The sequence below is a fragment of the Halichoerus grypus genome, chromosome 1 (assembly GCF_964656455.1).
Source record: "Halichoerus grypus chromosome 1, mHalGry1.hap1.1, whole genome shotgun sequence".
Taxonomy (NCBI): domain Eukaryota; kingdom Metazoa; phylum Chordata; class Mammalia; order Carnivora; family Phocidae; genus Halichoerus; species Halichoerus grypus.
The window spans coordinates 79,685,135-79,757,223 of NC_135712.1; the positions used below are offsets into that span (position 1 = coordinate 79,685,135).

Here is a 72,089-nt window from a genome sequence, read left to right on the forward strand (position 1 = left end):
CCCGATGCGGGGCTCGATCCCAGGACCCTGAGATCATGACCTGAGCCGAAGGCAGACGCTTAACGACTGAGCCACCCAGGTGCCCTGATGTGATAACCTTTTTAAACATATGAATAAACTGAGGCTGGAGAAGTTACTCTCTTGCCAAGATACCTCTCTTCCACAGATAGATAAGGAAAGAGCCAAGATTTGCTTACTTCCCCCAAAGAGCTTCTGGTTCACTCATGCTGATTCTAGAATTTAACCAGACCGGCCTCAAGGACCACCTCCCGGCCTCTTTCTTCTCCATGAAGCCTTCTCCTGCCCTTCTTTGGTCACCTCTAGCACAGATCATGTGAGCAACCTCCTACTTTCCCCCACATTTGCTCTGATCCAGCCATACTGGCTATTCTCTTTGCCCAAAAACCTCTTGCCCTGAATATTCACAGAGCCCATTATTTACCTCCATCAGAAGGTGCTCAGATGTCGCCTTCTCCAGGAGACCCACCAGTTGTCTCATTTAAATCTCACATCCTCTCCTTCCTGCTATCTCTCCACATATACTCACCCTGCCCTGGTTTTTCTATAGCACTGTCACCTTCTCACATACATATATTTTACTTCTCTAGTATGTTTATTATCTGTCATCTCTACCAGAATATGAGCTTCACGAGGGCAGAGCACTGTCTGTTTATTACTGATTCCTCAACAAGGGACTGGCAAATCGACAAACATATTGGCTAGTTTGATCCTCCAAACAACCTGATTTGCCTGAGGTCACTCAGCCAGCAAGTAGCAGAAGTGGGTTCAAACCCTCATCTCCAAACCCAGTGCCCTGATACAGCCTCTCATAGATTCCCAGAATCCCAGGCAAGAACCCAGTGTAGACATGACCTAACCCCAGCACGCTTTTGTTTTTTAATGAAGAAACTAAGTCTATTGAGTCTATTGACTCACCCAGTCAGCTAGAAGGCAAACAGCGAAGACAAGAATCATGGCCCCTGATTGTCATTCCAGTAAAAGTGACCTCAGGCTTAGCAGCCAGGGACTAAATACCATATTTTGTCTTTTGTAGCAAAATTCACTTCCTTAGATTAGAACTTCTAGGCAAAATGTCTGCTCACTCCTTGGATTAAATTATATTTTGTATTTGTCAAGCAGCTGGAGCCTTTTGAGGCACTCAGAGTCAAGTCTGTTCTGACTTTGAGATTGGTTTTTACTTCAGGGTTGACATTCTTGGGCCAAGGTTAAAAGCAGCTGTGGGACAATGGTAAAGAATATGGCTCCGGAGCCAAAGTGCCTGGGTTTAAGTCCTGGTTTTGCCTTCGTGATCTTGGGGAAGTTACTTAGTATATCTGTCCCTCAGCTTCCTCATCTGTAAAATGGAGACAGCACAGTGCCGGGTACCTAGTAAGTGCTTAGTAAATGTTACTTATTCCTATAGTGGGGGGTGAGATTTGGGGATACCTGATGCTGGGCTTTACAGACTTTGGGGCCCCTAATGGGACTGGGTACTAGCAGAAGTAAAAGGCATCATCTTTTTACTGAGGGCCCATCCAGGAAGTGTCAGGTGAGCTGGCTTCTGAAACTTGGTAGAGGCTTGGGAAGAAAGAGGGGTGAAGAGATGTGCCACATTTATAGACTTATCTAGTCATTTGTTGAACTATGACCGGAGTTGCCTACGGGGCAGGGGAGGTGCTCCTGGCTCTAGCTCAGGTCTACACTGCCTGCTACCAGTTATGCTTCTGAAGAGTCTTAATGATGTGCCAAGGAAGAAAGGCTAAGTTGCTACCACTGATACTGCAGTCTTCCCTCCATGCCCCAGAGCCACCTCGGACTGTGGGCAAAGAAAATGTCCCCAAAGGGATGCCAGCCAGGGGACTGGCAGCATTGGAATTCCCAGGAGTCCTCGTTAAAACTACAGCCTCCCAGGCCCCAGCCCAGACCTGTGGAATCAGGCTCTGCAGGCAGGGCTGGGAACCTGCCGCTGGGGAGCCAGGGTTCCTCGAGGGATTCTGACCGTGGGGCCCAGGTCAAGAGGAGGTTGCTTTCCCTGCTGCCACAGAAGGTCAGGTGGATGAGCTAGAAGTCATCTTGTCCAACTTTCCCATCAGACATGAGAAAGCTTAGGCTTGAGGTCACAAAGCTAACTACTTATAGAAGGAGCATCAGTATGTCAAGATTGGAAATGTAACCCTTTGTGTGCTCAGTCCAAGATCCCATTCTCTGTGAAGTCCATGACAATCTGCTATCCCTCTCAGCACTTCACACAGAGCTAAGCACATAGGAAGCACTCAAATGTCATTGTCCACTGAAGAGAGGAAGCCAGGGAAAGAGGCAGGAGAGAAGGGGAGGACAGCAGGTGTCTGGCTAACTCGAACTGCAACCTTCCAGGAACACCTGGCTGCCTCAGTTGGTAGAGCTTGTGACCCTTGATCTCGGAGTCGTGAGTTTGAGCCCAGTGTTGGGCACAGAGCTTACTTAAAAAAAAAAAAAAAAGACGGAAAAGAAATCATTGCAACCTTCCATTTGCTTAAGGTGTCGTAATCACGGCCTTCCACATGGTGAGCAAGTTTTCCAAAAGGCTGCCACGCAGACAGACACTGGTCATGGGGACGCCAATGGACCAGAAATACTCCTCTACCTCCCCCTTCCCATCAAAGTGGGGCACCTCCAATTTGCCACCTACTCAGGCACTTTACCTTCTCCAGGCTGCTGTGTATCACCGGCTTCAGACCTAGGTGCTTGGTGGCCTCTGCCATGAGCTTTCCCTAAGGGACAAATTCTCTCTATAGATGACTAGATTTGCATAGAGACTAGAGGACAGTTGCTGGGTCCCCTCTACCCCCTCCTTTTCTTACCGGTCTCCTTGGAGAGGGAGCTTTTCCAGTATCAAAATATATTTAAAGTATCCTACGAGAGACCACCAGAATTAGCAAGCAGAGACTCCACTCTGCCAAAATGCTGAAGCCCGCAGCCTGCTCCCACTAGAGCTGGAAGACCCTAGGACGCTGGGGAGGTGGTGGGGAGTAGAACAGGAAAGAGGGGAGGGGAGCTGAGAAGAAGGAGTTCCAGGGACCTCTGGGAAGCTGAGAGGCAACCTGGTGGGAACAGTCCAAATGGGCCCCTCCCTCTGGCTCTCAGTGTCTTTATGGTCGATTGCCACATTTACATATATAAAATATGGTTTTTGGCTAATGGAGTCTATCTGCACATCATTTGGATATGGAGGGCATAATTGAGGGAGATATAGGTATATTATACACTTTACAGTTTGTTTATACAATTTATTAAATACGTAAAATTTGTATGTATAAAATATATACTTACAGACAAATATATCTATCTTCTCTTTTTTGTGTTTTTAGTTCCAAATTTTCCAAAGCACCTTCATTTCTCTTTCTCTTTTACTCTTTCTTCCTTCTTTATTTTGACTGTCTTCTTTCGTCCCCTTACAAAACCCATGTAGCAGGCAGAGAAGACATCAGTAATCTGGGTTAGTAGATGCAGAAAGTGAGGCAGAGAAGTGACTTGTGCCCCTCAGTTCCATAGTGAGTGAAGATCTGAATTAGAACCCAGAGTTCCTAAAATAAGCCCACCCAAAGTTTATCACTAAAAGACAAGCTGTAAATGGTGGAACTCATTTAACAGACATTCCTTAAACGGCTCAATCCTGCTCTTAATTTTTTGAATTGTGCTACTTCTGCAAGAGGCTGAGCCCATCTGTTATATTTTTAAAATCCAATTTTCATATTTTTTCTAATTTATACATCTATATCATTTTCAAATAGTACCATTAAGGGGGCAAAAGTAAATCTTATAATGACAAAGCAGTTCCCTGAGCCCCAGTGCTGATAACTGCTCTCCAGAAGTAACCATTTTTATCTCTTAGCTGTTTCATTATTCCTAAATAACATATTAACTCGGCAAAGTCTTGATTTTTTTCAGTTTATGATATCGTTTCCTAAATTCCTACTATGAAAGCTGAGTTCTCATTTCTAGCGTTCTCTCTCCATGTCTCTCTCACACACACTGTCCACGGCCATCACCACTGCACGTATACACAATTTCCTCTTGTTCATCCTCCCAGCGCCGTAACTGTGGGGTTGGATCAATAATCAGGGCTTACACACAGCTGAAGCTGAGCCATGTGACATTCTATGGTTACATTTGCTTTTTCTACAAACTTTTGTTTTCCCAGGAGTTAATCGTTGTGGGCTTATTTGCTTGTTAATTTCTTTTTCTGTGTACCTGTTACTGATTCATCCCCAAATTCTCTGCCAGAAGTGTGAATATACTCATTACACTTTTGTTCTTCCCATTCCATTCTCAGGGTAACCTTAATATGTGGGGTGTCCTTCCTGCCACCCCTCGTATTCCATCTACAAGCAAATGGGAACCAGAGAATCTAATGACAGATTCCATTACATGGTTCCTCTCAAGTATCCGAGGTCTGGAGATTTGGACAAGCGACACATAACCCTGATTTCACAATCAAAGACACCTCTACCAAGCACCCAAAGTACATATATTTCATAAATGCCAGTGGGATATAGTGGAGTGAGGTCTATATTTTTGCCCAGACAGAAGGCCTCCCCTCTTCCAGGGAGGGCAGAGCAGCCAGGGAGGATGAAAGGAAAGACCTCAGAGGTGGTTGCCACCTGACATGCTTCTTTCTCTCAGTCCCTTGGCTGAGATGGTCCCAGAAGTTGGTCATGACAAAGGCCTCCTAGGCACCTTTTAAGGCGGCATCCACTTCCTCATTCAGGTCTCCTTTTACCACCTGGGCACCAAGGTTCCAGAGCGCCAGTGCATTTGGTGGAATCACAAACTTGGTCAGTGCTCTCCCAGCCAACTTTTTGCTCCAAAATGGCCCTGGTCACAGAGGCATTCTCAGCTCCTGCAGGGTCAAGGAGAGAAGAAACACAGGAAGGATCAGGAAGAAAGTTCACTAAAAGAAGTTGAGCTCCACTATTCAGAGTAGAGCTGCTGTAGTAGCTGCATCAGAAGGTGTCCCCCTGGCTCCCCACATTGGTTTTCAGACTAGGTTTCAGAGGCACCTTTGCAGAAGTCACAGAGAGGAAGGATGGGAGAGGCTTGAGGCAAAAGGTATCCAAATGAGCAGGGTGCCAGACCCTGCCCCAGATTCAACTGAGCAACCCTACTCTTAGTGGGTTAAAGATTTTATTTTGAGATTCTTCATACAATTTTATTTTCAAAAGAGGTTCCTAGTATGTTCTCTTTCCTAAGATAAATATACTAATGGAATACAGTCAGATATATCACAAGAAAGATACACAGTGTCTCTGCCATTCTAAACTACACACAATCCTACACTAGCCGGGTGGAGAATTCTCAATACCATTCCAAGCAAACATGCAAAAGAGACAAAGATTTATATTCAAGGCAGTTTATCTGTAGCATTATTTGAATTGAAACGAACTGGACACAATCTAAATATTTGCCACTAGGGAATCAGTTAAATAAATTATGGCATAACCATAGGACAGAATGGTATATCTCCATTAAAAATTACATTTTCTAAGAATTTTCATAATATGGGAAAATATAACATAAAGTTATATGATATCAATAGAACAGAGAACTGTGATTCCAGGTTGTAAAGAAAAATAATTACACACACAACACACACACACACACACACACACACACACACAGAGCCTAAGACTACTGAAGGCTTTTACACAATATGTTGGTGTTGGAGCCCAAGGACTGGGCATAACATGACGGTATCACACTCACGTTTTTCTTACAGCTATGACATGCACATTCTAACGATTGACTGAAAAAAAACCTAAAAGTCTATAAGGACACAGCAGCACTGTTCGTGATAGCCAAAAGTTGGCAACAACCCAGTTGTCCATCTAGAGTAGACTGGATAAAGTGTGGCAGATTCGCACACCAGCATGCCGCCCAACAACAAGAATAAACAAACTCTTCCAACATGCACCCTGGAAGCATCTCACAAATTAAATGTGGAACAAAAGAGTAAAGGAACAACTATCATATGATTCAGTTTACATAAAATTTAAAAGGAAAAATTAATCTATGGTGATAGACATCAAAATAGTAGTTACTTTGCAGGATAGTGACCCAAAGGAGCTTAACAGGGCCTTCTGCAGGGCTGATAATGTTCATTTTGTGAAAATGTATCAAGCTGTGCAGTTAAGATGCGTGCACCTTTATATATATATAATATATATGTACATATACATATCTATGCATGTATGTATATACATGTATATGTACAAATATACACAAATATTTGTATATATATGAAATATAATACAAATCTTATATATAGATATATAATATATAATTATTAATATAAAATATGTTTAAATTATTAATATAAAATATTTTTAAATTAATACAAATTATATATAATTATTATAAATAATATTATATATTATGATATATAATATATATGTTATACTTCATAGAAAGTTTACTTCAAGGAAAAATAAGAAGTTTAAAGTGACCCAACAGGAGAAGCTAAAATGGGCAGCTATATTCTGGGTGGAAACAAAACCTGAGGCTTTTTAACTAAGCTAATCCCCACCAGGGCAGGTAGGGACCCGTTAAGACCATGTGCTCACGGAAAACAATCAGTGCCTTTTTCTTTTTTTTTTTATTATATTATGTTAATCACCATACATTACATCATTAGTTTTTGATGTAGTGTTCCATGATTCATTGTTTGCGTCTAACACCCAATGCTCCATGCAGTATATGCCCTCTTTAATACCCATCCCCCTCCCCCCCTCCCTTCTAGAACCCTCAGTTTGTTTCTCAGGTCCATAGTCTCTCATGGTTTGTCTCCCCCTCTGATTCCCGCCCCCCTTCATTTTTCCCTTCCTACTATCTTCTTCTTCTTCTTTTTTTTTTAACATATCATGTATTATTTGTTTCAGAGCTACAGGTCTGTGATTCATCAGTCTTACACAATTCACAGCACTCACCATAGCACATACCCTCCCCAATGTCTATCACCCAGCCACCCCATCCCTCCCACCCCCCACCACTCCAGCAACCCTTAGTTTGTATCCTGAGATTAAGAATTCCTCATATCAGTGAGGTCATATGATACATGTCTTTCTCTGACTTACTTCGCTCAGCATAATACTCTCCAGTTCCATCCACGTCATTGCAAATGGCAAGATTTCATTCCTTTAGATGGCTGCATAATATTCCATTGTATATATATACCACATCTTCTTTATCCATTTGTCTGTCAATGGACATCTTGGCTCTTTCCACAGTTTGGCTATTGTGGACATTGCTGCTATAAACATCGGGGTGCATGTACCCCTTTGGATCCCTACATTTGTATCTTTGGGGTAAATACCCAGTAGTGCAATTGCTGGGTCATATGGTAGCTCTATTTTCAACTTTTTGAGGAACGTCCATACTGTTTTCCAGAGTTCAATGCCTTTTTCTTTGTAGTTTGAAGGCATCCTGAGCTGATGTCCAAGCGTTTGCTTAGGGTTCCCTTGATGAAAGGAGTCTGTGGGGGCGCCTGGGTGGCTCAGTTGGTTAAGCGACTGCCTTCGGCTCAGGTCATGATCCTGGAGTCCCGGGATCGAGTCCCACATCGGGCTCCCTGCTCAGCAGGGAGTCTGCTTCTCCCTCTGACCCTCCCCCCTCTCATGCTCTCTGTATCTCATTCTCTCTCTCAAATAAATAAATAAAATCTTAAAAAAAAAAAAAAAAAAAACATTTTAATAAAAAAAAAAAAAAAGAAAGGAGTCTGTGTTTTTGGTCCACCCAGTGAAGAGAACGGGAAGGATTCTCTGCTCCTAACGTTCAGCTGCACACCGCCTTGCCTGTGTTTGCCTCTTATTTCCAAGTGTAATTACCTCCACCCAGTCAGCTCTCAGCCAGAAGGTTGTATAACATGATTCAAGCTGCGGAGTATGACCGTCCCGGGTTTAACACCCAGCTCCACCCCTTACTAGCTGCCTGAGCTTAGACAAGTTTTACACTTCCCCTAAGCTTCGATTTCCTCATTTACAGAATGGGGGTTATAGTAGTATTTACTGCATATCGGCATGGTGAGGATTAAATGAAATTAAACCACTTAATCTATGTGGTGTGGTTAAAAGAAATGAACTGCTATTATTTCTCAACCCACTTTGCACTATCCGGTTAGTTTCCTCACTGCAACCAGCCTCTTACCCCACATTGCCGTTCATCCTCTCCAATGCACTAAACTGATATGTGCTCAAAGAGCAGCAGTTAGCTTATCAAAAAGGAAAATATGGAAATAAATCTGCCTGGGGGTGGGGGAGGCATGAAGCACATTTGAATCCAAACAAAAGATTTAGTGGTTAGCCAAGCTTGGAGGGTTTCTGGTCTCCCACTCTCCACCGCAATTTATCTTGAAGAATGAATGACACCTTGACTCTACCCTTCTCCTCGGGTCTTAATGACACATCCAAGGAAACAGAGAAGCTTGGGGGATCTGGAGAGTTTGTCTTGACGAAGGTGAGGCAAATGAGGCACTCACCTCAGTACACAATTTTTTTTTTTAAAGATTTTATTTATTTGACAGAGAGAGAGAGACAGCAAGAGCAGGAACACAAGCAGGGGGAGTGGGAGAGGGAGAAGCAGGCTTCCTGCCAAGCAGGGAGTCCGATGTGGGACTCAATCCCAGGACCCTGGGATCATGACCTGAGCCGAAGGCAGACGCCTAACGACTGAGCCACCCAGGCGCCCCTCAGTACACAATTTAAGGGATCGCCAAAAACTGCATGATGAAGATAAAGATCTTAATGCAATATTTTTAAAAATCAAAATGAATCCCCAACATCCATGGTGAACATATTTCAAAATGTTCAGTAAAGACAGGATCAAGCAAGGCCAGGATTAGGGTGAGGCAGGGGAGGCTAAGTCTCCTTAACATGTACAGGACTCCTGACCATCTTAAATTCTTAGATTTTACCCAAGAGAGCCACTGCTGTCTGGTAAAACATACATTTGTGTAATTTTCTTTTTTTTAATTTTTTATTGTTATATTAATCACCATACATTACATCATTAGTTTTTGATGTAGTGTTCCATGATTCATTGTTTACGTATAACACCAGTGCTCCATTCAATATGTGCCCTCTTTAATACCCATCACCAGGCTAACCCATCCCCCCACACCCCTCCCCTCTAGAACCCTCAGTTTGTTTTTCAGAGTCCATAGTCTCTCATGGTTCGTCTCCCCCTCCGATTTCCCCCTCTTCATTCTTCCCCTCCTACTATCTTTTTTTTTTTTTTTAACATATATTGCATTATTTGTTTCAGAGGTACAGATCTGAGATTCAACAGTCTTACACAGGTCACAGCGCTCACCATAGCACATACCCTCCCCAATGTCTATCACCCAGCCACCCCATCCCTCCCACCCCCCACCACTCCAGCAACCCTCAGTTTGTTTCCTGAGATTAAGAATTCCTCATATCAGTGAGGTCATATGATACATGTCTTTCTCTGATTGACTTACTTCGCTCAGCATAACACCCTCCAGTTCCATCCACGTCGTTGCAAATGGCAAGATCTCATTCCTTTTGATGGCTGCATAATATTCCATTGTATATATACCACATCTTCTTTATCCATTCATCTGTCGATGGACATCTTGGCTCTTCCCACAGTTTGGCTATTGTGGACATTGCTGCTATAAACATCGGGGTGCCCATACCCCTTTGGATCCCTACATTTGTATCTTTGGGGTAAATACCCAGTAGTGCAATTGCTGGATCGTATGGTAGCTCTATTTTCAACTTTTTAAACTAGATGATTCCCTTTCTGTAGGAGCCTGGCCCAGGATCCTTCATCCTGCCAGTTCCCTTTGGAGCAGACTAAGCCTTGGTATACCTGCATTTCCCACAACAGCAGCAAGAGTGTGTGTGTGTGTGTGTGTGTGTGTGTGTGTGTGTGTGTGTTCTCTCCCATTTGAGAGAATGAGGACAAATTCTCAGGGGAGAAAATTGATTAGCCTAACTTGGGTAAGTATCCACCCACAGTCCACTCAGCTGAGACGTTGTGTACCTACTCTGTCCCAGCCACTATGTTAGGTATTAACAAAATATCTTCTCCTTACACCAACCCTGTGATTTAGGTATTACTGCCTTTGCTTTTCAGATGAGGAAAGTGAGTTACATCTAAAGCCACAGAACTAGGATGTGGCAGAGCCGGGATTAGAATTAAGTTCTTCTTTCTGTCTAGATGCAAAGCCCATGCTGTTTTCAATAAACACACTGCCTCCCTTTCTATATAAGAAGGACATGGTAACTGTTCAATAATTTCTCAATATTATAGTAAACTTAAGCTAAATTATTGGTGTTCTAAAAAGGGAAAAATCACTTACCACTTGGAGAGAAGAGTAAAAGGAAAAAATCTGGGGAAGGACTTATGAAAGGCTTCATATCTAATCTAATTCAGATAAGAATTAGGATTGTAGAACTGGGTAAGAAAGATATTCCTGCCAAAGGATAAAGCTTTATAAGCCCGTAACAGCTTTAAGCATTAAAAAGTTTAGATGAAGTTCTTTGCTTGTTTATGTTTCTCAGATTTGAACGGATTTTTCTTATTTATCAAATGACGCATTCCCCTGAAGAAGATTTGGAAAATTCTAGTAAGTGTAAATTAGGATCACTTTCCTCATTATAGCACTACCTTCCGCGAGGGAGCCACATTTAACATATTTGGTCCCATATTTTTTATTCATTTTTGTCTTTATATAGTTGAGATCATTCTTTACATACAGGTGGGTCGCTATTGAGGGGTAAAATAAAGATGAACAAAAATAAAGATGAATAAAATATAATAAAACCATGTTAGTATATTCCAGATTTTACTGGTCAGGACTCTCATTGACAGACACTGATTATGGAAATTATTCAAAAGATATCAGTCAATTTTAGAAACCTCAGAAATTCTGAGAACAAATCTCAGAGGCTGAATGGTCAGGACATGCCTCAGAATGATGCATAGAACTGGTCTGGCAAAGATACCAGGGCTGCTATCCCTGAGCAGGGCCACCGCAACTTAGAGTCACCAACACTGCTGACCCTGGGTGGGGGACAATGGCAGCTTCGAGATAAACCTGTATACAAACGGGAACAGGGGCGCCTGAGTGGCTCAGTCGTTAAGCATCTGCTTTTGGGCCAGGTCATGATCCCAGGATCCTGGGGTCGAGCCCCACATGGGGCTCCCTGCTCCGCGGGAAGCCTGCTTCTCCCTCTCCCACTCCCCCTGCTTGTGTTCCTGCTCTCGCTATCTCTCTCTGTCAAATAAAAACAAAACAAAACAAAACAAAAAAACAAATGGGAACAAAATTTACAATAAAAGCAGAACCATATAGAAGAGGACAAGTTATTTAATACCCAATGTTGGGGAAGCTGGTGATACCTCTACGGGGAAAAAAAATAAAACGATCTATGTCCCACACCACACACAAAAGTAGACTGTACTTGGAATTGAACCTAAATGTGATAGCTGAAAACAGCAGACAGAACAAAGTATAGAACGTCTTTGTAACTTATGATCATGGAAAGATTCATAAAAAATTCATAAACAAAATTTCTCAGTACACTGGTAGCTAGTTTAACACCTTAATAGGGAAGGTATCAAATAAAAGAGCTATAGCACCAGAGTCTCCATCAGATGCTGAGAAACAAGCTACGCAGTGTGAATCAGAGCCCCAAATGCCCACGGTCCTGGCTAGGAGTGGTAGAGGAATGCCACAAGGAGGAGGCAAGTGATAGCTCCCTAGGGCCTTCTTGGACTGAATCAGGAGTGATTGGGGATGGGAGGGAAGGTTCCAGAGATTCAGCTGGTTGAGTATCAAATACTGTGTTGTAATTGATCATTCGACTTCTCACCTCACCATGCTGATATGGTCTGGGAAGACTTGTGTTAATTTTTTTTAAAAACCTCTATCCATTCAATTTTAATGGTATTGACCCTATAAATATTCTGGTGAGGCATTATTAACATGAAGACATTCATTTTCCCATAGCAAATCAGCAAAAGAAAATCTCTCACATCAGATTTGTCTGATAAGACAAATATCAGAAGACAAAGAGAGTTTTAACCTTCTCTCTCACTTCTGTCCGTTTCAGGAAATTTTTCCTGCCAGCTAAACCCTGTTTTCTTTATTTGCTCCTATGTTGTCATAATGAAAACTGTACAACTGCTGTCAAACGTTTAAAAGAAACCAAAAAAAGAAAAACCTAGAGGAAAATGTAAGGGTACATTTATCTTACCTCAGGATGAGAAAGGACTTTCTCAGCTTAAATAGAATAAAAAAAATTCCTAACAAACAAAATGTATAGCTCTGATTACATGAAAATTTATAATTTCTTGTGGTCAGCATACATTGAGATAGCTACCCAGCTCACAGTGATTTCCCATTGACCATATTTGTGCCACTGTATCTTTTGCCAGTAAGAAAGTTGCATCGCAAGATAGGGGTGGGCACATGACCCAGCCTAGCCAATCATAGTACCTCTCTCCTCCCACTTCCTATCATTTTGTCCTCCATTCATTCCACAGCTATTCATTGAGTGGGGATTCAGTGATGAGCAAAATATTTCTGTCCTCTTAAAGCTTAGAGTTTGGGGAAAATTAAACATTAATCAAAACAAACATAGAAAATTGTTAAATAAATTATGTACAGCCATATGGTAGAATATTATACAACCAGTAGTATACATGCAGGATATAACACCACTTTTATAATCAGAGAAAAGAATCCAATTATAATGTTCCAATTGCCAACAAGTCACAAGGAGGCAGGCTTCCACCTCATCTGGTCCAGATCTGCTCTCGGCACCTCAAGCCTCCTTACTACTCAGCCGTGCTCACAGGCATCCCGTGGTCTGGTCTCTAGGCTCCTGGAACCTGCCAAACATTCTCACCTCAGTGCCTTTGTGCCCTGGCTGATTCCCTCCTCAGAACACAGCTTTCTTGCTCTTGAAACAGCTGGCTTCTCATCTTCATAAAAAGGGCATGGTATATGGGGCGCCTGGGTGGCTCAGTCATTAAGCGTCTGCCTTCGGCTCAGGTCATGATCCCAGGGTCCTGGGATTGAGCCCCGCATCGGGCTTCTTGCTCAGCGGGAAGCCTGCTTCTCCCTCTCCCACTCCCCCTGCTTGTGTTCCCTCTCTCGCTGTCTCTGTTGAATAAATAAATAAAATCTTTTTTTAAAAGGCATGGCATAAAGATCATGACACATATTTACAATGGAATACCATGCAACTGTTTTTTTTTTTTTTTAAAGATTTTATTTATTTGACAGAGAGACACAGCGAGAGAGGAACACAAGCAGGGGGAGGGGGAGAGGGAGAAGCAGGCTTCCCGTGGAGCAGGGAGCCCGATGCGGGGCTCGATCCCAGGACTCTGGGATCATGACCCGAGCGGAAGGCAGACGCTTAACGACTGAGCCACCCAGGCGCCCCTGCAACTGTTTTTTAATACGAGCTAAATCTATGGGTATTAATATGGAAAAATATTTAGTGTATTTTAGATCGCTAAGTGAAAAAAGCAAGTTGCAGAATAGCATGTTAAAAGAAAATGTAGAGCATGATTCCATGTGTTTTGTAAAAAAAAATTGTCTATCAAACATCTAAATTTAGTGTTTTTACACTAAATATTTAACTGGGGAAGCTGAGTAATAAAACTAGGAAAGAAAGGAGAATGGGAAAGAGGATTTTCACCTTTTACATTGCACACTTATTATTGGGGTTTTTTTATATCCTCAACCTATATTATTTATATAATAAGAATTCTAAGGCAAACATTTTCTTTGTAAGTTAAATGTCTGAGCTCTAAATATTGTTATTTTGGTATTCTAGTTTTTGCGCCCTTTATCTCTTTCCCAGATTTCTCTAAGTAGCTGGAAAAGGTCTCTATTTTATTTTTTTTTTTAAGCTGAGCTTTTCTTTAGTGCTCAGGACACTCCAAAGTGATTGGTTATTTCACCACAGTTATTTATATTATGTAGCCATAATCGTCATGCTGTTTCCTTAATTTCCTCTCAGTTCTAAACTGGCTCATGAAAACCTGCCTTAACTAAGTCTCCAAGTTTTGACTTCTACATTCATGTTTCCAAGCAATGGACAGGTGTTGAGTCACTAGATCTACTATTAGTTCTCTGAGGACACTCCCACTTCACTCCTTTAAGGATCTTGCTTTTTTTTTTTAATTTTATTTTATTATGTTATGTTAGTCACCATACAATACATCATTAGTTTTTGATGTAGTGTTCCATGATTCACTTTTTTCTTATAACACCCAGTGCTCCATGCAGTATGTACCCTCCTTAATACCCATCACCAGGCTAACCCATCCCTCCACCCCCCTCCCCTCTAAAACCCTCAGTTTGTTTCTCAGAGTCCATAGTCTCTCATGGTTCATCTCTCCCTCCGATTTCCCAAGGATCTTGCTTATCCAGTGGAAGGTTTCCTTGACCATCTCTATACTGGTAATTCCAGTTCTATATATTCTACCCAGATCTCCCCTGAGTCCCAGATTACAATAACCAGTACTCACTGGACGTCTTTGTTTGGATGTCCCAGCGAAACCTCATTTCCACATGTCCCAAACTGAACTCATCATTTTGCCCACTTGCCCTTATTTTCCTCCCTAGCTAATGGCACCATTGTCCTTCCACCTTGTCACCCAAGCTAAACCTAGATGTTGGTCTAGCTTTTCTCTTGCCTTCACTTCCACACCCCAGTAGAATTTTAGGGGACCACTCCTGGGAGCAATGCTGAATCAGGGTCCAATCAGGAGAGAAAAGCCACATGGTAACATGAACAGAGAACTTTTTTGTTTGTGTGCAGTTCTCAAATAACTTTTAACAACCAGAAGCACCCTCCAGGTGTTCACTTCCTAGAAGGACAGGCTTTATCCAGCTATACAGCCATGGTATCCATCTGGCCACATCTGACATCCTTCTCGCTGACACAAGAATAAGGCAATTTCAAATATTTCCCATGGAATTTTCCATGGTGTTTTTCTTCCTTACAGGGAATTTATCTTTTCTGATTATAAGAGCTTTCGGGTTTTGTAAACTTGCCAGTTTCAGATATGAGCAAGAGAGACTGGTCAGAGTTCCTGAGTCACATTCCAGGGCAGACCCTCCAGAGTTCATACCCCTGAGTCATGCTGAGCCCTGAAACAATGGGATTTGAGGTAGGAAAGCAGCAAGCCTGCCCACGCCATTCTACCCAGCACGGAATTCCCCAGCAGCAACTTCCTTTTTGATCTGTTTGTTCCAGAAGGTTCTCTTCCAGTTCTAGAGGCCAACCACATTCCTTGGCTCATGGCCCCTTCCTCCATCTGCAAAGCCAGGCTTTCTCCTGACACTTCACTCTCACCTCAAACCTTTAATATAAAGAATTATGAACTATAACTGGGGATAGGGATAATGAGAAACTAACTATGAAGAAGTAAAGGGATCGCCAAAGAACATAGGAAGAGCAGATATAAGGAGAAGCCCTACCTGTAGGTCTATCACAGAGTCCCCCCAAAAAGACCTTCCTCTCCTCAAGAGCTGAGGTCCAGACCTTTTCGTAGAGAGCACAGCTGTGGCTCACTGGATGACAGAAGTCGCTCAGGTGCCATCCTGGCAGAACATAATAGAAATCTGCCCTCTAGAAACGACAGATGTTGGCGGGGATGCAGAGAACAGGGAACCCTCCTACACTGTTGGTGGGAATGCAAGCTGGTGCAGGCACTCTGGAAAACAGTATGGAGGTTCCTCAAACAGTTGAAAATAGAGCTACTGTCTGATCCAGCAATTGCACTACTGGGTATTTACCCCAAAGATACAAATATAGTGATCCGAAAGGGTACGTGCACCCCAATGTTTATAGCAGCAATGTCCACAATAGCCAAACTGTGGAAAGAGCTAAATGTCCATCGACAGATGAATGGATAAAGATGTGGTATATATATATACAGTGGAATATTATGCAGCCATCAAAAGGAATGAGATCTTGCCATTTGCAACGACGTGGATGGAACTGGAGGGTGTTATGCTGAGCGAAATAAGTCAATCAGAGAGAGACATGTATCATATGATCTCACCGATATGAGGAACTCTTAATCTCAGGAAACAAACTGAGGGTTGCTGGAGTGGTGGGGGGTGGGAGGGATGGGGTGGCTGGGTGATAGACATTGGGGAGGGTATGTGCTGTATGGTGAGCGCTGTGAATTGTGCAAGACTGTTGAATCATAGATCTGTACCTCTGAAACAAATAATGTAATATATGTTAAGAAAAAAAAAAGAGGAAGATAGCAGGAGGGGAAGAATGAAGGGGGGGAAATCGGAGGGGGAGACGAACCATGAGAGACTATGGACTCTGAGAAACAAACTGAGGGTTCTAGAGGGGAAGGGTGTGGGGGGATGGGTTAGCCTGGTGATGGGTATTAAGGAGGGCACATACTGCATGGAGCACTGGGTGTTATATGCAAACAATGAATCATGGAACACTACATCAAAAACTAATGATGTAATGTATGGTGATTAACATAACAATAAAAAATTTTTTAAAAAAAGAAAGAAACCTGCCCTCTAGATAATTTTTCAGAAATCTTCCCTCTAGGATGCCAGGGAAAGCTCTTCATGGGGCAGTGTCTCACCTACAAAACCACCATCTGATGTGATGCCAGGGAAAGCCACCAGCTGCTGGGTGCTGCTGGGTGCCGCTGGGTGCCGCTGGGTGCTGCTTGGTACTGTGCACTGTAGGAGCAGAGCACTGGAAAAGCTGCAGCTGCTACAGGAGCCAAAAGGCTCTGCTACAAAACCTGTTGGAGTTGGGGGTGGGTGCTCTAGAGGAAGCTGCTGGCTGCTAGGAGCTGCTTGTAGCCATGCACTGCAGGAGCTGGGATCTGGGGATGCTGCCAACATACTGCAGAAGCTCAGAGCTGAAGAGGGCTATAATCTCTGTAGGAGCTGGTCACTGGGGAAGCTTCATGTGCTGCAGCAGTCTGTGGAACACTCTAGAACTAAAAAGTAAACCCCTTCCTCCTCTAATGCCTGCACAGTGCCCTATACTGCAAAGCTTCAGCGCCAACTGGCAAAAAGGAGATATATATATATAAATATATATTTAATATATATTTATATATATATTAATATATATTAAATATATATATATTTAAAGGGTCACATCTATTTTCACAGAGCAAGCAAAAAGGATGAATTTGGAGCAACGAGCACAGGAAGTCAGGTCCATTCATTCTTCTCTAACACCATTGCCACGGTGTTAGACTTATTCACTTGCTCACTTTCTCTTTTTATTCCTTGTCTGGAATGTTGAAAGAGTCTAGGAACTGGTCTCCTGGCTTGGCTGCCACTCACCCAGATGATGATGTTGTGTGAATTTGCAAGAGAAGGGCTTTCCTTTGGGTGTACAAAGCCCATTGCCTGGGTATCAGCTCTCATGGACCCTTGCTAGGTATGCCCTGCACAGCTGACAGCAGAGGTCTTGTTCCTCCTCTGCCCCTAGACTCCAGTCTTCCTTGGCCATATCACTCCAGATTGCCACCACTTTTCTACAACCTAAACATGACGATATAACTCACCTTTTAACCCCTCAAAACTTCCCTATTACCTACTAAATAAAATCTAAACTCCTTTAAAAAGCATACAAAGTCCTCTGTGATCTGCCTTTTGCTTTCTTCTCCAGTTTATTGAATAACTAAATGAACAAAAATGAAACCATCAATCAAAGAACGCATGAATTTCAGGACAGAAGTTGAACATCAAGGGTCTAGTCTCTATAAAGACTAACAATAATCAAATTTGGGGCAGCTTCTGACTTTTCTCTAAGCTGTGGGAGTAAGTCTCAGTTAAGAGAGTACTCCCAAGCAGGCACATTATTTCCTCTTGCATATACCTCCCCTACCGAGACAAAGTTTTTATGGTCATTTTTCCCTATCTCTTTGCCTTTTATCCACATATTCCCATCATCAAAATCAGTGAGGCCCAGCCTCTGAGAGTCTACCCATTCACTGTTTCCTCTCCATTCTTTCTACCAGTCCTCTCCACCTTGCATTTACAGTATGGGAACCACATGCCACATAGTCCCTCATTCAACAGCCTGGCCCTGTACTAGGTGCTGGAGATATAGATATGAATGGCACATAAACCCTCCAGAATGACCTCCATGTCTTTGCCAGGACAATCTTCCTTGCTTTCAGCGAGTTTTTCCCCTGCTCAGGGACCTAAAAAGCACCTGTTGCCTACTCACTCATTTCTAAATTCATACTTCACTTTCATTCACTCAACAAGTGTAACTGAAGGCTTAACATGCCAGGTACTGGTACGAGGTATAAAGCGGTGGATAAGACAGACATGGGCCCTGTCCTCAAGGAATCTAGTCCAGTGAGGAAGAGACATAAAAGCCAAAATCACAGAAATAACTATAAAATTATTACTGTTTAACTACAATCATTTTGAAAGATTTCAGGGGTGCTTATAAAATTATGTAAACAAGAGATCTAAACTAATCTAAACCAGGAAGCAAGGCAAGGCCTGAGATCTGAGTAGGAGCCCAAGTGTAGGTGTGTGTTGGGAGGAAGAGTGGTTGTTGAATGTCCCAGGAAGAGGTAACAGCTTATTCAAAAGTCTAAGATTGAGGATACAAGGAGTGTGAGAGAATGTGTGCCTACAGCATAGCAAACAAATGGGAGAGTGGCAGATAAGGACCAGATCATGCAGAGAATTGGCAGTTTGTATTAAGGTCTTTGAACTTTATCCTAAAAGTTATGAAGAGCCATTGATGGTTCTAGAGCATGTGGTACCATGAACTGACTTATGTTTTTTTCCCCTCAACATTTTATTATGAAAATGTTCAAACATAGTGAAAAGAATTGTACAATGAACACCTCTCAGTTTGCTCCTGACTTAATTTTTAAATTACATCACATTGACAGTGTCTAGGTGTTAAAAAGGAGGAAAGAAATTTAATCTCTTCTTCCCAGGGAGGCTACAGGGAAGTTTAGAAATGATACAGCCTGGCCAATAAAACGGCTAGAAATTAGTAAGTGCACAAAAACACAAGGGATCGTTGCAAAATTCAAAACACAATTATTGGGAGAAAGTGTACTAGAATTTTTTTCTCAGGTACACCCTATCCCATTTCATCTTTATAAACTATGACTCCAGGTCCAAAGTAATGGTTTGAATCTTTTTAATCACTTTTTTCTTATTAGAACTTGAAATAAAGCTGCTTAAGGTGCTTAAAGCTGTGAAAACTCCACAAACACTAATTTAGTTTCTAAGGTAATTGGAAATTCTCCAGGTAAGTGGAGTTGATGAGGCAAGGGGTATGGAGAAGAAAAGAAAAAAAAAAATTTAATTATACAGGAAGTAGAATTGATGAGCTATGTTAACTAATTAAATAAGGAGGGGAAGAAAGTTTATTTTTTTATTAAAGATTCTATTTATTTATTTGACAGAGAGCAAGCACAAGCAGGGGGAGCGGCAGAGGGAGAACGAGAAGCAGACTCCCTGCAGAGCTGGGAGCCCGGCATGGAGCTCAATCCCAGGACCCTAGGATCATGACCTGAGCTGAAGGCAGATGCTTAATCCCGACTGAGTCACCCAGGTGCCCCTGGTAAGAAAGTTTTAGCAGAGACATTTAGATGGCAGAGGAGGAGATTATTAAAATGATTAATTTTGGACATGTTAATTTTTATAAGCCTCTGAAATATCCAGGTAAAAATTCAAGCAGGCAACAGGAATTTAAGCACAAAACTGAGGAGGGTGTTCAAAGATGTAAATATAAAATTGGAAGCCAGCAGCATGTAGGTCACCGATTGAAACCATGAAAACAGTTGAGGATGGCTCTAGAGAGTGTAAGAAAAGGACAATTGTCACCTTGAGTCATCACCAAACCTCTGGGTCTCTGGTGCCTTAAATACTGATGCTGTACCAAGTAAGAATCAAATTGCCAATTCTTACAACTCAATAATAAAAAGACTGATAACCCAACTAAAAAATGGGCAAGGTATCTGAATAGACATCTCTCCAGAGAAGATCTATACATGACAGATAAACACATGAAAAGATGTTCAACATCATTATTAGGAAAATGCAAATCAAAACCACCATGAGATACCATTTCACACTCATTAGGGTAGCTAGAATTAAATGGCAGTTCCTCAAAAAGTTAAACATAGAGTTACCATACAACCCAGCAATTCCACCCCTAGGTATATTCCCAAAATAATTGGAAATGTATGTTCAGACAAAAACTTGTACATGAATACTCATAGCAGCAGCTATTATTACTCATAATAGCTAAAAAGTGGTAAAGTGCACTTTTGGGTGCAAAAATCTATCAACTGATGAATGAATAAATAAAACGTGATATATCTATATAATAAAGTATTATTCACTAATAAAAAAGAATGAAATACTGATACATGCTACAACATGGATGAACCTTGAAAACATCACATTAAGGAAGCCAATCACAAAGGACTTCATATTATATGATTCCATTTATATGAAATGTCCAGAATAAGCAAAACTATAGAGACAAAGTAGATTTCAGATTCCTTAGAGCTGGAAGGGTTGCAGGAGGACAGTGGAGAGGGAGATGTACAATGACTATTAATCAGTACAGGTTTCTTTTTAGGGGTGATGAAACTGTTGCCACAATGCTTGCACAGTTCTGTAAATACAATAAAAAAACATTTGAATTGTTCACTTTAAATGGGAGCATTGCACGGTGTGTAAATTATACCGTAATAAAGCTGCTTTAATGGCTCTTTACAGGTACCAAACTACCTCACCAGCCGGGTACCATACTTCTTTTTTAATGGGTGGGTAAATGACAGGTGCAGAGGATAAGGTCTGGGCGGTACAGTACTGTATTTATCAAAAAAAACAAAAACAAAAAACAAGTATAAGTGAACCAGAGCAGTTCAAACCCATGTTGTTCAAGAATCCACTATACATCATGCTTTTGTTGGGTGATAAATGAATTAATCATCCCTCCTGTGACATCATTATAGTAGATACCTCTAGCACTTAAAATCATAGTTTATACATGTGTTTAATGGTTCTCCCTTACTAGACAGTGCACTTTTTCAGAATAGTGATTGCGTCTAATTTCAGCACATCAAGAACTGACAGAGTGCTTGGGCACTTAATAGGTGCTCAAATGAAGGTTATTTTCAGGAAGGAAGCATCCACTATTGAATTTAAATAAATGCAAAGTAAAGCATGAGACCCAGTAGGGATATCTGCCCTCTCCAACCAAAAGGCGGCACAAAAAAGGGCAAAAATTAATAAATAAGAAGAAAAGAATCAAGGATGTGAGAAAAGGGCATCTCCTCCCTCCCACCGCCAGGACGGTTTCCCTGGAAAGTTCAAGAGATCGGGTGTGGCCCGTGACATCACGGCACCCTGGGCGACCACCAACCACTAGAGCTGTCCATCCACCACACTTACTTTCCCGCCTCACTGAAACCCAGAGATGGTGGGTAGGGCGCCGCGAGCCGCGGGATTTACGTCACATCCGGTTCCGGACGCGCCACAGCTAGAAAGGGAAGGCCGAGCGCGGAGGGGCGGAGCCAAGAAAGCGCGCGTTCGGAAAGGGGGAGGGGCCGGGTTAAGGAGCGCCTCGTCACGTCCGGCAGACTTAGAGCCCGTGCGGAGGCGGTGCGGAGCGCTTCGGTACTCAGCGGCTCGGGAACCTGTGCGTTTTGTGAGGCTGCGGCGGAGCCTCCATATAGAAGGCGCAAGAGGTTGGCAGCTTCGATTGAAGCACGTCGAGCGGCGACAGCAGCTAGGAGTCATGAGCGACAGCGGCGAGCAGAACTACGGCGAGCGGGTACGTAGAGGTGGTGCAGGGGGCGGTTGTGTGGTACCAGCTTGCATCTCTTCCCAGGCCCGTCGGCCTCGGACCTGGAGACAGGGGCGATTTAGGCTCCGAAGTCTGAGGCTGGGAAGCATGGGAGTTGGGTTTAAAAAGCCCTTGCGGAGAGTGTCTTTAGTCGTTAAGTAGGCCACCGACGGGTTCATGTGGCCCCCTACCCGAGACGGCGGTTTTTTTTTCCGTTAGAAGAGGGGGAAAGATTAAAAATGGCCGCTGCGTCCCCTTGGTGTTGGGGGAGGGGAGCGGTATCTTATTTCGCCGTTGCTCTCCTGCGAAGCCTCGCTGCCGCCATCTTGGGCTGGCGGGCCGGGCGCGCTGCCAGAGGCACAAAATGGCGGAGGAGCCGCGCGTCAAGGCGGGCCCGCGCCTCAGAAGGCCGCGTGGGGGTGGAGAAAGAAAGGCAACGTTCTCTGGGGGGTTTCGCCCGGCGTTTAGTTCAAGAAAGGATCGTTTTATGGACCCCAGAAAGACGGAATCTAGGGTATTCTGGGGGCCTCTTTTAGGGTGGGGGAAACGAATCCGAGGTAGACAAGTTCTGGGCCCGTTAGAGGGGGTTCGCGCGGGCTTTGTATTTGGCCTAAATGGAGTGCTTTTCTTCAATACCGAGAGTGCTTTCAAACGAAAAATCGTTACCAGAGCATCCAGTGGACTAGCTAGCCCCGAGGCCGCAGAGGTTTTCTTCTTTTATGGAGTGGGTATTTTTCACGGGATTGTGTAGAAGAAACTGGCGGGCAATAGTTTATGGCGCCGTTATTTCCTTTGTTTTGAGGCATTCTAAGTCTGAGAACCACAGCTTCTGTTGGTGCACTTTTACTCTGAGTCTCCACCTCCCAAATGTGGAGTTCGGTGGGGCTTAAATTACAGGAATACGACAGTTTCCGGGCTTAAACGTGATACAAAGCTTGTCAGAATCTTGCACATTTTGGAAGTTATGGAGAATTTCTTAGGAGGTTAATAAAAAGCACCATAGAAGTAGTTTTGGTTTTTCTTTTTTTTTTTTTTTTTTAAAGAAGGCGATTTTTTAACTTTGGTAAGGAGTAAGGTGGGTTCTTTTACAGTTGACCTGTTAGGTTTTCCCTTTCTCCCAGTGCCATCCTAAGATCTCAGTAGCAGTCGTCAGGTAAATCTATTCAAATATACTAACAAGCAAACTGCTATAAAACAGACTTGGGGCCCTTCATTAGGAGGGCATTAAAAAAAAAAAAAAACTTCCTATCTTAGCTTCTGGAACGTTGTTGAACTAACTGTGTAACTGGAGCCAAATCTTATTTAGCCTGAAATAACCAGGCTTTACCTGTACAGAGGAATATTGGCTTTTTACGCTTTTCTCTAAGACGGTTGATGACACCGTCACCAGTGCGTCTACCATTATTTTTAAGCCCTTGCTTTCTTAAGGTAAGAAAGTTTCGATTGAGCCCACAGATTGTTAAAGCTGTGATTTCTGATTCTACCAGTTGACTATACTGTTGAAACTAGTCACTGGTGTTTGTACTGGAAAGCAAATGATAAATTTAAGTCTTCAGTTTTCTAAACAATTACTGAGTACTTTTTGCGCTACTGAGAGAATACAAAATGGCTGGTTTCTGAGTAGAAGAGCTCTCAGTTGAATGTACCTGAATAAGTTACTTGTAACGGTGTACTTGTGAAGACGAAAATTGTCCAAAAATAGGCATATTTACATAAGAAACAATTGTTGAAAGTAGGTTCCTGGCTTGAGACCGCTTGAGGGGCGTCATCCCAATTATTTCGCATTCTTGAATTGGTATTTTTTTTTCTAGTAGTGAAACATACATCCTAGTTTTTTCCCCATCTTGTTTATATAGGTTAGGTATTCACTAAATTTTTATGGAAGGAAAGTTATAAAATAATTTTAAGCTGCATGTTGGAAATTAATTTCTATCTTACATAAGAGTCCTGAATCCTGGAAGTGTTTCTAAACTTCAAGGTAGTGGAATACCCACGTTTTATTTCGCATTTTGTTTTGTATGTAGATAGCTTTCCAATTGGTGTATTGGAACCTGAAGAGGTTAAATAGACCTTAAAAAAGAAAAAAAGGCACGTTGAGGTTCCTAAAGAACATCTGGCAAAACCCTAAAGTTTAATGGAACAGATAAGATATAATGCCATAAAAAAGACTAAGTGTACGTAACAGGTAGGTCTGATTGGCTAAAAACTTCCTTTCAAAAGTGCCTGAAAGCTGTGGAAAAAGTTGCATTCAGGGTAATAATCTTGGACATGCCTGGTATGAATAGCTTCTCTGGAACCTGAAAAATTACTGTGAATCCACTCTAGGCCCTCAAACACTTCAAACTATTAATGTAAATCATTAATAACAAGCCTAATCAGTACTGTTAATGTAATCACTTCTAATACAAATCTCCTCAGTTTGGCTGGAATCCCATCCCCCACTTAATTTAGCTGTCCAGAATCCAGACATTCCCGTACCTGCGGCCCCAGCATAGTTCTAGAAATATTTTTTTCCTTACTTCTTTAGACTTTTGAAGTTCCTTTCCTAAACAGACTGGTTGAATGTGTACAGTAGATTGTTCTCAGTTTGATCACCTTTATTGAGTGACTATATTGACACAACTGTGGTTAAGTGTGTCCCCTTATTTTCTTTTAAATGCATACTTAGGGTACTTTCTAGAATTTTTATGGTTCACGTCACACTTTGAGTTACGGCAGAGTAGCTTTTACCTTTATTTGTGGGGTTTTTTCATGTGAAAGTTAATTTAAATTAAAATCTGTCTGTTAGAGTTGACTTCCTTGATGTAGCCGAACCTGTGCAAATTATTTTTGATCTCCAAATTCAGTTCTTTTCCAGTACTTTCCAAAAAATGCTTGCAAACATTTTTTGGGAAAGGGTTGACCGGCACCTTTGCAAAAAGTATTCTTAGCAGCTGTGTCACAATTTGGATGAGTAAGAATGATAAAAGAGTAGCAAGTTAGGAGGTGCATAGTAATATTGGGGGATAATCTTAAAGGTCCACTAATGGTCACAATATTTAGAGTATGCAATGTTTGTGTGTTTGGTCTTGGCACTGGTTTAATGCTCTGCCTTCCTAATGATTGTAATTTCTTCAAGATTCTACAAATGCGTCTATACTTAGAGAATCCAGAAACTAAGGAAACACTGTTGTATGAACCAGATGGTTTGGATTTCTGTCGTGCTGTCAGGATTACAATACCAAGCAGTTTAAGAAAATTTTCTGGTAGAATATGGGCTATATAGTTTTTGTAGAAATAATGTTTGCAATGTAGATATATTATCTTTAGTCTTATTCTTTATGGCGATGAATAGCATCTGGATACCATCTCATCAAACTGCTTTTCAGAGTTCTGCAGTTTTTCTCTTCTGCTTAATCTTGCATTGTCTTTCTGTATTCTTTGTTTTTAGCCCCTAACTCTGAATTCTGATTTTCAAAAACTGAAACATCTGAATCTATTTCTTTCTAAAGAATTACAGCCATTGCACCAATTCCTTTAATAAAGGATTGAATTTCCTCCAGTGGGAGGAAATAGTTTGCATTGTTTCACTGTGAGTCTGGTTAGGTATGAGTCTCTTGAAGAAACCAGGTTGAAGAATATTTTTCTTGGTTTTAACTGAGAATGTTTTAATGTTGTGGATGTCTGGAACTAGAAGGTGGCATTTTCAAACTGAAATTACAAGTGATTACAAGGTAAGTACTCTGGTTTTGTAAAAGATTAAAGAGGAATTCAGGTGGTGAGAGATGTTAATAGTATTTACTTTTTCCCCCTTTATCTCCAATAAAGCCCAAAACCTAAGTGGTAAATATTAACATTTTCATAGTTCACATTTTGCCCAAGAGGACAGAGCTACAATTGTGTGTATTTTTTGAGCCTTAGCATTCTGTGTTATGTTGATCAGTTTTCATTCGTAATTGTATTCTTTTTTTAGAAGGGATGGTGATTGAAGTTTAGGAAATTTAAAGTGTTTTTACCCAACTTAGTTTTTTGAGGTGTGGGTTACATTGAATTTCAGGTATTGTCACTTAGTCTTGTTTTTAAGCAAGCCAAAAAAAGGTTTTTCACTATAGCAAATTGGACTTTTCAAATTCCCAAAATCTTTCTGAATTAGGTTGTGGAGGTTATTTTCAGATGCTGCTTTGATCAACACAGATTGCCTGATAGTGCAGCATGCGAGAGGCCCCTTTTCAGAGTCTGTATTATTGATGCAAGAGATGGGCTTACAACTGATGTAGGCAAGTCAGATGAGGGGGCGCTGCCCCACCTCCAGGGATTTTTCTCAGTCTTCTGAAGATTTTTCTCCACCCAACTTTCTGGTAGAGTTTGACTACAGAAAAATAAAATAAAATAGTCTATTGATGTGAGCATTAACCTCCATATTTCTAGCAGGATCAACAAATTTTTCTTTGCCCTGTTACGATTTTTAAGATATTACCCTGTCAGCAACCTGCAGAGTTTGTATATGTTTTTAATGTTATTTGAATTCCAGCCGTAATACCCTAGAATCGATTTTTAACAAAAATTGTGTTGATGATGGGAGAAGTTTCTGCTTATTTCTAAGTCGGATCTCTTAACATTAGCCCAGTAGTTGGTCATCTGGTTTTATTAAAGTGGCCACTTGAGCTTAGTAGTTGAGTTGAAATAAACCTAATATTTACATTATCTAGCAACATGTTTTGATCTTCGAATATAAAAGGAGGAAGATGGTTGGGAAGGGGTAATTTAAAAAAAAAAAAAAGGCAGGAAGGCGTCCATATTGAAAAGTTCTGATACCTAGAGGTTTGGCCTCCATTCTAGTATCTAAGCCCTGTATCTGTATGTTATCTTTAGGAGGCCATAAAGAGGAAACCTGCTTGGGCATTCTGATTCCACGATTACATTTGTGCTGCCAGCAAACATTTCCCATTACATTTTAGTGATGGATATTAAAAGAAAATCAATTAATGTGACTCCCTTAAATAAAAAGCTATTTAAAATTTTTCCTGGATTAAACAGACAATAATTGACTTTCCAAAAAAAAAAACGACTGAAAATTGTGCTTTCTTAGGAAAGACATCACAGCACTTCCCACGATAGCCATGGTTGTCTTTATACCCAGATAGATTTATAAGAACTTTTTTCTTTTTTCAAGAAACCTTTAACCCCAATCACCCCAAAAGAAAATAAAACTGGTAGAGAGGAAATTGTTGACAAATGAAAGATCATAAGGTGAAGTACAGGAGAACAAGGATGTTTTGTGAGGACTATTTATTTTGTTCAGGGTGTTCAACAGACACAATTATACTTCATTGATCTGTTAAGTGATGTTGAGTTTTTTAAATAATTTCAGGAGGTGGGCTATAATTTTCTACCAATATTGCCACCTTAAAAAGTAGGATTTCTCCTTTGGACTGCAGAAGATTTTAATACTTTGTTCATTGAGGGGGAATTTAAACACCACTGTTGGATTCAAGTTTGTTCTGCTTTCCTTCATAGCTACTTGGATATAGTAGTTGGTTGACAGTCTTTTTATGCTTTCAGTGCTAAATTTAGTAGTTGAACCATTCATATTCTAAAATGTCACTAGAGCAGCTTTCTCTAGGGGTGGGTTTTGAGCACTTTAGTCCAAATTTTCTGATTTCCCTGACATTGTCTTCTCAGAGCTCTTTAAATATGCAGTACAAAAATGTGTGACATTAAATACATTCCTATACTGTGACGTTAAATACATTTCTTTACTTTATTATCTAGTCAAGTCACAAGTTGTAAGCCTCTCCAACCCTGAGCCTTGTCATCATTGTACAAATGAATTGTCCATGCTTTCCTTTCTTGCACTTTTGTATTAATGTGTCACTTTTTGACTAGAGATGTGCTTTTGACACTTAACATTTTCTATTGATGAATACAATAAGTAGAAGTGTGAAATGTAATTAAAGTTCTTAAATGTTAGATGAACAGCAAATGTTCAGTTGCGCACTTCGCATTTAGCCTAAGCATGATAAATCTATTTGAAGTAGACAATTGAGGTTGATTACCTTATATTTTAGAACCAACAGGAGGCTAGTTTCAGTTTTTTGAGCTGCATATTCTAGGGTTTTTGTTTTTTTTTTTTTAAATCCAGAAAAAGGGATTTTTTTTTTTCTAGTTTCAGTTTTGGCACTGGATTTTATCCTGGAGTTTTAAAATATCTTCATCCTGTTCTTTTTCTATTAAGGTTAATGTTGAAGAAGGAAAATGCGGAAGTCGTCCTTTGACAAGTTTTATAAATGAGTATTTGAAGCTCAGGAATAAGTGAAGCTGAAATTTGAAAAAATAAAAGAAAGAATGCATGCTAATTATCAGACCAGAAGTCCCACTTGTAGAATATTGAGCAATTTGTGTGAAGTGGGGAAGATGAAAGAAGTCAGAATTTGAAACGGAAGAATGAAGAAAAGAAATAAAAATGAAGTTAAGATAAGAAGTAATCTGGAATCAGAAAGCACTACGCTAAGTAATTACTAGTCTGTTTATGTGTCCCTGTATATTTTGCTAAACATGCATGCATTATTTGTTTAATAGAAGAAAATATATACAGGGCAAAGACGTGCCTTCCAGGGGAAACGTTTAAATTAGGTAATTCTAATTTTAACTTCTTAGTCAAATGATTGAAATGCAATTTAAAAAAATAATAACCCTTTGTAGTCAAATATGAGGCAGGAATGAGCTCTCTGGCATGGGTAACAGTTGGCTTCATGTTGTCCCTCTAGATTTTTTCATCTAACTCTGCTGGTCCTGGGGTATGAGTGAGTACCTCCAGAGTTGGAATTGGTGGTTTGTGCCACCTCCATGGACTCTTAAAATTCACTGATCCCTATCCTTCAGTACTGAGCAATGTATAATAGAATGTTTTCTATGTTTGTCATAGTTTTCCTAAAGAATGTCACCAGGATGGTTATAGAACCGAACCCTCAAAATTGAAGCAAACCAGTGAACAGGTTGGCCAGCTCCTTTTGGCATTTATGAAAATATTTTCTTTCCAGATGGCATAGTGGAAAGCTATGACCAATTAGGCCTTACCTTTTAAGATGCAGGTTCTAAATTCACAAGGATGAGTCTTAATTCTTTGCTGTTTAATGCCTTTTCCAGCTGAATGACTAGGATTACTGCTAAAAAAAAAAAAGTTTACCTTAGAATGAGGTGGGTCACACAAGTGAACAGGATCTCTCTTAACTCAAAGCGGCAATAGTGTTAGGTGCTTTATTCAGTAAACAGCTTTATTCCCTTTTCTCATTTTCTGCTATTAACACTTAATTGTTAGAATGATGTGAGAGGTATAGATTATAAAGTAGCTTTACTCTGGTTCCCCACTCCCAGTACTTCCTGGAAAAAAAGAAACCTCAAAGTTCTATTATTTCCCCATCTGTGTGTTTTGTATTAGTTAAATAAAAGAATCAAATGATCAGTGTAATGTTATTTTCAGTTGTATGGGACAAGTACATGTGTCAGAATAATACCCAGTGGTAGCTAACCAAGAGTTGTCCTCTGTTGGGAAAGCCAAAGTTACCACTTCTCCTTCCTGAAATGAAGACAACCTAAGAAACTTTCTCTGAGAGTTAATAGATCTTCCAGCTCTTGGAAAAAGTGACTTAAATGACATTTCTAGAAGGATCTGTTTCCTGGGGTTTTAGGGCCAATGTGAGATCTGTGCTTTTTGTAATTATTTCTGTGTTTTCAAGGAGAAGAAAATTATTCCCATTTATAGTAGTTTCCAGCTTTTGCTTTGTCCCAATTATTGGTTTGTAAAATTTTTTGCCATGTATAAACTAATAATATTAAGTTAATGTTAATTTTGCATTCCGAATTACTTACAGATTAGGCAGAGAGATGTGAATGGATATTCTATTTCTCTTCAAGTCCATGGATTCTTTTATCAGGAGACCTGAAAGGTCCTTGGGGTCCAAAAGAGGAAAGACCTATTAAGCCTCTAAGTGGAAGGAAAGCAGTTTGGAATTTGATTATATGGTCTAAGCTGGATAGATGTATGGTGAAACTAAACACTGATGCTGGTGGACCATCCCATCCATTCAAGGTTCCCCCCACCATCACCCGTTGGCCAAAGTATCTTTGAGTCTTGACCATGCTTCCTCCTCTCACCCCCACTCTGGCTATTGGGGAGGGAAGAGGGAGATAGGCCTCTGCAGGGGAGCAGAGAAAATGAGAGAAACAAGGTTCCAAGACGATGCTTTTGCCAAGAAAAATCAATAGGCAGGAAGCATAAAACTCTGAAATTGAATAAAGCAATGATACTTAGCATCATAAATATGTATGGTACTTCTAAGAAATGTAGAAGACCAACTCCAGAGTTACTAAAATGAGCTCTAGTTTAGGGACCTGTATTCTTAAATGCTATGTAGGTTTACTCCATACCTCTGTTTAAGAGCCACTGTTCAAAATCTAATTTACTGCATCTAGTTTCTAAAATAATACAGAAGAAACCTAGTGATTTGATGGTTCCAGATGGTTTCCACTTCCTTTATCTCTCAAAATGTTTTTCTAAGATGGTGCCATTCTCGGAATGGGGGAGATGAAGGTTATTTTGTTGAAAGCCTTGAGTTTTTTTCTGACCTGCTCCTTTCAAGTTGTATATTGTTAGTTATATGACTAAGATCAATCTATAAAAACTTGATTCCCTGAGCAAAAATTCAGGGAATTTCTTGGTTTTGTATTAACTTTAAGTTCATGATCCTTTCCTTTGAGGTATTGAAGGTCCAGAGTAGTGGGGGGTTTTTTTGGTAGGGTTTTAATGCCTTGACACATAATTTTTAGCCCTAAGAGTGGACTTTGAGTTTTCTTTATGTGGAGGATTTCCCAGCTGGTTTTGTAGATTTGCCCGTGGATTAAGGTTTAAGTTAACTTTGTTTTTAGATTTGGCTAATAATCTTAGGTATCATTTCTTCTGGACAGGCTAAATTTCCTTGAATATATATTTTCAAACAAGCTGAGGGCCAACATAACTACAAAAAGGGGGTTAACTTCTTTAAGAAAGATCCCTGACAAGAAAGGTGGGAGGAGGTGGAGGCATTGTTTAGGTGTTAGCCTAACCAAATGTCAGTATAAAAGGGAAAATCTTTGCATTCTGGCTGGTGTTTCCTCTATTCCTGGCCTAAGAAGTGATTGCTCACAAAATATATATGCATATAGCCAGTTAGTCTTAAGAGGCTGAGAGGAAAGTCTTAGAATTTCATAGACGCTGTATCTTTGACCCTTGATCTGCTAGGCTAAAAGTACAATCTCTTATCAGTGGGCAGACAGGTAAAGTAGGTTAGGATAAGGTTTTTCTGTTTAATGAAGCAAGAGGCTTAAAAGGAGATCTTGGCTTTCTACCATTTCTTCCTTTATATTCCAATTCCTAGGCTGACTGATTTGTTAACTACAATTACTTTATTGGTAATCTTTTTATTATGAGTTGTTACTGTGAGCATATTCAGCTCTCCTTTCCAGAGTAAATTGTTTTCCTTGGTTTCCATTAAAAGCTATAATCATTCCATGAAGTAATCTTTTCTAACATTGGAATAAACGAAGGCAGTTAACTTTTGGGGTCCCTTTTTCTATTTTCTCTTCTAGGTTAGCTTTTGCCTGTGGTAAAGATGCCGGAAACCGCACCCCACCCCTATTTTGTGAGAACTACTTTGTCCAAGGAGAGGAGGGAGGTGGATTGTGCTTTTAAATGTCTGTGTGCAGAATATTTGCCAGAGAATGCCAAGAGATTGTTAATTGGGGTCCCCAAAGCTGTAGTACACCCTTTAACCATTCCTTGTTAAAGGTAGCTGTTCTCACTAATGAGTATCTTTTTCTTTGAACCTTTTTACAGTCAACCCATGGGGGTAATGGAGAGGGGGCTGTCACATTTCATGTCCCTTCACACTGTGTTTTATAATGACTGAAATCTTACTGGGAAGTTTCTAGAGTTCTTTCAGGCCTAGAGACCAGAACTTATTTTACTGATTGAGTTACTCTTTTCTTTACTGTCCTAAACTTCAAACTTGTTTCTTCTGTATTGCATATAAATTTTTGCCCTGAGCATCATAGAAATGATCTTCCAAATTTTCTCCCATCAAGCTGTAGATCACAGAACATAATCTAAAAAGGCTATAGCTATAATTTAAAATCCTATTCTATCCTTTCAAGAATGGCCAGAATATTCTGAAAGTTTACCACACAGGGAGGTCTCCAGTGGTACTTTTATCCAGTAGCTTCAACATTGAGTCTTACTCCTACAGTGACTTACTGTACTGTTTTGGTTCTTTTTGGGTCTGGCCATTTCTGCTCTATCTTGGGTGGAAAGACTCACTAGACTTTATGCCTTTTAATTTGCCTTAAGTTGGAGCCTAAAGTAAGGCTGTCTTGATGATAACACCTTTGCTATTAGACTGAGTGGGTTTGTTCTCTTAATCCGTTGTTTCTGTTTTGGTGCCTTGGCAGGACATTTCCTTGGTTCCATTATTTTATATGTATGTCTTTTCTGCTTATGAGTTGACTGTATGTTTTGACTCACTGGTGAGCCAGTTACCCTGTTTCCCCATTCCTTTGCTGGTTTCTTTAGAGATTTTCCTTACTGTGCCATTTACCTGCCAGGTAGTCTAGTTTTGATTGGGAAAGCCATGGCTGTATAGTATATACCTAGACTTTGGTTTTTACATGCAATTCTGAACTCCCTACCTTCATGGACCTTGATAGGAGCCCCTGATTTAATCTGTTCTGGTTTTAATAGGTCCTTTATGTAACTTACCTAGCTACTTATTCCTAGATCCCCATCAGTTTGCCCTGGTTCATCTCCATTTAGCCCAGGAAGCTGTAGATCTCTGGCACTCTCTTTGCTCTTCTGCATATAGTTCACTGCCTTTCTGCTGTGGTTCCATCTGGTTGCTTTGAGATTCTTAGGGGCTTCCCACCATGGTTAGATGGAATAGGGTTTAGTGTCCTTCAGGCTGGTCCTTGCTTTCCACTAGGTTTCTGCCTTTTGCTAGGACTTGAAACAGATTGTCCTTGCCTCTTTTCCCCACTTAAAAATAAATAAAACTTGAGAAGTTAAGGTCTTATTGGGAAAAAAAAAGGCATTTTAAAAGTAAGTTTTATGACTTTCATAGGGTTTTGTTTTATTGATGGCAGTTTGATTGAAATATAGGTATAAGGTATAGGTGTCATAGTTAATAAGATTCTTTCTCACCCTAGTCTTTATGGAGTAACAATCCCAAAACACAATCCTTGGACAGTTCCCTTAACTGCTTGGCTTTGGCACCCCTTTCTGAAGAGAGTGGGGTCAGTTAACTCTTAACCCTGCTCCAGAAAAGGTGGAAGTTCAAGTTAATTGGCTTATGTCAGTTGGAGCAATGTAAATATACCAGGTATATTCAGTTCCTGCCCTTACCTATGTTTTCTTATCTTGGAAGGGGATTGCTTTCCCTCACCATTTATCTCACAGCAGCTTATTTGTTTTTAAAGTTGCCCAGAAAGTATACAAATTAAACTTTTGACATCTACGTGTAGGAATCCCGTTCTGCTTCCAGAAGTGGAAGTGCTCATGGATCTGGGAAATCTGCAAGGCATACCCCAGCAAGGTCTCGCTCCAAGGAAGATTCCAGGCGTTCCAGATCAAAGTCCAGGTCCAGATCTGAATCTAGGTAAGAAAGACTGTCTTGGGATTTTCTTCTGTTACTCTTAGCTCTGAAATTGGTGTGTGCTTTGTAAATTAGGAAGATAGAGAGGGTTAGATCATTTGTTGGCTTATTTAATATTGGTACTAGCAATGTACTTAATCATAAGTTCTGGGACAGAAGACTAAGTGGTTAAGAGCCTGGGCTTTTGGCGTTAGGGTTCAAATCTTACCTCTATTTTTTCTGACTTGGGCAGATTACTTAACCTTTTTCCACCTTAGCTTCCTTATCTTTAAAAGGCGAGTTAGTACTAGTTCTTCAGAATTGTGAGGATTCGCTATGAGTTTAAGTATAACAAATGGACTGCAGAACATTGGCTTTCATAACTGCAATTCTTGATAAATAGGTGTAGTGTCTAATATTATATACGTGTGTGTATAAAACAAAAATAATACCATAACACAGCGCACTTTTTTTTTTTTTTTAATGTTGGTCTAGAGTAGGCTATACGTCCTTGGTTTGCCCAGGACGGCCCCAGTTTATGCCTATTATCAGGCATAATTAACTGCACCTCTTTTCTCTCTTACAATGTGTCCTGTCTGGTTTAGATGACACTTCATAACACTCTAGTTAAGAGCGATTGATTGGTTTTAAAACACTGCTGGACAAAACTATGGTGATGGTGATTTTATCTTAAGTGAATGGTGGGCATAATGGGAGAGGCCGAAAAAATAGAGGGTGTTATACTGAGGGAAAAGGGGGGCACAAATCAAGCTAGTAGGAAGTGCTGCATGTTTTAATGATTACCAAATTTTTTAGTGTGTTAATTGATCTTCAGTATGTTAATTTTGATCTCCTTTATCTTAAGAAATGGAAGAGAGCTGATAGTGGTTTGGAGCTCTTTCTAGCAGAGTTGAGATGACTGTAGATACAGAAGAAAAACCTCAATTTAATGTTAATATTTGTCTGAATTGTGTTCCGTCTTTTGGATTTTAACTCTAGATTATTAGAAGAATTAAAAGCTGTATCAATCAGTTATTTAGTCATAACCCTGAAGCCTTTGTCTTACAGGTCTAGATCCAGAAGAAGTTCTCGAAGGCATTACACAAGATCAAGATCTCGGTCCCGCTCCCATAGACGATCCCGTAGCAGGTCTTACAGTCGAGATTATCGAAGACGGCATAGCCACAGTCATTCTCCCATGTCTACTCGCAGGCGTCATGTTGGGAATCGGGTAAGATGAAAAAATAGTTGAAGTGATACGTCTCTCTTCTGTTTTGAAATTAGAACTGATTACATTTGACAGTAGACTTTTGGCAGTGAACACACAAGTTCTTTAGAGACTTTAGTGTTTTGAGGTAAGTCTATTTAAAAGGTATTTCTTATGTTGTAAATGGTCTACATTTGAGCTATCAGTCATATGTAAGCAAAATACTGTGGCAGTGGTGTAGCTCAGCTCATCGAATAAAAAATCCCCATTGTGCATTACTATCTATATGTTCCATACTAATGTTACTGAAGTTTTCTGGGTTAGCTTTAATACTCTTTTTAGAATGCTTCTTGGTTTTTCCATTTAATTTTAAGCACGTTTATTTCGGGTATTAAGGCTTATCTTCCCTGAAATAGTTATTCCCTCTGGCTTATAGAGATAATGCTACTCTCATTCTTACGCCTAGAATAAATTCCTAGGAGGTGAATCCCTTGGGCAAATTGCTCTCCAGTCTCCCCCACAAAAATGCCAGTTTTGGTATTTACTAGTATGAGTCCCTATTTCCCCCTCCCTACACACACACACTTAATTCTGAGGTTGAAATGCTCTTTGCAGGATTTTCTTTGGGAGGGGGTGCAGAGGGAGAGAGAATCTTTTTTTTTTAAGATTTTATTTATTTATTTGACAGAGACACAGCGAGAGAGGGAACACAAGCAGGGGGAGTGGGAGAGGGAGAAGCAGGCTTCCTGTGGAGCAGGGAGCCCGATGCGGGGCTCCATCCCAGGACCCTAGGATCATGACCTGAGCCGAAGGCAGACGCTTAATGACTGAGCCACCCAGGCACTCCATGGGGGAGAGAGAATTAAGCAGGCTCCATGGCCAGCATTGGAGCCAGATGTTGGGCTTGATCTCAACCCTGAGATGATGACCTGAGTCAAAATCAAGAGTCCGATGCTTAACTGATTGAGCCACCCCAGGCACCCCTTTTCTGCCCATTAATGCTTGCAGCTATTGCCATAACACTGATTTTAAATTTTAATTGTTCATTTAAATCTACTTTATTGTTAGTGACATTTTGGGTAATTTATATGCATTTTTTCTTAACTTTGGTTTATGATAAATTTTAAGGTTTAAAATTGATTTTTCCATTTCTAGGCAAATCCTGATCCCAACTGCTGTCTTGGAGTATTTGGATTGAGCTTGTACACTACAGAAAGAGATCTCAGAGAAGTATTCTCTAAATATGGCCCCATTGCTGATGTGTCTATTGTATATGACCAGCAGTCTAGACGTTCAAGAGGATTTGCCTTTGTATATTTTGAAAATGTAGATGATGCCAAGGAAGTAAGTAAAAGTCTACCTGTATCTTTTTTTTTTATTATTTAAGATTTTATTTATTTGACAGAGACACAGCGAGAGAGGGAACACAAGCAGGGGGAGTGGGAGAGGGAGAAGCAGGCTTCCCACCGAGCAGGGAGCCCGATGCGGGACTCGATCCCAGGACCCTGGGATCATGGCCTGAGCCGAAGGCAGACGCTTAACGACTGAGCCACCCAGGCGCCCTTCTTGGTTTTTTTTTGTTTTTTTTTAAGATTTTATTTGAGAGAAAGCACATGAAGGGGGTAGGGTCAGAGGCAGAAGCAGACTCCCCGCTGAGCAGGGAGCCCCATGCAGGACTTGATCCCGGGACTCTAGGATCATGACGTGAGGCAAACGCAGTTGCTCAAGCAACTGAGCCACCCAGGCGCCCTTTTTTTTTTTTTAACCTGTATCTTTTTAAAATAGTCCTATTGTTGACTCCCAAGTACAGATGAACATAAGGATAAGGACAGTTTTCGCTTTTATATTGTAAATAAGATATATTTATAGTTACTTACAAATATCTTATTTGTAAATATTTACAGAAGTATTTATACTGGATATTTGTGGCCTTGTCCCAGGTGTATATAATAACTTAATGTATCTTTCCAAGGCAAAAGAGCGTGCCAATGGAATGGAGCTTGATGGACGTAGGATCAGAGTTGATTTCTCTATAACAAAAAGACCACATACCCCAACACCAGGAATTTACATGGGGAGACCTACCTAGTAAGTTTATTTTTAAGATAAAGATTGATGGCTGAGTGCATTTTCTCTTAAGAACTACCATGTACTAGGGGAAAATCTTTGACATTTCATCCAGTCCTGCCACAGTACAAATCATTCTTCCTGTGTTGTTTTTTTTTTAACTGGGTAAGACTATTCAAAAGAATATATTCAATGGAAATCTTGTATTTGTGCTGCACACTGATAGATGACATCCCACCATATCATACAGAAAGGCCATATATCTGGCTTTGCTTGGTAATTAATATTCTTGCTTAGACCATTTTTATCATAATGGAATCTTAACCATTCTAGGTAAAAGTCAAGTTTGTAACAAATTCTTCTACTGTGCGTTTTTTAGTTTTTGTTAAGCAGAGCGGAAAACACAGTTTTCGCATTGAACTATATGATAGGATACTTCTTTCCTTTGTCATTATTCTCACCAGTGTTTCTATATTGATCAGAAGCTCTGTGTTGAAGTTTTGTTTTTTGTTTTTAATTTAAATTGTCCCACTCCTGAAACCACATTCTTCCAAATATTTTACTTTCTCTTCCTTTAGGAAAATACATTTAAGTACATTGTTATAGGGAGCAGAGAAAAAGGACAGTGTTTATCCCATATCAGTGAATTCTTAAATAGGAATAATAATCCTTTTCCGGGTAACTTTTCCTTTAGAAAAGGCCTGTCTATGAATTAATAATTAGGGGGTTGTTAGTAGATACTATTTTTGCTCAATATAAGAGAGTAAAGAGATTATACTTGGAGCAGTTGCCCAGTCATGTCCTTAGCTCAGCTGTGGCTCCCAGGACCCAAATGAGTCATGCTGCTGCTATTGTCTGAACAGCTTTAAACAGTAACAGTTGTATGTAGGAAGTTAGGGAAGGAAGGCCACATGGTATTTTATGAAGATACTCTATGAAGATATATTTCACTGGATGAAATATATTTATGAAGATACATTATTCATAGTGGCAGCTCACGCCGTCGGGATTACTATGACAGAGGATATGATCGAGGCTATGATGACCGAGACTACTACAGCAGATCATACAGGTAAGTTAACCATAGTAGATTTAAGTTGCCAAAAATTTGGAGGGAGGTACCAGTCTCTTCTGAATCCTAATTTAAGGCACGGACCTTAAAAACACTAAACTTTAGTGTTTAATAAAATTTTTTTTATACTAAGAAATGTAGGGCTAGAGTTTAAACTATAGATTTTTAGGTTATGTGCCTAGTCAGTTTAACTTAATATGTGTATTTTTTTTTAAAACGTCAAATTGTAAACCAACTGAAATTCCTGGTTTTGAACATGGCAGTGGAACCAAAATTACAGACCATACTTTAGGTTTTTCACTCCTTTGTGCTTGTTCTTAAGTTCCATAAGCTGCATTTTTAAAGTCATTGCTTTATAAAGCATTTTTGGTGTCTCATGTATGATGCTCTCTAGATAGGGAAAACTAAGTCTTGGAAGAGTCCAAAGAAGTATTTGTTGAAGGGCAGTAATTTGGTATAAGAATGGCTAGAGGTTTTTTATTACCAAAAAATTGAACCTTTTGGGGGGTGATTAATAGGGAAATAACTGTCATGCTGAGAAACACTTTGGAAGATAAAATGAAGTAAAATCTTTATTTTACCTGCAGCGGGTAATTTAGACCCTGTCTTGCTTATGAAAATGTAAATTGTATGATTAATCCTTGGTGCCCTATTGAGGTGTGGTTGTCTTCTTTTTTTTTTTTTTTTTTGTACACTGCTTTGAATGTTTAAAGAAGTTGATTGTCAACTACTGTCTGTGGAAGTGAGTCCTTAAGCTTGCTTCTGACACTATGGTCCAGCATTTTATCCCCAACAAAAACCTTTTTTGAAAGAACATTTGTGTGTTAATTGGCACTCTTAGGGATTAATCTGTGGAGGCTGGGAAGATTAAACATTCAAGTTTTAATTCAGTTGAGCATTTACTTTAGAAGTGTAATTTGTTCTGTTACTCATTTTAGCCACCAGAGAGAGCTCTATGCCATTTTGTAAAAAGGGTGACAAGTTAGGGCTTTAATCACTTTACTTACAAAAATGACCTTTCATTTCTCCGTGGGAGTTTTAATTATACTGCATAAATATTGTTTTTAAAACTTTAAAAAAGATGAATGTGTGTTGCTTTTCTGCCTTCACAGAGGAGGAGGTGGAGGAGGAGGAGGATGGAGAGCTGCTCAAGACAGGGATCAGATTTACAGGTATGGCAGGAGAGGATTTTAAATGTACATGATACACAGTAGAATGGCTTACCTAAAGACACTTGGTTACTAGTATTTTGGGGGTTATTAAAAGTTGGATCACACAAGTTGGATTGCATGAAATTCGTAAAATACTGTAACTGAAACCAGTAATAGTGTATACATGGTTCGTTTGTGTGTTTACAGAAATGAATAGGGCTTATACTAGGTAATTACTCAATGGCCCCATTTTGTACCTTAATCGATGATAGTGTAAATTAAGGTCAGTGATAAGCATCCATAATATTCTTAGTCTTTATTCCTTACTGCTACTTTCTGGTACTATTGCACTTTTGTTAGCTTTTAATGAGCATCTTAGTAAAGCAAGTGAATATTCAAATCAGTCTTAGAAAACTGCTTTGAAGCACTAGTAAAATTTGTTTTGGGTGTTCATGAAGGTGTGCTTGGGATTAGTGGTTTTATTATCTAAAACAGACTTTGGAAATACCATGACTGTTGCAATCCTTATATATCATTTAGTCTAACTTCAATCTATGGAGTCTTAGACGGTCTTGGCATTTGTTTACAGAAGGCGGTCACCTTCTCCTTATTATAGTCGTGGAGGATACAGATCACGTTCTAGATCTCGATCATACTCACCTCGTAAGTTTCTAACTTGATATGATTTTATATATTATAATAGTATGGCTTGAAGTTATCAAACTACAGTAGATAGTGGGTTAATTCAAGTAGTTTTATCTATATTATAATCCACCCACCCACCCTTGGTTTTTGTATGTAGGGTTCAAGGAAGTATATGAAAATCCTTGGAATCTTATTCTTGCTAATTAAAATAGTAAATGTATAATACATTCTGGTCACCATTGTACCTTTTCTTTTCAGGAGGGCTTGCAGTTTTTGTACAGCCTGGAAACATTTGGGTGACTTTAAAACCTTAGCTCCTGGGGGTTGAGTTATACTTCCCAGCTATTTCTTTTGTTCAGTGTTGGTTCTTTGATTTCTAGGGGAACCCTTTTCATAGGAGAGAATCTGGTGCATAGAATTTCTAATGGTAGAATAAAAAGTCTCAACATTAAAGTATACTTGATAACTATGCTTCAATACTGAGAGACTGATTATTATTTCTTCCTAGGTCGCTATTAAAGCATGAAGTTGAAGACTTTCTGAAACCTACCCTAGAGTTGGGATATTGTTTGTGGACAATATTTTTTATTGTCTCCTGTTTAAAAAGTGAACAGTGCCTAGTGAAGTTAGGTGACTTTTACACCTTTTATGATGACTACTTTTGGTGGAGTTGAAATGCTGTTTTCATTCTGCATTTGTGTAGTTCGGTGCTTTGTTCAAAGTTAAGTGTTTTCAGAAAAGTATGTTTTGCATGTATTTTTTTACAGTCTAAATTTTGACTGCTGAGAAGTTTCTATTGTACAAAACTTCATTTAAAAGGTTTTTCTACTGAATCCAGGGTATTCTGAAGATCGAAGCCTGTGTGTAAAATGCTACCAAATGGTAAAAAGCAACAATAAAGTTTGGTTTTTACTTTTCTTTCTAACATCAATGCTTAGCAAAACTGTTCAGATTAGGTTGTGTCAGTAGTAAATTTCAAGACAAAAATACCCATTTTCCTCCAATCCATGAAACATATTATACTTAATATACCTGCAACTAAGTGTTAAAAATTATGCTCTGTAACCCTGTACTGCTAGTACTAGAACTAAAGAACTTTGAATACAGCCAATGCTTAATGCTTATATAAATGTGGATTTGTCAGCCTTTATGTAATCTGTATCATATAAAGCAGGGGATAAGAAAAGAGGTACACGATGTATGCCTTTAAAAGGCTATTTCTTAAAGCTGTTACAAGGGGATAATGGTATTTCAACTAGTTATCAGCAAGTGACAATACATTCCACCACAAATGTACTCTTGTTCTTCTAGCTTTTAGACTATGAAAAAAATTAAGTGCTTCAGAGTTCGGGAAAAGAGAAAGGGAACACTACACCTGTGTTGTGGATGAACTGAAGACTTTGCCTGTTCATTTTTTAAATATTATTTTCAGGTCCTTTGCTTACCAAAGGAAGCCCAATTTCACTCAAATGTTTTGAGAACTGTGTTTAAATAAATGCAAATGAAAAGAGTAAAAGGCTGGTACAACTCAGTTGACATAGAAGATTTTGTTTTAACCTTGTTACTTATAATTGGAGGGTTTTTTAAAGTAGTTTTTAGTCCCTTGTACAGTATCCCTTAGGCTGAAATGTATTCTTTTTGCCTTTTTTTTTAATAGATAAATTGTACATTCCTGGAAAATACATTTAAGAGGGGAGTTAGGTACTTGAGTGATTGTCTTCATTTGGATGATGTTAGTTATATTAAATAAGTCTAGTCTCCACACTTGCCCAGAGGGTGGCCAATTCAGTGGAAAATGCAATAGGCAGGTAATTTATCAAAATCATTTAGTATGTCCCAGGTATCTGTAAAACACTTAGTTCATTTAGTCTGTAGCAGCCATGAGATGTAACTTTACCTTAAGTTAAAACAGCTATTAAATGGTAATCCATATGTGGGCAGATGTCCATCCACAGTCTGTACTTTCATTCATGATGCCATTCTGCCATACTCTAGATAACCAGATGAATAAAAAAAGGGGGGGTGATGGGGTGCCTGGCTGGCTCCGTTGGTAGAACATGCAACTCTTGATCTCAGGGTAGTGAGTTGAAGCCCCATGTTGGGTGTGGAGCCTACTTGAAATATATATATATGTATGTATGTATTTCATAGGCAATATTTGCAGGCCTTAATTTGTCACACTGGGTGGTATCTCTCATACTTTGGAAACTGTCAAATGGATTTTAAAATTCTGCATGTTTGTGTTTCTGAATAGCACCTGGAACTAACTTTGTTTCAAATTTATTGTCAGCCAGTTTCAGAGGAAGACTTGGCCCCTCAGATGGTTGTAGAATATGGTCCAGAAGGGGCTGGATTATAATTTTGTAGTGGTAAGAGTGTACCTGAAGAAACATGATAACACTTACAGGCTGTCTTGCTAGGGGAAAGGGTAGGCCAACACCAAAGCAGTGGGGTGAGAACTGTGGGCACCCAGTGCAGGTCTCACTGAATGAGGTCCCCTACACAAATACCTAACCTCTTAATGCAATACAGTATATGGAGTAAGAAATAGAAAGATTTCCCAGCCCTCTAATTGGCCTCAGGTCTAGAGCAACTTCAGAAAGCAACCATGCCTAATTGATGCATCCCAGAAGGTGTTGGTTTGCAATTAATTCATGTAAGCCACCCATTATCCTGCCAATAAAGTGGGTTTTTTTAAAGCTAGCGATCAGTTGGGCTTTTGGATCTGGAAGCATTTTGATTTCTAAATTGCTACCAGGAGTGTATTACAGGCAGCAGACCTTGAAGAAAATTTAGAACTTACCGGGTTTGATGGGTGGAGACTCCTTTCCTGTTCTGGGAGAGGAAACAAGTAGTCTGTTCATGTGCCTCTGATGGTGGTCATCTGGTGAGTCCCTTGGGTTAACTGTTGGCATACACCAATTTAAAGAGACAAATAATGTCAGAACCATAGGAGAGCCATTGGATAACTTAGGGATCGGATAAATTAAATCTTGAAATTCTTGCCTCAAGGCAAAAGAACCCAGGTTTTTAAATGCCAGTACTAACAATACATTGTTTACCACTGCAGGCCTGAGATGATTGAAACCAAATGCAAGGTTGATTTGGAGGACTGCTGAATTAAAATAGTTAAAATTCATAATCTTACTAGGGTCTTGTGAAAGCACACATTATTCAGGAAATGTCAGATCCCAACAATTGGCGTAAGTTTTTGTTTTTTGTTCTTTTTTGGAGGCCTTTGAGAACCCCAAGCCCTCCAAAATGGTCTTTAGTTGCTTCCCTTGCATAAGGAAAGTATGCCTCAGGATAAAACTAAAAATTCTCAACCCTCATTTCCTGCTAATCAGTATTTCAACTTGCAAAGGCTCAAGGGGAGAAATTATGAATTAGACTGGGAACAAAAGTTTCACCCAGAAGGTGAAATTTATTTACATTATCAAAATTAGGTAAATTTTACAGGGAAGGATTTATTGATAAGAGTGCACACCCACAGTTTTGCTTCAGACAACAGATCTTACTTGATTATATAACGAAAAAAAACCTGGATCTTGTGAACATAGGCCTGACACAATAGAGAATTCATAAGACATTGAACTTGAAGAAGAGGCCAGAAACCCCAAATAAGAACCACCTGTGCATATGAACTTTACCGGTTTTGCCAAGGGGTTGTGCAATCATTTGTGCACTTAACTATGTACAGTAGAAAAAAAATACCCAAACTTAACCAGAAATTATTAGATACTGGCTTACAGTTAAACTAGTTCATGGGAACCAGGGACAGACACTATTGTGACTGAAAAAAAGTTAAAACGGGCTTGGAACAAGGGGATGAATAGGATTCTGTTTGAAATTCATTTTGTGGTAAGTCTGGGGGAACTTCGAATCATCCTGGGGGGGGTGAGGTTCTCTTCCCCCTCCCTCCTGCAATCCTGTGCACATTTTAACTAGTGTCCTCAACTAGGAGGATCCTCTTAACCTTGGGATAAAGGCCAAAGGGAAGCCATTTAGGACTTAATAAAAGTCATCCTGTCCCTGAGGATTATAGGGTGGTAGTGGTGGCTCTGGCAAATCGTAGAGAATGCATACATTTTCCATTCACTTAACTCAGTTTTGCCAGCGTGTAGACTGGTGGACATTTTAAGGGGTGATTTTAAACATGGGTGCTAATTCAGATGAATTTTCCTCATTGGGACAAATAGGGCACTTATAAGTCCTTAAAATCTAAAAAGGTTTTTTCACCATTCTGGTCAATATCAGAAGCAATATGCATTTGTGTGGGAAGGAGAGCAGTTCACCTTTTCATCTTAAGCATTTTTGAATTCCCAAAGGTAGGCAAACTACACACTACTAAATCTGGCTGGTGTGTTCCAGTTTTTACAGCTATCACCATTCACTTAATGTATTATATATGCCTGCCTTCACATTATAATGGCAGCATTGAGTAGTTGGGACAGATCATTTGACCCAGAAAACTGCAAATAATTGCTGACCTCTTAACAGGAAAATTTCTGCTTGCTGATTTTAAGTCCACAGGTAACTCATCCACCTCCCCATCCTACCTGAGCCTGATTTATAGGTGGCTCTCTACCTTCTATGCTTCAGCCAGAATCAGACTTAAATGTTCAAGACCCATTCAGAAGACCCTGATGATTAACAGCAGTTTTCCCAGTGAGAACTAAGAGTACTGTATACCTCCACTGTCTTGGTCTAAAATTTAGATAAACTGAGTTCATGGGTATCTCCTAGACAGTGTCTTGTGACCTTACTATATGGCTAAGTAGCAGGATAGGAGGGTTTTTTTAACTTGATTATTCACTTAGGCTAAACGTTAACCACTTTGAAGAGCCTATCTTGCCAGTAATAACCAACCCTGAGCTCCAGTGTGAAATAAGTAATACTTGGAAGGAATTACTGCGCTAGATAGTTACATTGAGCTCCATTGTGAAGGGGACAGTAGTTTTAATTGCAAATAGAATGCTGGAATTGGATTTCTTGACATGCTAATACCTGCCACACAACTTGGGTTTATTCAGGGTTCTTCAGAAAATGGAAAGTGTGTTAGACACTTAAATATAAACTATATAATTCACTTTACATTCTCACTACCATATCTTAAACATGCCTTTAAAAAGACTAGAAAACATCCATTTGAGAATTCTTAAGTCTTTAAAATATTTAGACTCGTTACCAGAAATTAATCTGTAAATTTCTATTCCCCCATTCTTAAGTTCTAAAACGGACTTCAGTCCTAAAGTTGTATGAACATTTACTTCTCCCAGCAAATAATGAAAATGCCTAAACCCTTAGTGTTAACCACAGTTAAGTATAATCATCCTAGAAGCATTTCAATTTCGATAGGTAAAAGCACCACTGAAGTTTTAGAAAAATGGGTTACCTGGTATGAAGAGTCCTGCCTTTTTGTGCCTCTTAAAATTTAATTCAGTGCATCCAAGGACAAGTAACACTGGGAATAGAGCATGACTATCTTCCATTATCCATTTCATTCATTACTCTGATACTCCCCACTCTGATGTGATGATGGAATTACACCATAAATTTTGGCATTTAATAGGAAAACCATTGTTAGAATCTGAGTATTGAGCTCTAAGCGGTGAACACATGCCATCTGTTTTAACCTTATATTAGTTTAACATTACATATTCAACTTTCATAAATAACTTGGTCAGGGAAGACATTAGTATGACATTTGAGAGAAAAGAGGTGAAAGCCATATGTAAATCTGGGGAAAATACTGATGGACTTAAATTCCTTGGTTTGTTCAAATCTAAGGCACACCAGGGAGGCCAATGTGAGTAAAAAAGATGAAGTGGGTAAGTAAAGAGCCATATCAATTTGTGATTTTTGTAGACACTAAGGAAAATTCGGGTTTTACGATGGCATGAAGAATCATTGGTGGTGTTGGGCAGAAGAGTGAGCTGATAACAAAAGCTCAACTCTGGAGTGCCAGTCAATGTGTAATAGAATGAGGTCTTCATCCGATGGGAAAGACAGGTACATAAGAGGTGATTTTGTTATAATGTAGAAGATCTGTTAGATATATTTGGAGTGCTATGACATCCCAGTAGAGAGGCCCTGGCTAGGCTTGGGTCAGATGACAGTAATACTCTTGGGTTTATGATCATGTTTACAAAGTGCTCTGTAAGCCATAAGACCAGCATATAAATGTAAGAGAATTTTGAAAACCATACATATGGAGGTTGAGTGGTCACTCAGAATTCAGTAGACCAGTCTCTTCGACTGATGCACTCTCTGAAACATTTCTTGTTTCCATAATTAAAACCTTATACTTGCCAACCTTTTCAACCTTGTGGAGTTCTTCAGATAATCTCAATTGTATCCAGTCAGCTATTGCTGCATAATAAACCATAGAAACTCAGAGGCATACACTTAAGTATTTAGCTGCTGATCTCAGCCAGGCTCCCATCTGCAGAACAGCTGGTGTTTGTTAATCTAGACTGCAGTGGCAGAAACAGGTTGGCTTCACACTGCAGGTGTGTGGGCCTGCTCCACTTCTCAGCCTCCTTGGAAAAGGGGGCAAGCCAGCACATGTTCCTCTCATGATGGGGCGGAAACACAAGATCAATCGCACAAGTACATTTCAGGCTTCTGCTTGTCAACTTTCCAAGGTAAAAGCAAATCATGTGGCCAAGGAAAAAGCCACAGGATGAGGAAATACACGAAGTTAGTTGGGATTGCAGAGGTACATGCCAAGGGCACAGATAAAATAGAGAAGGCTCAATAATTCAATGTGCCATACCAGGTTTTCCATTGCTGGTATTGGATGTGTCATTTTCTTAGCTTCTCAGGAGACAAGATGTGTCTGGGATACCAATGAGTTTTGCTGGGAGACTACCTAACACCAAAGATGCAGAAAATCCTAGGTAAACCCACCCTTTTCTGCTTGTAGTGCATACGCCTGTGACTTAGGCTTGGTCAATCAGATGCATCCAAACTTGACATCACTAACCAGTAACCCCAAGAAGTCAGGACAGTAGAAATCTATTCAAGTGGAGAGGGTGGCCAGGAGCGCCTCAAACGTGGGGAGGAGGGAAGGGGTGAAGCTGGGAGTGGGAGGTGCTTCTAGCTTCAGTAGCCAGATCGCTTGTGTATGTCAGCAGCAGTGGGGCGAACTGTGGTTTGGCGGTGGCAATGACCACGCTGAACTGACTGGGGTAACTTTGGCTGTTAAACTTCCTTCCAAGCCTGGTTCTCCCCCCTTCCTGCAGAGTCTGCAAACTACCAAATGGTTCTATTTAAAAAATAAAATAATAAAACAGGCTCCTCTTCTGCTTAAATCAGCTGGCATTTTCTATTTTTTACAACCAAGAGTTTTCACTGATAATACTCAGGTGTCAGTTGTGACACCTAATTTGTAGCCATCTTTAGTCTCAATTCCTATCCCTTTGAATCCTTTCTTCACTTAACAAAGTGGATGTCTTAAACTATGAATGGAAATCAGATCACATCACTCCTTTGCTTTGAAACGTGCCTCCCTCAAACCTTGTCACGACCTCATCACGTTGCCTGTCTGATGTGAAAAGAAAAAAATAAATCTTTTGATGGCTTCCTGTTGCATTTAGACATAAATCCAAACTCTTAGTAGCCTGCCAGAACCTTCATTATTTAGCCAAGCCCCTAACCCACCAGGTCTCTCCAGCCTCCTCTTGCAACTCACTGTCTTCTTTTGAATACCAGAAGCAGGAGCTTCCTCAGTTTTAGTAACATGCAGCAGGAGCTCCAACAGTAAGCCAGCCACTTGGGAAGAGAAGGAAAGAAGGGGGGGGCAGGACTGGAGCAGGGGACGGGAACTCAAGCACTGTGAAGTTTACAGCGCAGAGACACAGATGCACTAAAAGACTGAGACCTAATCATAGGACTAGAGACCACTTTCTTCCACACCTGGCCACATTACTAAAGGCATACAGCAATTCCTTTTTCATTCATGTCTGGCTATCAAGAAAAAAATTATAAGGCATTGTAATGGCCAAACTGAAGGCCAAACCCAGCGTTTAAAGAGATAGTAAGCATTAGAACTAGACTCAGATATGGCAGGGATGTTAGAATTAACAGACTGAATTTAAAACAACTGTGATGAATATGCTAAGGGCTGTAATGGACAAAGTAGACCCCATACAGGAACAGATGGGCAATGTAAACAAAGAGTTGGGACTTCTAAGAAAGAAAGAGAAATGCTAGAGATCAAAAACACTAACAGAAATGAGTATCTTTAATGAGCTTATTCATAGACAGGGCCTAGCTGAGGAAAGAATCTCTGAGCTTAAGGAATGCTCAAATAGAAACTGCCAAAACTGAAATGCAAAGAGAAAGAAAAAAAAAACACCCAATAGAACAACATATCCAAGAGCTATGAGACAACTACAAAAGGTATAACTTAACGGAATGGTAATACCAAAAAAAAGAAAGGAAGGAACAGAAGAAATACCTCTGAAACAACAATAACTGAGGATTTCCCCAAGTTCATACCAGACTGCTGGAGGCTGTTCCCCCCCCCACCCCCAGATCCATGTTGAAACCTAATCTCTAATGTCATGTTATTTGGAGGTTGGGCCTTTGGGAGGCAATCTGGTCATAAGGATGGGACCCTCATGAATGGGATGGCTTCTCTTACAAAAGAGCCCAGAGAGCTCCCCTGGCTATTTGTACTATGTTAGCACACAGCAAAAAGACAAAACGACTACCTATGAATCAGGTAGTGGATCCTCAGCAGATACTGCATCTGATAGTGTCTTGATCTTGGATTGCCCAGCCTAGAGAACTGTGAGAAATACACTTCTGTAGTTTATAAGCCACCTGGTTTATGGTATTCTGTTATAGCCACCCGAACAGACTATGACACCAAACTACAAATCCAGAAAACTCAGATTACACCAAACAGGATAAATGCCAAACAAACCCGAAACAACAGTAACAAAACTATACCTAGGCCAATCATTATCCAATTACAGTTAATCAAAGATGGAGGAAAAAATCCTGAAAGAAGCTAGAGGAAAAACCTTACTTATAGAGCAGCAACGATAAGAATTACATCTCAATTCTCAGAAACAATGAAAGCAAGAAGAAAGGAATGTGAGATATTTAAAATATTGAGGGGGCACCTGGGTGGCTCAGTTGGTTAAGCAACCAACTCTTGATTTTGGCTCAGGTCATGATCTCAGTGTCATGAGATTGAGCCTTGCATGGAGTCTGCATGAGATTCTTCCCCTCTCCCTCTGCCGCTCCCCCCACTCAACACACTCTCTGCCCGCTCTAAAGTAAATACAATTTTTAAAAATACAAAGACAAATACACATTAATAGTAAGTAGATGAAGAAAAATATACCATGCTAATACTAATCAAAAGAAAGCAAGAGTGGTTATATTAATTTCAGACAGCTGACTTAAGAGTAAGGAAGGTTACCAGGGATAAAAAGAGGCATAAAAAAAATAAATAAAAATCATAAAAATCATAATCATTAAGGGGCCAATTCTTCAATAAGATAAAACAATCCTCAGTGTACATGCTTAACAACAAAGCATCAAAATATGTGAAGCAAAAACTGATAGAACTGCAAGGAGAAATAGATGTCTCCAACAGTAGAGATGGAGACTTCAACTCCCCTCTATCAGAAATGGACAGACCAAGCAAGCAGAAAATCAGTAAGGTTATAGTTGACCTCAACAATAATGGCAATAAACTGGATATAATAGACATCTGTAGACTAATTCATCCCATAACAGCAGAACACATATTCTTCTCAAACTCACATGGAATATTCACCTAGATGGACCACATCTGGGCCATAAAATAAATCAAAACAAATTTTAAAAAATAGAAATCATACAATGCCTGCTTAGACTAAAACAGAATTAAACTAGAAATCAGTAACAGAAAGACAGCTGGAAAATCCCCAAATAATGGGAGGTTAGACAACACACTTCTAAATAACACATGTCAAAGAAGAAATTTCAATAGAAATTTAAAAATATTTTTAACTAAATGAAAAAGAAAACACAACTTATCCAGTTTGGGTGATGCAGTGAAAGCAGTGCTTAAAGGGAAATTTGTAGCATTGACCATATATATATTAGAAAAGAAGAAAGGTCTAAAATCAATCATCTAAGCTTCCACTTTAGGAAATTAGGAAAAGAAAAGCAAATTAAATGCAAAGGAAACAGAAGAAAATAAATAATAAAAATAATAATAAAAATTTAGCAAAAACCAATGAAATTGAAGATAAGGATTCAAAAGAAAATTGATGAAAACAAAGCTGGTTCTTTGAAAAGATTGATAAGATTGATAAACCTCTAGTAAGGCTAAGAAAAAAAGAGAGAGGACACAAATTACTAATATTGGAAATGAAGAAAGGGTCATTGCCTCAGATCCCATGGACATTTAAATAATAATAAAGAAATACTATGAACAACTCTATGTCCACAAATTTGATAACCTAGTTGAAGTGGACCAATTTCTTGTAAGACACAATCTGCCAAAACTCCCACAAGAAGAAACAATCTGAGTAACACTATATTTATTAAAGAAATTGAATCAATAATGAATAACCTTCCAAAACTGCACCAAACCTACATGGATTGCCTGGTAAATTCTACGAAACACTTAAAAGAAGAAATTATGCCAATTCTCTTAAAAGATAGAAGCAAAAGGAATACTCTCTAACTTATTCTAGGAGGACAGCATTACCCTAAAACCAAAACCAGACAAAAACATTACAAGAAAACTACAGATCAATACCTTATGGACATACATATAAAAATACTAGCATATCAAATCCAACAATGTATATAAAGAATTTTACAGCATAACCAAGTGGGATTTATCCCAGTTGCAAGACTGGTTCAACATTCAAACACCAAATAATGTAATCCATCACATCTACACAGTAAAGAAGAAAAATCACATATGAATAGATGCAGAAAAAGCGTTGAAAAAATCCAGCACCCATTCATGATAAAGACTCTCAATAAACTGGGGTGCTTGGCTGGCTTAGTCAGTGGAGCATGTCACTCTTGATCTTGGGGTTGTGAGTTCGAGACCCATATGTGGTATGGGGTTTACTTAAAAATTTAAAAAAAAAAAAAAACCTCTCAGTAAACTAAGAATGGAAGGGAATTTTCCCTGCTTGATAATCTACAAAAAAGCTACAGCTGACATCACACTTAATGGTGAGAAACTAGAAGCTTTACCACAAAGATCAAGAACAAGACATCACTCTTTTCAACATCATCCTTGAAGTCCTAGGATATCCTAGGCAATAACACAAGAAAAGGAGTTTAAAAAATACATATTGAGGGCGCCTGGGTGGCTCAGTTGGTTAAGCGACTGCCTTCGGCTCAGGTCATGATCCTGGAGTCCCGGGATCAAGTACCACATCGGGCTACCTGCTCGGCGGGGAGTCTGCTTCTCCCTCTCCCGCTCCCCCCTCTTGTGCTCACTCTCTCTCTCAAATAAATAAATAAAATCTTTTAAAAAAAAATACATATTGAGGGGAGCCTGGGTGGCTCAGTCATTAAGCGTCTGCCTCCAGCTCAGGTCATGATCCCAGAGTCCTGGGATCGAGCCTCGCACTGGGCTCCCTGCTCAGCGAGAAGCCTGCTTCTCCCTCTCCCACTCCCCCTGCTTGTGTTCCCTCTCTCGCTGTCTCTCTCTCTCTCTGTCAAATAAATAAAATCTTTAAAAAATAATATAACGAATGAGAAGGAAGAAATAAGACTGTCTTTATTCACAGCGGACATGATTGTCTATGTAGAAAAGCTGAAAGAATCTACAAAAAAAGTAAAAATTAAAAAACTGGAATAAGCAATTATGGCAATATTGCAGGATACAAGGTTAATATATAAAAGTCAATTGTTTTCCTATATATCAGCAATTAACAAGTAGAATTTGAAATTAAAAACAATACCATTTACATTCACAAAAAATGAACTCTTACTCAGCAATACAAAAATGAATGACCTGTTTAAAACATGAGCCAAAGACTTTAGCAGCCATCTTCACCAAAAAGATATACAGAAGGCAAATGGGCATATGAAAAAAAACATATGAAAAGATGCTCTACATCATATGTCACCAGGATATGCAAATTGAAACGAGATACCTATTAGAATGTCCAAAATCCAGAACACTGACAATATCAAATGCTGATGAAAAAGTGAAGCAACAGGAACTCTGATTCACTACTGGTGGGAACGCAAAATGGTTCAGCCACTTCAGAAAACAGTTTGGCAGCTTCTTAGAAAACTAAACATACTGTTACCATATGATCCAGCACACTCCTTGGTCTTTTTACCCAAAGAAATTGAAAATTTAGGGGTGCCTGGCTGGCTCAGTCGATTGGGCAACTGCCTTCAGCTCAGGTCATGATCTCAGATCCTGGGATCCAGCCCCACATTGGGCTCTGCTCAGGAGAGAGAAATATTATTTATTATTTATTTTCTTCTGCTCTCCCTTTCTCTCTCCGTCTGTGTGTGCTTGCACTCTCACTCTCTCATTCTCTCTCACTCTCCCTCAAATAAATAAAATCTTAAAAAGATATGAAAGAAACTTAAATGAATATTACTAAGTGAAAGGAGCCAATTTGAAAAGGCTACATACTGTATTATTACAACTATATGACGTTCTGGAAAAGGCAAAACTGTGCAGACACTAAAAATGTCAGTGATAGCTAGGGGTTCAGGGTCAGGGAGAGCGATGAATAGGCTGAGTACAGAGGAGTTTTACGGCAGTGGAAGTGTGCTGTATGACACCATAATAATGAATACATGACTTTATACATTTTTCTAAACCTACAGAATGTACAACACGAACAATGAATCCTAATGTAAACTGACGTCTTTCGGTGATTATGATGTTTCAATGTAGGTTTATCAATTGTAACAAAATACACCACTCTGGTAGGGGATGTTGATAATGGGAGAGGCTGTGCATGTGTGGGGACATTGGGTATATAGGAAATCTGTACCTTCCTCTCAGTTTTGCTGTGAACCTAAAACTGCTCTAAAAAAATAAGGTCTTGGGGTGCCTGGGTGGCTGAATCGGTTAAGCGTCTGCCTTCAGCTCAGGTCATGATCTCAGGTCCTAGGATCAAGCCCTGCATCGGGTTCCCTGCTCAGGAGGGAGCCTGCTTCTCCCTCTCCCTCTGCTGCTCTCCCTGCTTGTGCTGTCTCTCTCTCTGTCAAATAAATAAATATTTAAAAAAAAAAAAAAAATCTTGAAATAGGGGCAGGGCACCTGGGTGGCTCAGTCAGTTGAGCGTCTGACTCTTGATTTCAGTTCAGTTCATGAACTCAGTGTCCTGGGATCAAGCCCAGCATCAGGCTCCCTGCTCAGCGGGGAGTCTGCGTCTCCCTCTCCCTCTGCCCCTACCCCCCGACTTGTGCTCTCACTCTCTGTCTCTCTCTCTCTCTCAAATAAATAGTCTTTTTAAAATTAAAAAAAAATAAGGTCTTAAAAGAAAAAGTTAAAGACAGAGTTACACACAACCCAACATTTCCACCCCTAGTTATTTACCCAACTGAAAATATATGTTCATACAAAAACTTACCCATGAATGTTCATAGTAGCACTATTCAAAATAGCCAAAAAGTAGAAACAGCCCAAATGACCCTTCAACTCTTGAATGGATAAATGTGGTATGTCCATATAACAGAATATTATTTGGCAGTAAAAAGGAATGGAATACTGTCACATGCTACAACATGGATAATTCTTCTATACACTGTGCTAAATGAAATAAGCCAGTCAAAAAAGAACATATGTTGTATAATTTAATTTATATAAAATGTTCAGGACAGGCAATTTTATAAACAGAAAAAGTAGATTACCAGTTTTCTAGGGCTGGAAGTTTGCAGAAGGAATGGGGAGTGACTGGTAGTAGGTATGGGGTTTCCTTTAAGGATGATGAAAATACTCAAAAACTGATTGTGGTGATAGTTGCATAACTTTGTGAATACACTAAAGGTGTTGAATTATACTTTAAATGGATAAATTTTATCTTAATAAAGCCGTTAAATTCTAGTCACCAAAAGGCAGTATTAAGAGAGTGAAAAGGCAAGTCACTCTGACAGTGTTGCCACATCTAACAGAGAACTTCTAATCAGAATATGTAGAAAAGGACAGACAACCTGTGGAAGCCAGCTCCCCAAACAATCCCCATTGGTCTTTGCTTCCCGATATTCACACCCTCATTTAGTTAGTCCTCTCATATACTGAACTAGACAGACTTAGGCAACCAAGAATGCCACACACATGTCAAAATGTAACTTCAAAAGCCAGGTCAGAAAAGACATGGAAGTGTCTGCCTTACTCTCACCTGGGTCACTTGCTCTGGGCAAGGCCAGTAACAGTGTTGTGAGAAGTGTCGAGCCACCCTATGGAGAGTCCCTGTGGCAAGGAACTGTGGCCTCCAGCCAACAGCCAGCACCAACTTCCTAGCCATGTGAGTAAGCCATCTTGGAAGTGGATCCTCCAAACCTACTCAACTTGTAGAATACGGCAGCCCTAGTTAGCCTCTTGACTGCAGAAGCCAGAAGCACCCATCTAAGCCATTCCAGAATTCCTGACCCACAGAAACCAAGATAATAAATGTTTACTGGGGTTTTAAGCCAGTATGTCTTGAGGTAATTTGTTACTCAGATAACATACAACCCAATTTTCTAAAAAATGGACAAAATCTTGAACAGAAATTTCATGTTAAAAAAAAGGATACAGGGGTACCTGGGTGGTGCAGTCAGGCATCCAACTCTTGGTTTCGGCTCAGGTCATGATCTCAGGGTTGTGGCTCCACGTGTCAGGGCCCCTGATATGGCTCCACACTCAGTGCAGAGTCTGCCTGGGATTCTCTCCATCTCCCTCTACCCCTCCTGCTTGTGCACGCTCGCTCGCTCGCTCTCTCAAGTAAATAAATAAATCTTTTAAAAGTTTTATTAAAAAAAGGATATGCAGGAATGCCTGGCTGGCTCAGTCAGTGGAGCGTGTGACACTTGATCTCAGGGTTGTGAGTTTGAGCCCCACATTCGGTGTAGACATAACTTAAAAATAAAATACTTTTTAAAAAAGGATATGCAAATAGCTAATAAGCTTAGCAGGGAAATTCATATTAAAGCTGCAATGATATATTGCTATATCCCCACTAGAATGACTAAAATTTGAAAATTGACAATAACAAGTGTTGATAAGGATGTGAACAACAGGAACTTTCATACATTTCAGGCGGAAGTTTCCACTGGTACAGCCACTTTAAAAAACGATTTGACAATATATATATATATATTTTTTTAATTTTTATTTATTTATTTGACAGAGAGAGACACAGCGAGAGAGGGAACACAAGCAGGGGGAGTGGGAGAGGGAGAAGCAGGCTTCCCGTGGAGCAGGGAGTCCGATGTGGGGCTCGATCCCAGGACCCTGGGATCATGACCTGAGCCGAAGGCAGACGCTTAACGACTGAGCCACCCAGGCGCCCGATTTGACAATATATTTTAAAGCTAAATATTTATAAACCTTATGACCTAGAAATTTCACTACTGAATATATGTCCCTGAGAACTGAGTGCTTATATCTGTAATAAACATATAAAGGAATATTCTTAGATTTATTCATAATAGACTCCAAATGGCAATGACTCAAAGGTCTTTCAACAGGGAAGTAAAACTGTGGTATATTTATACAATGGAATACTATAAAGCAATAAAAAATAATTAACAACTGCTACATTGATTACATGGATAAATCAAACAGGCTTAATATTGTTGAAAGAAATAAACCAGACACAGAAGAGTACATACCATATGACTCCACTGATATGAAGTTGAAAACCAGCAAAACAAACTATTGTTGATAGAAATCAAAAGAGTGATTATTCCTTGGGGTGTTATATTGCCTGGAAGGGGTCATGAGGGAGACTTTTGTGTCACTAGAATATTCTATATCTTGATCTGGGTGTGATTACAGGAGTGTAATCAGATGCAGAATTCATCAAGTTGCATAACCAAGTTCTGTATACATCTCATTAAGTTATACCTCAATTAAAAAGCTAAACTAAAATGGGGGATAAAAGACAAATCACACAGGGAACAGAAGAAAATACTTAAAAATTATCATTAACATCTGAGTAGTAAGATAAAATATTACAGCTATGAATAAGAGTATTACACCTAAAACCAAGAACAATTAGACAACAAGATAGAACTCTTCAAAATTAAAAACACGACGGGTGGAATAGAAGTTCAACAAAAGGTTGAAAGATAAAGATGAAGAAAACTCCCTGAAAGTATAATACAAAAACCAAAGAGGTGGAAAGTCTGAGTGAAATGAAGAAATTAAGAGTATTCCAGGAGATGGGGAATAATAGAATTTGCCAAAAGAGAGACCAGAGAATATGGAGGGAAGAAAATTATTTAAGGTAGAATACAAATAAATTTCCCAGAACTGAAGTGATAATTATATTGAAAATGCCCACTGAGTACCCAGCCCATAAATCCATGTCACGGAAGTTAAAGAATACTAAAGAAAATCATAAAAGCATGGAGTGGGACAGAAGGAGATGGAAGGAGAGAAGCAGAGGGGCAGATGATAGAGACAGAAATAGAGAAAACAGAGGTCTCATTCGAAGAACTAGATAATAGGGGCGCCTGGCTGGCTCAGTCTGTAGAGCATGGAACTCTTGATCTTGGGGTCTTGAGTTTGAGCCCCACAGTGGGCACAGAGGTTACTTAAAAATAATTTTTTAAAAATCCCAAAGAACCAGATAACAGAATCAGAATAGCATGGTAGTTTTCAAGAGCAACACTGGATGCTAGGAAATAGTGGAGAAATGCCTTTAAAATTCTGAGGAAAAATTATTTTCAACCTAAAATTCTCTACTCACTCAAACTTAAGTATGAGGATTGAATAAAAATATTTCCAAACATGCAAAGACTCTCCTTCTTTGAAAAAAAAATATATTATTTTTTTCCCTGGTGCCTGGTTGGCTCAGTTGGTGGAAGATGCAATTCGTAATCTTGGGGTTGTGAGTTTGAGCCCCGCGTTGGGTTAGGATTACTTAAAAAAAATAAAAATCTTAAAAAATATATTTTTTCCCTACATGATTTTTTAGGAATCTCCTAGAAGATGTGCTTTGGCAAAATTGGGACATAACTTAGGAAAGCAGAAGGAATGCGATCCAAGAGACTGAGCATCCCAGCCAGAAAAGCAGCCAAGGGAAGCCCAGTATGTCAGTTGTGTGTCCAGCCTAGAGATGCCCAAGTCTACACTGGAGGGAAGTCTCTATGGGAAAATGAAATTGTGTTTTTTTCGTTCAGAAAAATACTGAGAGGCTTTAACAGATTTGTTATTTTCCCAAATAGTTGGAGGAAGTTTAGTTACATGCACATGAAAACCTTTGAAAATGAAAAGATAAAAGATTTTTAACTCTAGGATAAAAAACAAAATCTGTAAGAGATAAGAAAGCCATTCATTCAATTGATCAAGAGAATATAACAATTGCATATATATGCACCCAACATCAGAGGACCTAAATACATAAAGCAAATATTAATAGAATTAAAGGGAAAAATAGACATCAATACAATAATATTAGGGGAATTCAATAACCCATGTTCAACAACAGAGAGATCATCTAGACAGAAAAGCAATAGAGAAACATTGGACTGGAACCATACTTTAGGCTAAATGAACATAACAGAATATTCCATGCAATAGCACCAGAATACATAGTCTTCAAAGTGCACATGAAACATTCTCCAGTGGAGATCATATGTTAGGACACAAAACAAGTCTTGACAAAATTTCTTTCTTTCTTTCTTTTCTTTCTTTCTTTCTTTCTTTCTTTCTTTCTTTCTTTCTTTCTTTCTTTCTTTTTCTTTCTTTCTTTCTTTCTTTCTTTCTCTTTCTTTCTTTCATTCATTCATTTATAGATTTTTGTTTTAAGATTTTGTTTATTTATTTGTCAGAGAGAGAGAGCACAAGCAGGGGGGGCGGCAGGCAGAGCAAGCAGAGGGAGAAGTAGGCTCCCCACTGAGCCCCATGTGGGACTCAATCCCAGGACCCTGGGATCACGACCTGAGCCGAAGGCAGACGCTTAACCGACTGAGCCACCCAGGCGTCCCTCATTTATAGATCTTAAGTAATCTCTACACCCAACATGGGGCTCAAACTTACAACCCGAGATCAAGAGTTGTATGCTCTACCAACTGAGCCAGCCAGTGCCCCAAGTCTTGACAAATTTTAAAAGACTGAAAAGCATATTGAGTATCTTTCCAACCACAACTGGTATGAAACTAAAAATCAGTAACAGGAGGAAAAGTGGAAATTTTAAAAATATGTAGAAATTAGACAACACACTCCTGAAAAACCAATGGGTCAAATAAGAAATCACAAGGAAAATTTTAAAATATCTTGAAACAAACAAAATAGAAACACAATATATAAAAACTTAGGAATTTAGCAAAATTAGTTCAACAAATTCAACAAACTGGGTATAGAAGGAACATAACTCAGCATAATAAAGGCTATATATAACAAATCTACAGCTAACATTACACTTAGTAATGAAAAATTGAAAGCTTCCCCTCTAAGATCAGGAACAAAAGATGCCCACTATTACCACTCTTACTCAACACCATACTGTTAGTCCTAGCCAGAGTAGGTAGGCAAGTAAAAGAAATAAAAGGTTTATAAATAGGAAACAAAGAAGCAAAATTGTTGTTATCTGTAGATGACATGATTTTATATATAGAAATCCTAGGGGTGCCTAGCTGGCTCAGTCAGAAGAACATATGACTCTTGATCTTGGGGTCATGAGTTCAAGTCCCACATTGGGTATAGTGATTACTTAAATAAATAAACAAACTTAAAAAAAAAGAAATCCAGGGGCACCTGGGTGGCTCAGTTGGTTAAGCGACTGCCTTTGGCTCAGGTCATGATCCTGGAGTCCCAGGATCGAGTCCCACATCAGGCTCCCTGCTCAGCAGGGAGTCTGCTTCTCCCTCTGATCCTCTTCCCTCTCATGCTCTCTGTCTCTCATTCTTTCTCTCTCAAATAAATAAATAAAATCTTAAAAAAAAAAAAAAAGAAATCCTAAAGACTCACCCAAAATTACTGGAACTAATCAAGGAATTCAGTAAAGTTGGAGGATATAAAATGAACATACAAATATCAGTTATATTTCTATACAGTAACAATAAACTATCTGAAAAAGAAATAAGAAAACTATCTCATTCACAATAGCATAAAAAATAAAATACTTGGGAATAAATTTAACCAAGGAATTGAAAGATCTGTACTATAAAAACTATAAGACCTTGATGAAAGAAATTGAAGAAGACAAATGAAAAAATATCCCATGTTCATAAATTGGAAAAATTAATACTGAAAAATATCATACTGCCCGAAGCCAACTATAGATTCAACACAATCCCTATCAAAATTACAATGGCATTTTTCACAGAAATATAAAAAACAATCCTAAAATTTGTATGGAACCATAAAAAACTCAAATAGTAAAGCAATCATAAGAAAGAAGAACAGGGGCACTTGGGTGGGGGCACTTGGGTGACTCAGTTGTTAAGCGTCTGACTCCTGGTTTCGGCTCAGGTCATGATTTCATGGGTCATGAGATCGAGCCTGCAGTCAGGCTCCAAGCTTGGTATCTGCTTGAAGATTCTCTCCATCTGTCCCTCCCACCGCTTGTGCATGCTCTCTCTCTCTCTCTCAAATAAATACATCTTTAAAAAAAGAAGAAGAAGAAGAAGAAGAACAAAGCTGGGGGCATCACACTTCTTGATTTCAAACTATACTACAAAGCTACAGTAATTAAAACAGTATGGTACCAGCCTAAAAATAGACAAATAGACCAATAACAAAACGGCTCAGAAATAAAGCCCAGCATATATAGTTCACTAATATTTGACAAGAACACCCAATGGGGAAAGAATAACCTCTTCAACAAATGGTGCTGGTAGAACAGAATAACTACATGCAGAAAACTTGGAAAAACTGGACCCCTTTCTTATACCACTCAAACAAATTAACTCAAAATAGATAAATATAAGACCTGATAGCATGAAATTCCTAGAAGAAAACATGGGGAAGAAGCTCCTTGACACTGGTCTGGGCAATGATTTTTTGGATATGACACCAAAAGAATAAGCAACAAAAGCAAAAATCAACAAATGGGACTATGTAAAAAGCTTCTACACAGCAAAGCAAACAATAAAAAAGAAAATGAAAAGGCACACTGTGGAATGAGAGAAAATATCTGTAAACCATGTATCTGATAAGGGCTAACATCCAAAATATAGAAAGAACTCCTATAACTCAATAGCTAACAACAACAAAAAATATCTAATTTTAAAATAGGCAGGGGAATTAATAAACATTTTTCCCAAGGAAGACATCTAAAAGGCCAATGGTATATGAAACCATGTTCAACTTATCACCAGGGAAATGCAAATCAAAACCACAATGAGAGGTCATCTCACACCTGTTAGAAGGCTATTATCAAGAAGATAACAGATAAGTGCTGGTGAGATATGGAGAAAAGGGAACCTGCACTCACTACTGGTGGGAATGTAAATTGGTGCAGCCACTATGGAAAACAATATTGAGTTTCCTCAAAAAATTGTAAATAGAACTACTACCTGATCCAGCAACCCTGGGTATATACCCAAAGGCAATGAAACAGGATATTGAAGAGATATATGCACTCCCATGTTTATTGAAGCATTATTCACAACAATCAAGATATGGAAACAGCCTAAGTGTCTGACAACAGATAAATGCATAAAGAAAATGTGGTGTAAAAAATATAGAATGGAATGTTATTCAACCATGAGAAAGGACATCTTGCCATTTGCAACAACATGGATGAACCTTGAAGGCATTATGCCAAGTGAGATAAGTCAGAGAGAGAAACACTAATACTGCATAGTATCATTTATATGTAGAATCAGTCTAAAAGAGCTGAATTCATAAAAACAGACAGTAGACCAGTGGATACCAGGGGCTACAGGGTAGGGGAATTGGGGATATATTATTTAATGGTACCAACTTGCAACTAGTAGATAAATAAATGCTGGAGAGTTAATGCATAGCATAGTGATTATAGATAACAATACTGTATCATAAAGTTCAAAGTTTCTAAGAGAGTAGATCTTAATTCTTCCCACCACAAAAAAGAAATGATAATTACGTGACAGAGGTATTAGCTAATGCTATGGTGGTAATCACATTGCAATATATAAATGTATCAAATCAATGCATCATATCTTAAATTCACACAACATGTCAACTATATCTCAAATTTTTAAAGCCACAATTTGAAAACCTAGCAAAAGAAATCATGATTGGGATGCCTGGATGGTCAGTTAAACGTCTGACTCTTGATTTTGGCTCAGGTCATGATCTCATGGGTCATGGGATTGGACCCCACATCAGACTCCCCACTCAGTGGGGAGTCTGCTTGAGGATTATCTCCCTTTGCCCCCCCCCCCACACGGATGCTCTCTCTCTCTCAAAGAAATAAATAAAATCTTAAAAAAAGAAAAAAGAAAAAACTATGTTAAAAAAAATAAAGAAAATAATCCCATTTATAATAGCATCAAAATCAATAAAATATTTATAAATAAATTTATCCAAGGATATGAATGATCTGTATACCGAAAACTATAATACACTGATAAAAGAAAGTGAAAAAAGATACAAATGGAAAGATATCATGTGTTCAGGGATCAGAAAAATTAATATTGTTAAAATGTCCATACTACCCAAACTACTACCAAGTGGTCTACAGACTTCAAGCAATCCCTACACCAAGATTCCAATGGCATTTTCCACTGAAATAGAAAAAATCTAAGCTTCATATGGAACCACAAAAGACCCCAAAGAGCTAAAACAATCTTGAGCAAGAACAAAGCTGGAAGCATCTTACTTCTTCCTGATTTCAAATTATATTACAAAACTACAGTAATCAAAACAGTATGGTACTGGTATAAAACCAGAAGTATGTGCCAATGCAACAGAAAAGAGAGCCCGGAAATAAATCCACACATATACAGCCAACTAATCTTAGTGCCAAGAATACACATTACCAAGTGAACTAACAATAATGCCAAGAATACACAATGGAGAAAGAATAGGCTCTTCAAAAAATGGTGCTGGGAAAACTCGATATCCACATGCACAAAAATGAAATTGGACCCTTACCTCACACCATACACCAAAATCAACTTAAAATGAATTAAAGGTTAAACATAAGACCTGAAACCAAAACACTCCTAGAAAAAAACAAACGGGGAAAAGCTTTATGGCACTGGTTTTGGCAATTATTTTTTGTATTTGACACCAAAAGCACAAGCAACAAAAACAAAAATCAACAAGTGGGACTACATTAAACTAACAAGTTTCTCCACAGCAAAGGAAACAATCAACAAAACAAAAAGGTAACCTACAGAATAGAAGAAAATATTTGCAAACTATATATCCAATAAGGGGTTAATAACCAAAATATATAAGTAATTCATACAACTCAAATAGCAAAAAAACAAACAACCCGATTAAAAATGGACAAAAGATGTGAAAAGGCATTTTTCCAAAGATGATATACAGATGGTCAACATACATATGTAACCACACGCAACAGCACTAATCATCGGTGGAATGCAAATCAAAACCACAATGAGATATCATTATCACTTCTGTCAAGACAGATATAATCAAAAAGTCAAGCAATAACAAGTTTTGGTGAGGATGTTGAGAAAAGGGAACACTTGTGCACTGCTATTAGAAATGTAAATTGGTGCAGTCACTATGGAAAACAGTATGCAGGTTTCTCAAAAAATTAAAAATAGAACTACCATCTGATCCAGCAATGCTACTATACGGTATATATCCAAAGGACATGAAATCACTACCTGAAAGAGATATTTGCACTTCCATGTTCACTGAAGCATTATTCATAGTAGCCAAGATATAGAAATAATCTAAGTGTCCATCAACACATACATGATTTAAAAAGGTGGCATATACATATTTAATGCAACATTATTCAGCCATGAGAAAGAAGGATATTATGCCATTTGTGACAACATGGATGAACCTGAAGGACATTATGCTAAATGAAATAAGCTAGACACAAAAAGACATATACTGCATGGTATCACTCCTTTGTGGAATCTTAAAATGTTAAATGTTAAACTCATAGTAATGTGATAACACAGAGTAGAACGGTGGCTACTGGGGGCTGAGGATGGGGAAAAGGGGAGATGCTGGTCAAAGGGAACAGACATTCACTCACAAGATGAATAAGTTCTGGAGACCTAACGTACAGCATGATGGCTATAGTTAATACTAATGTGCTATATACTTGAACTTGGCTAAGAGGGTACATCTCAATTGTTCTCCTCACACACAAAAAAGGTAACTATATGAGGTGATGAATATGTTAAATTAGCTTGACTGTGGCAATCATTTCACAATGAATACATATACCAAAACATCACATTGTACATCTTAAATACATATAATTTTTATTTGTCAATTAAACCTCTGTAAAGCTGGAAAAAAATAGGACAATAAAAAAGCCATTCAGAATATATTACAGTACTTGACTCAGAAGTGAACAATACTGACACAGTCATAATGAGGTAAACACTGCATATTAATACACTGAGAATTGTGATACACCTATATTGAGAGGACGGGGAGGAAGAAAAGTATAGATATATAAGTAAAGGGTGCTAAGATCTCAACTTCCATAACAAGAAATGGATAATGTCTAAAATTGAAACAGTAAGAAATAACAATATAAACATAATATTTAGAAATAGAGGGAGATACTAGAAGAAATACTAGGACAGAAAGGTAAAATGGGGGTTGCTGGTTGTCTCTGAGAAAAAGAACTGAGAGAGGAAGAAAGGGATAGAGTCTCCTGCATTTTTATTTATTAAATATGATTTTTAAGTTATTTTGACAAAAATACCTTTCATAAAATAAATTATAAACAAATTAATTCTGTTCTTCCCTTATTTACCTATTAATGGGAATTCCCCACATTCCAACTGAAGAAACTGATTTCACCGAATGATATAGAAATGTATTAGGCTTGGCTTGAAGTAAAAAGAACAGTAAGTATGCAAAAGTATGTGCATACAGGTAATGTGTGCCTGGGCGCTAAGGTAGACATGCTTTTCATCACTTTCCCTGATTAAATTTTTCCTTAACTGACAAAGAGGTTGTTTAATGCTTCCAAATTTCATGAGGTCTGGGAACTTTGAAAGCAGGCTCTTGTCTTTGATGTCCCTCTTGTTTCTGTTGAGAACTTTTGGCTCAGCTGTGTGGCATTTCAGGAAATTTAACCACCCTGCTAGTGATCAAAACTGACCTGTTGGGAAATCAAGAAATGGACAAAGGAGGGGCTTGCTATAGCTCAAGAGAACAATGGAAAAGAAAATGAAACTCTACTTAGAATAAGCAAAGGTTACGAGAAAATAAAACTTATTCTGGAGGATCTGGCTGTGTTTATGAGCTGTGGTCTCGCTGGTGATTGCAGTGACTGGCTTGTTCTTGAGGAGTTGCATGAACCAAAAGCATGGAATTAGGGATTAAACAAGAGAATACAAATGCCATGCTGTACACAGAGTCTTTTTGTGAGCAAAGGGTTTCTGCTGTTTTAAATTTGGTATGATAAACTGAAACAAAATATGAATATCTGTTACAGTCAATCATTCATTTATTCAACAACCAGTTACTGTATTAGATCTTCTTCCACCAAGCACTGAGACTGAGGGTAAGAGGCTGGGGCAAGCAGTCGGATACCAAGAGAAACTGGCATATGCAGGTCCCTGGTTGCAACAGAGGAAACAACACAGGTGGTGGAAGAAATACAGCACATGTAGAAAATGATTAAAAAAAAAAAAGGCACAGATGCAAGCTGAAAGCAATAGCCATCCTTGTGAATTAGGGGAATTAGGCCTGCTGTGAGGAAGGAGATGCCACGGGAGCCTATGCCTTGGAGAATGGGCAGCGCATGGGGGCTGGACCTCATAAAAAGGAGTCACATTGGGAGGGAATTACAGATATTTCTGACACTTATTAAGGGATTCATAATATTTACGGAGTTAATGGTCCAGCCTGGATCTGGGGGCTGGAATCAATTTTTCTGAGACACTCACTGCCATCCAGCAGAAAGCAGGAGGGTGTCCAGCAGGTCACTCTCTGACCGGAAACTGCTGACACCAGGCACCAGCAGGCCTGCTGACTCAGGGCAATAGAAGCAGCCAAAACCTCGTCACCCCTGCGCACATGAGTCTTTACTACAGCTGTTGGAACATGGCCAGCCTTTGCAAATTGCCTTTCGTGTCACTTGCCAAGCATGAGTGTTCACTAGTTTTTCTTCCCCCTGGGCAGAGGAATAAATGATTGTGAGTCCCGTGGCTTTCTCTCCTGAGAGAATGGTAGTTGTTTCAAAATGTATAGTCTGGTAAGCTTTGTGCATGTCAGGCCCAAGTATAAACGTCAGACCTAATGCTAGAAGTTATAAAAGTATAATTATGCTTGTGGGTTTGCCTATTTATTATCACAGCATTTAAAATCAGCTGGATGGATGAAACATTTATGTCAAGTTTAAAAAGCAGGGGAAACAATATCATATTTGTCAAAATACATACATATTAAGTAAGATGTTACAAATACATGTAGTAAGATGACATAAACCAGCACGATGATAATAAACACGAAGTTCAGTATAGTGGTTAACTCTGCAAGAGAGAGAGGGATCCACAGGGAGCTTCTGGTTGTGTTTGGTTGTATTATCTTATTTCGTAATCTGAGTGATAACTGTAAGGGCATTTCCTATACTATTCTCTATACTTATTTGTGTGCCTGAAAAAATCTAATAGTATTATCACTTGGTCTCAAAAGTCTTTATTTTGCCTTTTTATGAGCTTTATTGAGGTATAATTTATATACAATAAAGTTTACCAGCTTTCAGTACACTATTGTGTACTAAAGTGTCAATGTGGTCTGACAAGGATATGGTCATGTAACCACCACTAAAATCATAACTTAGAACATTTCCATCACCTCCCAAAATTAAAAATATAAAATCAGACAAGAGTCGGGCGCCTGGGTGGCTCAGTTGGTTAAGCGACTGCCTTCGGCTCAGGTCATGATCCTGGAGTCCTGGGATCGAGTCCCGCATCAGGCTCCCTGCTCAGCAGGGAGTCTGCTTCTCCCTCTGACCCTCCTCCCTCTCATGCTCTCTGTCTCTCATTCTCTCTCTCTCAAATAAATAAATAAAATCTTTAAAAAAAAAAAATCAGACAAGAGTCAAAGATTTATGGTTCTAACCATGACAGAAATTGATATTCAACCAGCCCTCCACTACAACAACTATAAAACTGGATAAAATACATAAAATAACTGTTCTTAGATTTTACATAACAGGTAATATAGTACCATGATCCCTGGGAAAAGTGAAAAAAATGAGGTGAGCCTCATATTCCCTGACTTTCTATCTAGAGTCAATTTCTGAACTGTGGTGTAAGGAGGGGTTACCTAAATAGAGCACAGCAGTCTCCCTGATTTAACAAAATAGAAACCAGATATGTAGTTATCTGAAATTTGTGGGCAAAGTAACAAAGATAAAGGAGCAGTACCCAGGAGCTACTCCAGAAATGTACATAGAGACCCTCTTGAGTCTGGCCAAATATTAAACTGTGTATGTACAAGACAAGGCTCTAGGAGGCTGGGCAAAGAACAACTATCAGTTAGCTGTGAGCTAAATAACTACTGAATATCATAGAGGGTAGGAAATGTTCAATTTTAAGCCAGCCTAAGTGAAAACACCTTACAAAAATCATACCTTAATAGAGGCTTCAGAAAGATCACATCTTAGAAGAAAAACTAATCTGGTCTAATCTAAATGTTTCTCTAGATCCATCCTAACAGATCCTAAAAACTTTAAGTATCAAAAGGTTAAGCTAATTGCCACGTCAATAACTCTATGACAGAGCAAAATCCCAATCTAGGCGCTCAACAGGGTAACATTCATAATGCCAAGCATATAATAAAAAATTACTAGATATGTGAAAAAGCAGGAAAGTAAATTCATAACTGGGAGAAAAACTATTCAATAGAAATACACCCACAAATGATAGAAATGATGTTATTATCAACAAGAATTTTAAAATAGACATTTTTCTGGGGCACCTGGCTGGTTCAGTCTGAACAGCATGTGACTCTTGATCTTGGGGTTGTGACTTCAAGCCCCACCTTGAATGTAGGGATTACTTATTAATTAATTAATTAATTAACTAACTAACTAACTTTAAAAAAGATAGACATTTTTCCAAAGAAGACATACAGCTGGCCAACAGACACATGAAAAGATGCTGAACATAACTAACCATCATGGAAATGGAAATTAAAACCACTATGAGATATCACTTTACACCTGTCACAATGGCTAAAATCAAAAAGACAAGAAATAACAAGTGTTTGACAAGGATGTGGAGAAAAAGGTATCCCCATGCACTGTTGGTGGAAATGTAAATTGGTATAGCCACTGTGGAAAACACTATAGAGGTTCCTCAAAAAAATAAAAATACCCAAAGAAAATGAAAACACTAATTCAAACAGATACATGCACCCTTGTATTTACTGCAGCATTATTTACAACAGCCAAGATAAGGAAGCAACCTAAGTTTCCATTGATAGGTCAATGGATAAGGAAGTGGTACACACATACAATATTACAGCCATAAAATGATGAGATCTTGCCATTTGCAACAACATGGATGGACCCAGAGGGTATTAAACTAGGTGAAATAAGTCAGACTGAGAAAGACAAATACCATATAATTTAACTTATATGTGGAATCTAAAAAACAAAACAAACAAAAAAGCAGAATCAAACTTATAAATATAGAGAAGAAACTGGTGGTTTGCCAGAGGGGAGAGGTAGGGAGGGATGGACAAAAGGAGTGAAGGGAATCAAGAGGTATAGGTTCCCAGTTACAGAATGAATAAGTCATGGGAATAAAAGGCACTTCATAGGGAATATAGTCAATGATACTGTAATAGTGTTGTATGGTGGGAAATGGTAGCTATACTTGTGGTGAGCATAGCATAATGTTTAGAGAAGTTGAATCACTATGTTGTACACCTGAAACTACTGTAACATTGAGTCAGCTATACTGAAAAAAAATTTTTTAAACAGTATTATAAACAAGTTTAACCACTTTGAGGAAAAAATGAACAGAATGAAGAAATAATTAGGACATCTTGATAGAAAATTGGAAAGTGCAAAAAAAATCAAATATAAATCCTGGAATCCAAAAATAAAATATATTAATTGAAAATTTCACTGAATAGGTTTAACAGCAGACAGAGACACAGAAAGATGAGTGAATTTAAAGATATAATAGAAATGATCCAAACTGAAGCACACTGAGGAAAGAAGTCTAGGAAATTGTTAACAAAGTCTCAGTGATCAATTATTGGACAATATCAAGACATCTATTATATGTGAAATTCAAGGACCAGAAGAAAAGGCAAGAACTTGAATAATGGTCATTTTTTTGCAATATTTCCAAAATAAAAACTCACAGATCTAAGAAAGCCAAAGAACTCTAAGAAGGATAAAAATAAAGGAAAACACACTGAAGAACCATCATAATCAAATTTCTGGAAACCAGTGAAAAAAAGGAATCTTAAAAGCAGCCAGATGGGGGAAAATGCATTCAAAAGGGAATAATGATAAGAATTATGTCTGGCTTCTGAACGGAAAAAAATGCGAGCCAGAGTACAATGTAGCAACCATTTAAAGTGTTATAAAAAAAATAATAATAAACCATGTTAAACTAGAATCTATATCAGGCAAAAATATCCTTTAAAAATGAAGAGGAAATACAGGCATTTCCAACAAACAAAGCTCAGAAAATTCATTGTCAATAGATTTTGCTTTTTATAGACATGCTCTATAAGACCTTTTAAATAGCTTCTTCAGTCTGAAAGAAAAATGATGCCAGGTGGAAGCATGAATGAATAAATGAAGGAATAAAGAATAAAGAGTAGTAGAACAGGGAAATAGAAAGGTAAGTGTAAAAGACGGTTTTCCCTCATTTCTTAATTTATTTAAAAGATAACTGTTTCAAGAAACAAAATAACAATGTACTGCAGGGTTTATGATGAATGTAGAAGTAAAATGTATGTAAACAACACCAAAAAGAATGGAAGGGAATGAAAATACATATCATAAGGTTCTTAAATTATATATGAATTCATATTATTTGAAGGTAAAGTATTAAAGTTAAAGATGAACACTGTAAATCCTAGAATAATGACTAACAATATAAAACAAAGAATATGTACAGCTAGTAGGTCAATAGTAAAGATAAATTTGGATACTGGAAAACACAAATAATACAAAAGTAGGTTGGGAAGGAAGAGGAGAAAAGCAAAGACCAAATTAAAAAAAAAAAACACAGAAAACAAATAGCAAAATGGTAATTTAAAACCAGCCATTGAAAGTTACAGTAAATGTAAATTGATTAATATTTTAACTTAAAAACAGAAGTTATCAAATTAGATTTTTTTAAAAAAGCAAAAACCAAGTGTATGCTGTTTAAGAGGTTCCCATTAAATAAATGACCCAGAAAGATTAAAAATATAAGAATAGAAAAAGATATATCATGCAAATACTAATCTTATGAAAATCTATGCAAACACTAATTATCTTACGCAAATACTTATTCTTTTTTTAAAAGATTTTTTATTTTTAAGTAATCTCTACACCCAATGTGGGACTCAAATTTACAACCCTGAGATCAAGAGTCACATGCTGTACCAACTGAGCCAGCCAGGCACCCCACAAACACTTATTTTTATGAAAGATGGAATGGCTATCATAGTATCAAACAACAGACTTCAGGACAAGGAGATTACCAGACATAAAGAGGGACTTTTAATAATGATAAAAGGATCATTTCATCAGGAAGACACATAATCATAACTTGTATGCACTTTAATAACAGAGTTTCAACATACATGAAACAAAACTGACAGAACCAAAAAAATGAAATACAAATTCATAATTATATTTAGCGATTTCAACACTTCTCTCTCAAGAACTAATAGGATAGAATATCAGTAAGACTACAGAAGACTTGAACAACACCATAAACTAATTCAATCTTTTGACATTTATTGAACACTATATTGAATGACTGAAGAATACACATTCTTTCTAAGTGTACATTGAACATTTATCACAAATGGCCTAGAGAATAAGACACAATAAATTTTAAAAGTTGAAATGATATAGACTTTGTTCTCTGACTGCAATTTAACAAAAAGAGAATTCAATAACAGAAAGATATCTGGAACATCTTTAAGTATTTGGAAATTAAATAACATGCTTTAATTAACCCATGGATCAATGAAGAATTGTAAGGGAAATTAGAAAATCTCAAATTGAATGTTAATAAAGATATATCATATCAAAATTTATGGGATTTGGCTAAAGCAGTGATTAGGAGGAAATTTATAAATTAAACGATTTCAACTAAAAAAGGAGAAAGACTTAAAATCAATAATTTAAATTTCCATGATTAAGAAGTTAGAAAAAAAATGAGCAAATTAAACCCAAAATAAGCAGAAGGAAGAAAAAAGAAAAGAAATAAAATCAATGGAACAAAAATTAGATAATAAATAGAGAAAATAAGTGAAACTAAAGTTCGGTTTTTGTATAGATTAACAATATTGCTACACCCTAGTTACACTGACCAAGAACAAAAAGGATACATATTATTAATATCAGAAATGAATGAGGAAACATTACAGAGCCTACAGACACTATTGAAAGACACTATTTAAAAAAATGAATTTGTAATTTAAAATCTTTCCATAAAAAAAAAAAAAAAAAAAAACACTTCCAGACCTAGTGTTAGCATCACTAGTGAATTCTATCTAGGAGAGGGATGCCTGGGTGACTCAGTTGGTTAAGCATCTGCCTTTGGCTCAGGTCATGATCCCAGGGTCCTGGGATAGAGTCCCGCATCAGGCTCCTTGCTCAGAGGGGACACTGCTACCTGCTGCTCCCCCTGCTTGTGCGCTCTTTCTCTCTCTCTGACAAATAAATAAATAAAATTTATTTAAAAATATCTAGGAGAGACATAATACAATTTTATACAAACTTTTTTTTGGTCAATAGAGAATAGAACACTTCTCAGTTCATTTTATGATAACAGCATTACCCTGATATCAAAACCAGATGAAAACGTTATAATAAAAGAAAACTGCAGAGTGAATATTCCTCATGAACATAAGTGCAAGATCTACTCCAAAATAATGACAAATTTAATTCACCAATGTATAAAAATTTGCTGCATCACAACTAAACAAGTTTTCTGAAGTATACAAGTTTGGATCACCATTCAAAAACCAATTGATGTTATTTGCCACATAAAGAGGGGAAAAAAGAAGAAAAATTCTATCTCAATAGATGCAGCAAAGGCATTTGACAAAATTCAACACATACTCATAACAAAAACTCAACAAACTAGGAATAGAGGGAAATAATTCTTCAATCAGATAAGGGGCATCTATGACCATGTTTAGTGGTCTGACTGAATGTTTTTCTCCTAATATCAAGATCAAGGCAAGGCTGTCCACTCATATCATTTCTAGTCAACATTATACTGGAGGTATATTGGGTACTATTGTAAATGGTGTTTAAAAATTTAATTTTCTTTTTTCTCTTTTCTCATTGCTACTGTATAGAAATACAATTAACTTTCATATATTGACCTTATTTCCTGACATTTGCTAAATTTATTAAATAGCTTTTATAGATTCCTTAAGATTTTCTGTTAACACAATCGTGTAATTTTTGAATAAAGACAGTTTTACTTCTTCCTTTCCAATACGTATGGTTTTCTTTTTTTTCTCATTGCATTAGCTAGAACCTCCAGTATAATGTGAAAGATCTTTACACTAACATCTACACAACACTGCTGAGAAAACTCAAAGGCCTAAATAAATGGGAAGACGTGCTATGTTCATGGATTGAAAAAAAATCAAGGTTAAAATGTCAATTCTCCACAAGAAAGATTTTTTTTAGAAACTGAATACTTGATTCTGAAATTTACATGGAAATATAAATAAAATAGTCAATATAATCTTGATTAAAAAGTAGACATTTTGAGGACTTATATATTTCCTGGTTTCAAGATATACTTTGAAGCTGCAGTAATCACTGACAATATGGTATTGACATAAAAAATATGTCAGTAGATGAGAACATAATCCAATAATAGACCCACTCTTATATGGTCAATTGGTTTTTTACCAAGGTATCAAAGAAATTTAATGGGGAAACAAACTCTTTTCAACAAATGGTGCTGACACAAGTG

The 72,089-nt window shown here is 38.6% G+C and overlaps 1 protein-coding gene, 1 long non-coding RNA gene and 1 pseudogene across 3 annotated transcripts; 2 read left to right on the forward strand and 1 right to left on the reverse strand.

Annotated features, from left to right (window-relative positions):
- Positions 1–3,332: 3,332 nt before the first annotated feature.
- LOC144381240 (uncharacterized) lies at positions 3,333–21,586 on the reverse strand. Its single transcript, XR_013446126.1, has 3 exons — positions 21,470–21,586; positions 4,717–4,879; positions 3,333–3,471 (listed from the first exon to the last, which is right to left on the reverse strand). It is a non-coding gene; the product is annotated as an uncharacterized LOC144381240 (long non-coding RNA).
- On the forward strand, positions 21,492–40,566 carry TRA2B (transformer 2 beta homolog). Of its 2 annotated transcripts, XM_036066655.2 has the most exons (9): positions 21,492–21,851; positions 33,390–33,523; positions 34,568–34,730; positions 35,862–36,050; positions 36,679–36,794; positions 37,762–37,845; positions 38,958–39,017; positions 39,586–39,659; positions 40,150–40,566. In XM_036066655.2, exons 1-9 carry the CDS (start codon positions 21,495–21,497, stop codon positions 40,158–40,160), a joined length of 1,188 nt encoding a protein of 395 aa, XP_035922548.1. In that variant the 5' UTR covers positions 21,492–21,494; the 3' UTR covers positions 40,161–40,566. The 2 variants fall into 2 exon arrangements, with proteins under 2 accessions (XP_035922548.1, XP_035922551.1); XM_036066658.2 differs by lacking the exon at positions 33,390–33,523 and having other exon boundaries at positions 21,713–21,851.
- A 6,503-nt stretch (positions 40,567–47,069) lies between these two features.
- On the forward strand, positions 47,070–47,196 carry LOC118519318 (small nucleolar RNA U13; annotated as a pseudogene).
- Positions 47,197–72,089: the final 24,893 nt, after the last annotated feature.

Bases quoted from the DNA above. Each gene is read 5' to 3' on its own strand.
- TRA2B (XM_036066655.2), top strand. From the start codon at position 21,495: ATGGTGGGTAGGGCGCCGCGAGCCGCGGGATTTACGTCACATCCGGTT. The intron at 36,795-37,761 runs GTAAGTTTATTT...CATTATTCATAG, and splicing joins TACATGGGGAGACCTACCTA to TGGCAGCTCACGCCGTCGGG. The intron at 39,018-39,585 runs GTATGGCAGGAG...ATTTGTTTACAG, and splicing joins GACAGGGATCAGATTTACAG to AAGGCGGTCACCTTCTCCTT.